Source organism: Cervus canadensis, chromosome 19 (assembly GCF_019320065.1).
Source record: "Cervus canadensis isolate Bull #8, Minnesota chromosome 19, ASM1932006v1, whole genome shotgun sequence".
NCBI lineage: Eukaryota > Metazoa > Chordata > Mammalia > Artiodactyla > Cervidae > Cervus > Cervus canadensis.
In genome coordinates this window covers 60,123,058-60,195,146 of record NC_057404.1, presented here as the reverse complement: position 1 = coordinate 60,195,146, position 72,089 = coordinate 60,123,058, and the positions used below count along the sequence as shown (strand labels likewise).

Genomic DNA, 72,089 nt, shown 5'->3' with positions numbered 1-72,089 from the left:
TAACCAAGATGTCCCTTCTGAGTGTCACCATGCCAGGATATGTGAGAGCAAAAGAAGTGGTGGAGGGTTGGCCAGCGAGGAAAGTGATTTTTGTCCTCAAGCTACTAGGGCCAATCCTTCCAGTTCATTTCCACAGATTCCACAAAAGGATTATTTAAGGAGTGGAAACAGAAACCACTGGAGAGCTTCCTCTGGTCCAGTAAGAGCTAGCACTACCAAAGGAAAAGGCCCATTGCACTTCCAATCTGACCAGATCCTGCAATTCCTGATCTGTGTCCTCAAAAACCTCATGGTCACCAGCAGTGCTTCTATCCACATAGATAGGAGACACAGCTGTGACAAAGACTCACTTTCAGGCCTCTGGCCCCTGAGGAAGGCAGCCAAGACCTCTAGCCTGAGAGATGTTCCTGGAGCTAGAGTTCCGCCTCTCTCCCAAACGTGCTCCTGTAACTTTAGGCTCCTAGCAAGGCTAGGTACTTCCATACTTGGGGTTAAAGTAAAAGTACACAGTGACAGCATGGATCACAAGTCCCTTGAAAGTCTAGGATTCGACAGATTATCTTAGTAGTTCTAATTCCCCATGCAATTACAAAATGATCAAAGAGACCAGGAAAAGGTGACCGAGAAGGGAAAGTTCAGTCCACATGCTTTGCCCATCTCTGGCCGCTCCCCTCACAGGGATACTGGGTGTCTCTTGGCATTGGCAGGTCAGTATAAAACCCCGACAAGGCGCCCCTTTTGGGGGCTGCCTTCAGTCATTGCAAGGACTGTGAAACTACAGAGCAGGGCTCAACTCTCACTTCACGCAGGGCACATCATCCACTCACACAAGCACACCGGAGAGTTAGTAAAGTAAAGCAGAAAATGCGTGTACTGAGAAAGCAAAGAGGCTACAACTCTGAGTGTTTTTACCTTGCCCTGAATATCCTGGATGAGCCCCCAAGATGATAGCTTACAGTGAGCAGTGTTGGATTCTTGATTTCTGAAGAAGATTTAGCTTTGGGACCAGGGACCGGGTTTGATCACTCAAGAGCTTTTGTGTAGCAGAGTTTTATTAAAGTGTGAAAGGGACAGAGAAAGGCTCTGACACAGACATCAGAAGGGGGATGGAGAGTGCCCCCCTCTCTAGTATTAGCAAGGGAGTTATATATTTTTCAAATTAGTTATTACAATAAATCAAAAAAAGGTCTCAAGGTTGTGAAGACCTTACTAGACCCACTCCCATAATTTATATTTTAAGATAACAGGATTACCCCGAATGTTTTCAGGAAGGAGAAACTGTCCTCAAGCGGGATACATTGTTGTTATATAATCCTTAATACAGAGTTTAAACTGAGTTGTTTGTTGTATAATCATCATTTCCAGGCTTAAAGTAAAAAACGTTTTATGTGACAAAGACTAAGGAATGTAGAGAAAAAAAGACGTTTGTCCTTTCCTCCTCCTTGAGAATTCCAGACCCTTATCTCTGCTTTGACAGCCCCAGACCCGTCTCTCCTCCTTGGGGACCCAGACTTCTCATCAACCTGCCTAGGAATTGACTCTCTTACAAGGACTCCTATATTCCCCATAAAACCTATATATACTACATTTGAAAGGTAGCTAAACTTCTTGTTTACCTCTACTCATAGTAATAACTTCTCAATATTGTATTTAAAGAGACCACTAGCCTTCAGTTCAGTTCAGTTGCTCAGTCATGTCCTACTCTTTGCGACCCCATGAATCACAGCACACCAGGCCTCCCTGTCCATCACAATCCCCGGAGTTTACTCAAACTCATGCCCATCGAGTCGGTGATGCCATCCAGCCATCTCATCCTCTGTCGTCCCCTTCTCCTCCTGCCCCCAATCCCTCCCAGCATCAGGGTCTTTTCCAACGAGTCAACTCTTCGCATCAGGTGGCCAAAGTATTGGAGTTTCAGCTTCAGCATCAGTCCTTCCAATGAACACCCAGGACTGATCTCCTTCAGGATGGACTGGTTGGATCTCCTTGCAGTCCAAGGGACTCTCAAGAGTCTTCTCCAACACCATAGTTCAAAAGCATCAATTTTTCGGCGCTCAGCTTTCTTCACAGTCCAACTCTCACATCCATACATGACCACTGGAAAAACCATAGCCTTGACTAGACGGACCTTTGTTGGCTAAGTAATGTCTCTGCTTTTTAATATGCTATCTAGGTTGGTCATAACTTCCCTTCCAAAGAGTAAGTGTCTTTTAATTTCATGGCTGCAGTCACCATCTGCAGTGATTTTGGAGCCCCCCAAAATAAAATCTGACACTGTTTCCCCCCATCTATTTCCCATGAGGTGATGGGACCAGATGCCATGATCTTAGTTTTCTGAATGTTAAGCTTTAAGCCAATTTTTTCACTCTCCTGTTTCACTTTCATCAAGAGGCTTTTTAGTTCCTCTTCACTTTCTGCCGTGAGGGTGGTGTCATCTGCATATCTGAAGTTATTGATACAGATAATTAAATTAAATGACTCTAGGTTGAATTTTAGAGCAGTAAAGCAAAAAACACATTAAGGCTATTCAGTGAGCTGAGAATGTAAAAAGAACTCTTTATGGAATGATAAAGAAAGGAATTTTAGTCTTACAGACTGCATGGGGAGTAGAGAGGGTCAGATTGAGTATTAGGAGGAAATTCCTGAATGTGCAGTTTTCACTTTTTATTAACATTCCTTCACCTGCCACACATGACAATAAACATTCTTTGAAAACATAGGTTTTGTGGATGTAACAATTTATTTGGCCATTCCCATATTGGTAGGCTAAGGCTTTTTCCTATCTCTGAATTGTTTCTGTTGATAAACACCAGTACATGTCATTTTATTAAATACATTTAAAGATGGACCTACAGACTGTCATACAGAGTGAAGTAAGTCAGAAAGAGAAAAACAAATACATTTTAACGTATATATGTGGAATCTAGAAAAACGGTACAAATGAACCTATTTGCAAAGCAGAACTAGAGAGAGAACAAACATATAGACACCAAGAGGGGAAAGTGGGGTGGGATGAACTGGGAGATTGGGGTTGACATCTATACACTACTGTGTGTAAAGCAGATAAGCAATGAGAACTTACTGCACAGCGCAGGGAACTCTGCTCAATGCTCCGTGGTGACCTAAACTAGAAGAAAACCAAAATAAGAGGGGCTGCATGTCTACATGTGGCTGGTTCACTTTGCTGTTCAGCAGGAACTAGCACAACAGTGTAAAGCAGCTATAAAATCTCTTTTAAAGTGAAGATATTTAGATAATGTTTTTATTTTTTATTTTTTTCTCTTTGAAAACTTCCTTGTTGTTACTGGAGATGGAAAGGAACATTTCATAATGATTAAAGAGCCAATCATAATGACATATTAATCCTAAATGTCCATGTACTTGACAGCATAACCTGAACAGATTAGCGAAAGCTGGCTGATGTAAAAGAGGAAATAGATATGTAACACCAGAGTCACGGAATTTGAGACATCTCTCTCAGTAACTGATTCTGTAACAAACAGGAGAACATCCATGTGAGCTAAGGAAGAGACCTTGGTGCAGGACTGGTGAGGGATGTGGAGGGTGTGCCGCCTGTTTGTGCCCTCTGGACCTGCTCTAAATGATCTTGGATGTACTACTTCCCTTTTATTATGAATTGTTTATGGGACTGCCCAACCTATGACTTAGACTTCCCTGGTGGCTCAGACAGTAAAGCGTCTGCCTACAGTGCAGGAGACCCAGGTTCGATTCCTGGGTGGGGAAGATCACCTGCAGAAGGAAATGGAAACTCACTCCAGTATTCTTGCCTGGAAAATCCCATGGACAGAGGAACCTGGTAGGCTACAGTCCATGGGGTCGCAAAGAGTTGGACACAACTGCAACTTCACACAATCTATGACTTAGTAGCTGAGACTGCCCACCTCATGATAGGCAGTTTTGGTCATGTGGTGACTGGATGATGTGACACTTGGTCTGGAGTGACATTTTGACCGTGAATAGATGACAGAACCTTGCTCCAGAAATCCGAGGGTATGCAGCAACTCTTTAACTGCAATTTGCTAGAGGCTCCACATGACATCTATATCTCGCACAGATACTTTTCTATGGGATTTTATGGGGCATATGATCCAGCTGACCACATTTCTCATACTGCAACCTAGACTATTGGATCTTCCAGGTCATCTGGTCCAGGTGACAAGTCTTCTTAGATGTAACCTAGATCAGTTACAGAGCACCATCTGGCTCTGGGACCCACTCAAAATTAGCAATCTACCATTTTACCAATAAACGGGTCAAAACTAGAGGAGAATATAATGCTTCTGAAACTTAGGAGAGGTCTATTAAGTACTGTACTTTGTTAGTGGTAGGATGTTCAAGGTACAAAAACCCATAAATTACTTTGAAAGTTATTGTCCTAAAACTTCCCAGAACATAAGACACCCTAAAAACTTCACCAAGGTGGCAGCCTCTAAATCTTTTAAAGTTTTATCATTATTATTTCCTTCCCTCTGGAGCACATGTGATTATGAAAGCAGAGTCCTTGCCAATTTTTTCCTGCTTATCAGACCTAAGTAATGTGATAAATTTAATGGACCAAAATGGCCTTCTGAGGAATATCCAGACCATTCATTTCCCATTGAATTATATTGTGAAGAAGCAGGAAAAGTAACATAATCTTGGTTAAAGCAGTGGAATGCACATTATTGTATATCTCATGTGAATGTAAACTGCTGATTCTCCTTACAAGTGGGCACTGAAAACAGTGCATTTGCTGATCCACAGCTGCATGAAATGGACCAGAGCCTGTGATAATCTGCTCTACGAAAGGTGCTTCCCCCAGTGCAGCAGCAGCACTTTGGAATCATGACCTAAATTTGTGTTAACCCACTGTAATTCATTAAGATCTGACCAGCTTTGGGGTTTTTTCCTGGTAGTCCAGTGGCTAAGATCTGCCTGCCAGTGCAGGGGACACGGGTTCAGTCCCTGGTTCAGGAAGATTACACGTGCCGCAGAGCAACTGGGGCCCTGTGCCACAACTACTGAGCTTGTGCACCCTAGGGCCTGTGCTCCCCAACGAGAGGCCATGCAATGAAAACACGAGCACCACAGTAAGAGATTAGCCCCTGCTCTCCACACCTAGAGAAAGCCCATGGGCATCAAGGGAGACCCAGTGCAGCCAAAATAAATAAATTAGTTTTAAAAAATTAAACTAATTAGTTTTAAAGACCAGCTTTTTCAGGGGTCTGATTGGTGAGTTAAATGGGGATATGATGGGTACCTATGTGCATCATTTAAACCTTTGAAGGTCGCACTAATCTTTGTTCATCCTGGGAAGCAATATTGTTTTTGATTTACTCTCTTGGTTGCTGTAAGTGGGGAGGGGCAGTTTCAAAAACTTTCCTACTATGGGAAATCTTGCGCTACTAGTCAAGGAACGAATATAAGGATTTGGCATTTTTGCATTGCAAAATGAAAGTCCCTTATGTATTTTTAAAAATTGAAGTATAATTTTCATACAATACATTCGTTCTTTTAAAGTATACAATTCAAAAAATTTTGACAAATGTATAAAGTAACCATGACTAGAATCAAGATGTGAAACATTTCTATCATCCAAAACGTTCCTCATGGCCTTCTCATTCAATTGTCTAGATTTAGATAGTCCCTGGGGCTTCCCAGGTGGCACTAGTAGTAAGGAACCTGCCTGCCAATGCAGGAGACATAAGAGATGTAGAGTCCATCCCTGGGTTGGGAAGATCGCCTGGAGAAGGGCATGGCAACCCACTTCAGTATTCTTGCCTGAAGAATCTCCATAGACAGAGGAGCCTGGCGGGCTACATACAGTCCACAGGGTCGGAAAGAGTCAGACATGACTGAAACAACTTAGCACCATGCGACTAGCCCTTAGCGACCACTTGCTTGTTTTCTATCCCTACATACTTGCCTTTTCTGGAATCTCACATAAATGGAATCATAGAGTATATATTCTTTCCTGCATCACCTTTTTCACTTAGCATAATACTTTTGAAATTGATTCTTGTTGTTACATTTATTAATAGTTAACTCTGTTTCTTGCTGAGCTAGATTCATCGGATAATGTTACCAAAATTTGTTTATTCATTCACTAGTTGACAAGTATTCAGGTTGCTTCCAGTTTTGGATTATTTTGAATTAAGTTCCTATGAACACTCCTGCACAGACTTATAAAAATTTTCATTTATTTGTTTTAATTGAAGGCTAATTACAATATTGTAGTGGTTTTGGCATACATTGACATGAATCAGCCATGGATGTGCATGTGTCCCCCATTCTGAACGTCCCTTCCCCATCTCTCCACATCCCATCCCTCAGGTTGTCTGAGTGCACTGTCTTTGAGTGCTCTGTTTCATGCATTAAACTTGGACTGGCAATCTATTTCACATATGACAATATACATGTTCCAGTGCTATTCTCTCAAATCATCTCACCCTCGCCTTCTCCTACAGAGTCCAAAAGTCTGTTCTTTATATCTGTGTCTCTTTTGCTGTCTTGCATATAAGGTCATCGTTACCATCTTTCTAAATCCCATATATATGTGTTAATATACTGTATTCGTGTTTTTCTTTCTGACTGACTTGACTTTGTAGAATAGACTCCAGTTTCATCTACCTCATTAGAAATGATTCGAATGCATTCTTTTTAATAGCTGAGTAATATTCCATTGTGTATATGTATTACAGGTTTCTTATCCATTTGTCTCCCAATGGACATCTAGGTTGCTTCCATGTCCTAGATATTGTAAACAGTGCTGTGATGAACATTGGGGTACATGTGTCTCTTTCAATTCTGGTTTCCTCAGTGTGTATGCCAAGAAGTGGGATTGCTGGGTTGAATGGCAGTTCTATTTCCAGTCTTTAAATAATAATCTCCACACTGTTCTCCATAGTGGCTGTACTAGTTTGCATTCCCACAAACAGTGTAAGAGGGTTCCCTTTTCTCCACACCCTCTCCAGCATTTAATTGCTTGTAGACTTTTGGATAGCAGCCACTCTGACTGGCGTGTAATGGTACCTCATTGTGGTTTTGATTTGCATTTCACTGATGATGAGTGTTGCTGAGCATCTTTTCATGTGTTTGTTAGCCATCTGTATGTCTTTGGAGAAATGTCTGTTTAATTCATTGGCCCATTTTTTGATTGGGTCATTTATTTTTCTGGAATTGAGCAGTAGGAGTTGCTTGTATATTTTTGAGATCAATTCTTTGTCAGTTGCTTTGTTTGTTATTATTTTCTCCCATTCTGAAGGCTGTGTTTCCACCTTGCTTATAGTTTTCTTTGTTGTACAAAAGCTTTTAAGTTTAATTAGGTCCCATTTGTTTATTTTTGCTTTTAGTTCCATTACTCTGGGAAGTGGGTCATAGAGGATCCTGCTGTGATTTATGTCAGAGAGTGTTTTGCCTATGTTTTCCTCTAGGAGTTTTATAGTTTCTTGTCTTACATTTAGATCTTTAATCCATTTTGAGTTTATTTTTTGTATGGTGTTAGAAAGTGTTCTAGTTTCATTCTTTTACAGGTGGTTGACCCGTTTTTTTTAACCACTTGTTAAAGAGATTATCTTTTCTCCATTGTATATTCTTGCCTCCTTTGTCAAAGATAAGGTGTCCATAGGTGCCTAGATTTATCTCTGGGCTTTCTATTTTATTCCACTGATCTATATTTCTGTCTTGTGCCAGTACCATACTGTCTTGATGACTAGCTTTGTAGTATAGTCTGAAGTCAGGCAGTTTGATTCCTCCAGTTCCATTCTTCTTTCTCAAGATTTCTTTGGCCATTTGAGGTTTTTTGTATTTCCATACAAATTGTGAAATTTTTGTTCTAGTTCTGTGAAAAATACGGTTGGTAGCTTGATAGGGATTGCATTGAATCTATAGATTGCTTTGGTTAGTATACTCATTTTCACTATATTGATTCTCCCTATCCATGAACATGATATATTTCTCCATCTATTTGTGTCCTCTTTGATTTCTTTCATCAGTGTTTTATAGTTTCCTATATGTATATAGGTCTTTTGTTTCTTTAGGTAGATTTATTCCTAAGTATTTTATTCTTTTCATTGCAATGGTGAATGGAATTCTTTCCTTAATTGCTATTTCTGTTTTCTCATTGCTAGTGCATAGGAATGCAAGGGATTTCTGTGTGTTAATTTTATATCCTGCAACTTTACTATATTCATTAATTAGCTCTGGTAATTTTCTGGTGGTGTCTTTAGGGTTTTCTATGTAGAGAGAGGATCATGTCATCTGCAAACAGTGAGAGTTTTACCTCTTCTTTTCCAACCTGGATTCCTTTTATTTCTTTTTCTTCTCTGATTCCTGTGACTAAAACTTCCAAACCTATGTTGAATAGTAGTGGTAAGAGTGGGCACACTTGTCTTGTTCCTGACTTTAGGGGAAATGCTTTAAATTTTTCACCCTTGAGGAAAATGATTGCTGTGGGCTTATCATATATGTCTTTTATTATGTTGAAGTATGTTCCTTCTATGCCTGCTTTCTGGAGGTTTTTTTTTTTTTAATCATAAATGGATGTTGAATTTTGTCAAAGGCTTTCTCTGCATCTATTGAGATAATCAAATGGGTTTTATCTTTCCATTTGTTAATGTGGTGTATCATATTGATTGATTTGCAAATATTGAAGAACCCTTGCATCCCTGGGATAAAGTACACTTGGTCATGATGTAAGATCTTGTTAACATGTTGTTGGATTCTGTTTGCTAGAATTTTGTTGAGGATTTTTGCATCTATGCTCATTAGTGAAATTGGCCTGTAATTTTCTTTTTTGTGGCATCTTTGTCTGGTTTTGGTGTTAGGGTGATGGTGGCCTCAGAGAATGAGTTTGGCAGTTTTACCTTCCTCTGCAATATTCTGGAAGGCTTTGAGTAGGATAGGTAGGATAGTAGGAGAGCTCTACTCTAAATTTTTGGTAGAATTCACCTGTGAAGCCATCTGGTCCTGTGCTTTTGTTTGTTGGAAGATTTTTGATTACAGCTTTGATTTCCATGCTTGTGATGGGTCTGTTAAGATTTTCTGTTTCTTCCTGGTTCAGTTTTGGAAGGTTATACTTTTCTAATAATTCGTCAATTTCTTCCAAGTTGTCCATTTTATTGCCATATAGTTGCTTATAGGGAGAAGGCAATGGTGACCCACTCCAGTACTCTTGCCTGGAAAATCCCAAGGATGGAGGAACCTGGTAGGCTGCAGTCCATGGCGTCACGAAGAGTCGGAAACGACTGAGCGATTTTACTTTCACTTTTCACTTTCATGCATTGGAGAAGGAAATGGCAACCCACTCCAGTGTTCTTGCCTGGAGAATCCCAGGGATGGTGGAGCCTGGTGGGCTGCCATCTATGGGGTTGCACAGAGTCAGACATGACTGAAGTGACTTAGCAGCAGCAGCAGTGGCAGTTGCTTATAGTAGTCTTTTATGATCCTTTGAATTTCTGTGTTGCCTGTTGTGATTTCTCCATTTTCATTTCTAATTTTCTTGATTTGATTCTTTTCTCTTTTTTCCTTGATGAGTCTGGCTAATGGTTTGTCTAAAATAAATTTATCTTCTCAAATAACCAGCTTTTACTTTTGTTGATTTTTGCTATAGTCTCCTTTGTTTCTTTTTCCTTTATTTCTGCCCTATTTTTTATGATTTCTTTCCTTCTACTAACCCTGAGGTTCTTCATTTCTTCTTTTTCTAGTTGCTTTAGGTGTAAAGTTAGGTTATTTATTTGATTTTTCTCTTGTTTCTTGAGGTAAGCTTGTATTGCTATGAGCCTTCTCCTTAGCATTGTTTTTACTGAATCCCATAGGTTTTGGGTTGTCATGTTTTCATTTTCATTTGTTTCTATGCATAGTTTGATTTCTTTTTTTATTTCTTCTGTGATTTGTTCGTTATTTAGAAGCGTGTTGTTTAGCCTCCATAAGTTTGTCTTTTTAATAGTTTTTTCCCCTGAGGTTGACATCTAATCTTACCACATTGTGATCAGAAAAGATGCTTGAAATTATTCCATTTTTTTTTTTAAATTTACCAAGGCTAGATTTATTGCCCAGGATGTGATCTATCCTGGAGAATGTTCCATGTGCACTTGAGAAAAAGGTGACATTCATTGTTTTGGGATGAAATGTACTATAGATATCAATTAGGTCTAACTGGTCCATTGTATCATTTGAAGTTTGTGTTTCCTTGCTAATTTTCTGTTTGGTTGATCTATCCATAGGTATGAGTGGGGTGTTAAAATCTCCCATAATTATTATGTTACTGTTAATTTCCCCTTTCACACTTATTAGCATTTGCCTTACATATTGTGGTGCTCCTATGTTGGGTGCATATATAATTACAATGGTTATATCTTCTTCTTGGATTTATCCTTTGATCATTATGTAGTGTCCTTCATTGTCTCTTTTCACTGCCTTTATTTCAAAGTCTATTTTATCTGATATGAGTATTGCTACTCCTGCTTTCTTTTGTTCTCCATTTGCATGAAATATCTTTTTCCAGCCTTTCACTTTCAGTTCCTTGTTTTGAGGTGAGTCTCTTGTAGACACCATATATAGGGGTCTTGTTTTCGTATCCATTCAGCCAGTCTTTGTCTTTTGGTTGGGGCATTCAACCCATTTACATTTAAGGTAATTATTGATAAGCATGATCCCGTTGCCATTTACTTTGTTGTTTTAGGTTCACATTTATACACCCTTTCTGTGTTTCCTGTCTAGAGAAGACCTTTTAGCATTTGTTGAAGAGCTGGTTTGCTGGTGCTGAATTCTCTCAGCTTTTGCCTGTCTGTAAAGCTTTTGATTTCTCTTCCATATTTGAATGAGATCCTTGCTGGGTATAGTAATCTGGGTTGTAGGTTTTTCTCTTTCATCACTTTAAGTATGTCCTGCTATTCCCTTCTGGCCTGAAGAGTTTCTGTTGAAAGATCAGCTGTTATCTTTATAGGGATCCTCTTGTGTGTTATTTGTTGCTTTTCCCTTGCTGCTTTCAATATTTGCTCTTTGTGTTTGATCTTTGTTAATTTGATTAATATGTGTCTTGGGGTGTTTCCCCTTGATTTATCCTGTTTGGGACTCTCTGGTTTTCTTGGACTTGAGTGGCTATTTTCTTCTCCATTTTAGGCAAGTTTTCAACTCTTATCTCCTCAAGTATTTTCTCATGGCCTTTCTTTTTGTCTTCTTCTTCTGGGACTCCTATGATTCGAATGTTGGGGCATTTAACATTGTCCCAGATGTCTCTGAAGTTGTCCTCCTTTCTTTTAATTCTTTTTTCCTCTCTGCTTCATTTATTTCCACCATTCTATATTCCACATCACTTAACTTCTGCTCAGTTATTTTACTGTTGGTTCCCTCCAGAGTGCTTTGATCTCAGATATTGCATTATTCATTATTGATTGACTTTTTAAAATTTCTTCTATGTCCTTGTTAAACATTTCTTACAAATTGTCAATCCTTGTCTCTAGTCTACCTTACCTGTAACTTCATTTTGTTTTCAAGATTTTGGATCATCTTGACTATCATTATTCTGAATTCTTTTTCAGGTAGACTCCCTACCTCCTCTTCTTTTGTTTGGTTTGGTGGGCATTTATCATGTTCCTTTTCCTGCTGACTATTTCTACACCTTTTCATTTTGTTTAGATTGCTGTGTTTGGGGTGGCTTTAAGTAGGCTGAAAGTTTCTAGTTCCTCTTTTTTTGTGGAGATTGCTCCCTGTGGGTGGGGTTGGATTAATGACTTGTCAACGTTTTCTGGTTAGGGAAGCTTGTATCTGTGTTCTGGTGGGTGGAGCTGGATCTCTTTTCTCTGGAGTGCAATGAAGTGTCCAGTAGTGGGTTTTGGGATGTCTATGGGTTTGGTGCAACTTTGGGTAGCCTGTATTTTAATGCTCAGGGCTGTTTTCCTGCATTGCTGGAGAATTAGTGTGGTGTGTCTTGCTCTGGAACTTGTTGGCTCTTGGGTGGAGCTTGGTTTCAGTGTAGGTATGGAGGCTTTTGGATGAGCTCTTGTTGATTAATGTTCCCTGGAGTCAGGAGTTCTCTGATGTTCTCAAGTTTTGGATTTAAGCCTCCTGCTTCTGGCTTTCAGTCTTATTCTTACAGTAGCCTCAAGACTTCTCCATCCATACAGCACAGATGATAAAACATCTAGGTTAATGGTGAAAAGATTCTCTACAGTGAGGACACCCAGAGAGGTTCAGTGTTACACAGAGAGGAGAGAGGTAGAGGTGACCAGGAGAAGAAGAGGGGGAATCAAAAGGGGAGAGACCAGTCTAGCCAGTAATCAGTTTCCTAAGTGTTCCCCCCAGGCCAGAACAACCAGAGAGATTCACAGAGTTATGTGGAGAAGAGCAGGGGGAGAGAGGAGATTGAGGTGACCTAGGGGAGAAAAGGGAGAGTCAAAAGGGAAGAGAGCCAGTAATCACACCCCTAAGAGAAAATGGGTACTGAAGATTAGGTTCTTAAAGGTACAAAATTGATAACAAATACTAAAAGGTAAAAATAACAATCTAGAGTAGAGGTTAGACTCTCAAAAATACAATATTAAGACTACAAAATGAAATCAATCAGAAAAACCATAAAAAAGTATGAAATTTGGTTTAAGAATAAGGTCTCTTTTTTTTGCAAGATAAATAGACCTTTTGAAAAATAATCTTTTAAAATATAACCTTTAAAAAATAACCTTTTGAATAGAAGTTTATAAAAATGAAAATTAAAGGAGTAATAAAGAACTTAAAAATAAAAAACATTAAAATGATAATAGTAAAATTATATCTAGGAAATTCTCTGGACTGTTGAGGGCAGTGTGGGGTCAGTTCAGTTTCAGACAGTTCCTTATCCCAGCTTATACTTCTTCTCAAGGTCTATAGGCCCCTTCCAATGCTTAGTCAATGCTAACTACAGGGTTTTAATCTGTTGCACCTGTCACTTCCAGAGCAGTTCCCTCTTTTATGTTTATTTTGGCTTCCACTGTTTGCAGGTCTCTTCAGTGTCTAATTTCCACCCTGACACAAGGGGGCAGAGGTGGTCACTTATTTAGGCTCGCGTGTTCAGTCCTGCTGTGGGGAAGGAAGAACACTGCAGACAAATATCCCTGGCGTGTGTGGGGAGCGCTAGCAGTGTCTGGGCCACACTGGGTTTGCCCCCGCTCACAGCGTGTGTGCTTTCCCGGTCTACGCTGCTCAGGCTCCAGGTTGCTCTGCAGGGAGCAGGCCCTGGGTTACATGCACTTCGCAGGTCTAAACTGCTCAGGTTCAGGTTCTCGGATACTCCACAAAGGTGCAGACTCGGTTGGGCCTGCGTTTTGTGCCCGTCCCAGGTCCGAGCAGCTTGGCGACCAGGTGCTTGGCGCGGGCAGTCAGCCCAGGTGGGCTGTGAGTCTTAATCACCACTCCATCCTGGCCGTTTGGTTTCTCAGGTGGGCCGTGAGAGCACTGTCTCAGGTGTGCCATGTGTCTCCTCTGGGGAGCTGATCTCAGGTGGCAACCGTCCTAGCAGATGTCAGCCGTCTAGGATTCCAGGAAGACATGGTTAGCAACTGGAAGCCTGCTCACAGTTGGGTGGAGGATGCCAGTCTTTGGGGTCAAAATTGCCCCTTGCCTTCTGGCTCTGGCTGCCGCCCGCCTGCCTCTCTGCCTCTGGTGGGGGGATGGGCCGGTCCACAGCCAGCTAGCTGTACTTTGGTGTTTGGTCAGTCCTTTGTTCTGTGAGTGGGCCAGTCTGCACCTTAGGTTAGAGCTTTTTGCGAGAAAGTCCTCTCTTTTTTTTTTTCTTCTCTCTCTCTCTGGCTATCCCACAGTTTGGGTTGGTAGCTCATGTTAGCTCCCTCAGATTGTCCTCAGGGCACTCAGGCCCGGTCCTTACCCTAAGCAATGTAGCCCGCACCTCCCTGTCCAGCCCCTGCTTGCTGGTGGCAGACAAGAGTGTCTGGGCTACTTCTCCACTGGGAGTTGTGGTTAGGCGCATATTCTGTGGGTTGCTTTTTTTTTTTTCCTCCTGGTTATGTTGCCTCCTGAGATTCCAAAACTCCCCACAGACCTGCCGGTGAGAGGGTTTCCTGGTGTGTGGAAAGTTCTCCTCCTTCACGACTCCCTCCCCAGGATGGGTCTCCATCCCTAAACCTTTTGTCGCTCTTTTTGTCTTTTATATTTTGTCCTACCTCCTTTTGAAGAGAATGGGCTTTCTGGGTGCCTGGTGACCTCCACCAGCATTCAGAAGTTGTTTTGTGGAAGTTGCTCAGCATTCAAATGATCTTTTGATGAATTTGTGGGGAAGAAGAGGTCTCCCCATCCTATTCCTCTGCCATCTTAGGACCAGCTCTCAGAATTTTGTTTCTGATGGAGTTCATATTATCAGTTCTTTCTTTTAGCCTTTCTCCTTTAGTCTCTACTTATGAAATTTTGACCTTCCCTAATCTAGGTTGTAAACATTATCTTGTATATTTTATTCTAGTATTATAGACTTAGCTTCTATATTTAAGTCTATGGTGCACTATGATTTAATTTTTATGTATAATGTAAAGATCAAGGTCCTATTTTTGGTACTTGGGTATTCAGTGGGTCTGGAAACATTTGTCTGAAAGATTTTCCTCTCCCTTTTTAATTATGTTGCCACATTGGTCAATACACAGAGCTCTTTTTGGCACAGTGTTCTAGAGTGAAACAAAAGACTTAATATCTGAACAGGGGTACAGATCTTTCCACTGATTTCATAGACATTTTACCCAAAGGCTGGTAAATGGAAGAACAGTTTTCTTTACCCCTCCTTAACCATAGGCTTCCCAAGTGGCTCAGTGGTAAAGAATCACTGGGCAACCAGAATGTGTGACTGCCGTTTCTCTCTTACTTACCAGCTCTGTCTCTTCATCATGGTGATTAATCACTAACCTTTGGGAATTGGGCTTCCCTGCTAGCCTAGATGGTAAAGAATCTGCCTGTCAATACAGGAGACATGGGTTCAATCCCTGGGTCAAGAAGATTCCCGTGGAGATGGGAATGGCAACCCACTCCAGTATTCTTGCCTAGGAAATCGCATGGACAGAGGAGCCTGGCAGGCCTCTGTCCTTGGGGTCCAAAGGAATTGACATGATTTAGCAATTAAATAACAACAGTCTTAATAATTAAACAGTCAGGAGTAGTATTATTTGTTCTTCATTGACATATTAGGAGCATGTGTAACATCAAATTTAGGAAAAGTTGTATGGATATTGGCCAAATAACTATAACCAAAAGTCAGTGAATATGATTTATTTTTAATGGCATAATGATAATCACTGTTTTGCTACAGGGTAACTAGGGAAAACAGGAGAACAGTGTACATAAATAACCCACAGTGAGGCTATTTTAACACAACCAAATAATCAGTTTTCCCTCTTGACTATTAATTTTCTTCTGTCATATTAACATTTCCCTCAGTATCACACACTGTTTCATCTTTTTTTTTTTTTTAAACCATGCTCACATTAACATACATATAAAATTAAATGTCTATATCTTGAAAGATAATCAGTGGCCTGAATTCATTGGTTCCCAAACCTGAAAGCTCTACAAGTGAAATACCTTAAGAATTTTTGAGCTTCCCTTCCTTTCTAATACCTGGCTGGAAGAAGCAGCATTGGGGCAGAAGAAACTCTTTGGCCATGCAGCTGTGACGAATGGACTTTGGGAAGCACAGAATATGCACGGGGGGGCGGCAACAGAGTGTGGTGAGGGTGACCACCAGAACCATGACGTTTGGAAGTAAGAGGAAAAGGTAAAAAGGAGACGGGTTGAGTTCAGGGGAGAATTGGGTCAGGAATACAGGTGAGGAACTCTGTTGTTCTTCCTGACCCAGCTCTCTTGGGGGTCAGTTTGGGGCATGATAAAATGTCATGGACTTGCAGCTGATTCTCACTAACTATGCCTAAAAGCCCTTTAACATGACAAAAAGTCTTTCATCCTACTAGTGAAAATAAAAGTTTTAAAAATATAAATACTTGATATAGCTAGATTGGCCTAAATATATTATGTGCTTAGTCACTCAGTTGTGTCCAATTCTTTATGACCCCATGAACTGGAGTCCACCAAGCTTCTCTGCCCATGGGATTTTCCTTGCAAGAATACTGGAGTGGGTTGCCTTTTCCTTCTCCAAAATATATTATAGTCAACTTATATGAATGAGGATCCCAGGAGTATTCCTCTTTTGATGAAAGAAACTAGCTACAAAACAGGCACATGTGAAAAGTTGAATAGGGTTGAGGTCAAGTCTCAGAAAGGAAAAGAGAACAGATATGGGATGGGGCTGCACCAAGACATGAAGAACTATAATAATGCTTCAGAACTTAGGTGCTTCGGAATGCAAAGTGCATTCCCACTGCTATCTCATTTTGTTCTGGTAGCAACTTCCTGGAGTAGGAGGAACCACCCCAGTTTATGGAAGAAGGAAAGGAGACTTCAAGAGGTTGAGTGACTGGTCAGTCATTACAACCATGGTGACAGGTAAGAAGCTGAAACCCAGGCATCTGCCTCTAAATCTAAGCTGCCACTTTGCTATTTCTTCACTGTCTTTGGCTTTATGATTATTGGACAGACTTCATTTGCAAGAGACTATCACCAACCTTCAATGGTGCGCTAAAAATTATACTGTTCAACTATTAAACTTAGTCAAGAAAAAAAAATACAAGTGTTAAGCTATCTCATCCAACTTAGCAATAAATAGAAAGCCATATTACACTGAGTGCACTTGGAGAAGACTTCTAGATAAAAAGCAAGTCTTTAACTTTTGCTCAAAATAATTTTCAGATTCAGCTATGAATAGCATGAATTATGAAGACAGTTATAATTAATGCCCACTGCCTAAACCAGAATTCTCAGAAAGTTCAGAATTAAAGAGGGTAAGGTGTCGTTTGAGATGTTTCTTCTCTTCAGGTTGTTCACACAACTTGACTTCAATGTTGCCATCACTGAAGGCTTCTCCTTTGGTCTCCTCAACTGGATTCTCTTTCCGGAAAAACACTGCTTTCTTCTGCATCATTGTAATCCCTGAATTTCCATGCCTTCGTGCTGGGGATACGGTTTCTTTTACAACGCAGTAACAAACCGCAGATAAAAAATTCTTTTTGAAGTTTTCATTCATAAATGCATAAACAATTGGATTACAGATGGAATTGGAGAATCCAATTATTTGCACTATAGCAAAAATCATCTTGATTGTAACATCGTCATATTCCTTCTCAAAGTTGCCTGAAATGAAAAGTAATGCTTTAGAATGGATATTTGTTTGAATGAACACAAAACAACATTTTTGTTTATCTTCTATCTTTATGAAACAGTTACACTTGTACAACTGTGTAAAATTCTCTGTGAAAAATTCCCAAGATTTTGGGGAGAGCCATCTGATGTCTGAAGAAAACCCACCTTTGTGATGAGTCCTCCTTCTTAGAGAATCTAGGCTTACAAGCCCTGAACGTGTTAGAGGGCTTATTGCATTTCAACATGATTTCAAGTTTCAGGTAAACTGGAAGATGCAGTCACCCTTCAAATGTCCACTAGTGTTACAGAAACACAATCATCTGAGAACTATCTTAAGGCTCAGATTATCAGAGAGAATATATTAAGGGTCTAGTTGAAATCCTAGGTGTTATTAAATTCATGTGGTTCAAGTGAGGGTTCCAAACAGGGAACACTCACAGGATGTGACACCTCTTCCAGGGTTTAAATGGCTTAGGGAGACCAGAAGGCATAGCATGGGAGATGCATCTCAAACATTTTTCTTTATCTTCTATAATTATTAAAGCTCTGATCATACTCATATATAATTACCCATCACATAATGATCTGGTTATCTTGAAAACTTGAAAGAAACCTAGTAAGTTTGAGATTTGATTGCCCAAGTGAATGGCTAAACATTTCAGTGATTCACTGTGCATTCTAGCAGGAAATGAACCAGAACTTCCATCAAACGAGAAAGACACTCACTGTATTCGATCATCATGTGAACAATGTGGAAAGGCGCCCAGCACACAGCAAAGAGAGCCACCACTGTCACCATCATAACCACAGCTCGCTTCTTCTTCCTGGGTCCACAAGGATACACTGTATCAGTTAACTTTTCCTTGGCAGATGTGTCAAGTCTAGACCTCTCAGTGATAATTTTCAAATGTAAATGAAGCTTGTGCAAGCTCAGTCTCTTCACTCATGTCTGACTCTTTGTGACCCTAAGGACTGTAGCCCGCCAGGCTCCTCTGTCCATAGGATTCTCCAGGCAAGAATACTGGAGTGGGTTGTCATGCCCTTCTTCAGGGGATCTTCCCGACCCAGGGATCGAACCTCTGTCTCTTGCATCTCCTGCACTGCAGGTGAATTCTCTACCACTGAGCCACGAGGGAAGCCTCTAATGAAGCTCATGACAGGCTGACTGTGAGCTGTTTATCATCTTTCCCCATTGTTATTACCCTCATCCCTATATTTCTCACATTATGACTATCCTTAAGATGTGCGCTCATTACGAGTCTAGCAGCATGCTAGATGCTTGGCACAGGTTAATCTTCCTGACAAGCCATTGGACAGAATCAGGTACTGAGGCACAGAGAAGGCTAAGTAACTCGTAAAGTCAGATGGCTTTGCAGATCAGAAAGTTGAGAATTTAAATTATAAAGTTTAGTTTGGATTTAAATGTAGGCAGTCTAACTTCTGTGCCAAAGTTCTTATTCATTTTATATCGAAGAACACTCATGCCTGTGATAGAAAAATATGGGAAGTCCTCAGGGCAGAATTAAAATGTAATCTTCCATTATATAATTAAGTAATATGATTAACCAGGGATTCAGAGTTTTCTCTATTAGCCATGTAAAGAAGATTAACGTCTGCAAGGGATCTGCACATTTTCAAATTTTACCGAGTCGCATTCATTATAATCTCAACGTGTTAGCCTTTTTTGGGGAGGAAAAGAGAGAGCTAAATCAGCAGTTAAGTCCCAAGATGCTGAACCTTCTAGCACCCTGTACATGGAGCCGGAGCACGTCTTTATACAAATTGGGCACTAGAGGTCGCTGCACACTTGAAGACATGATAAACTTCGTCAAACCACTAGACTTCTAAACTGGTGTTTTGTTTTTGTTAGCCACGCAGTGTAGTTTATAAAATAAACCAAATGGCCCACAAGTACTATAGCAATAATTGTGTTTTTAAATTTCTGTTAGTCCATATGATCAGAAAGTAAAGCCCTTAGGTAAAAATAAAATATAATAATTTAAAATAAATAACATACTCTCATTTCCAAAGCACTTTCATACGTATTATCTCACGCTTGTTTAGCATCATTCTTTGTGTGTGTACATGTGTGTTAGTCGCTCAGTCGTGTTGACTCTTTGCGACTCCATGGACTGTAGCCTGCCAGGCTCTTCTGTCCATGAGAGTCTCCAGGCAAGAATATTGGAGTGGGTTGCCATTCCCTTCTCTAGGGATCTTCCCAACCCAGGGATTGAACCCAAGTCTCCCTCATTGCAGGCAGATTCTTTACCAACTGAGCCAGTCATCAGGGAAGCCCAAAAATAAAATATAAAATAACAATTTAAAGAGTATTTTTATACATATCATCTCACATCTTTGAGCGTCGTTCCTTGTGTAGGTGGAAGTACGGATGGATATTTTGACGCTTTCTAGTACATATGAGGAAAGTTGGGGGCTTGGGGGTAAGGAGATTTATCTACATCAAGTGGCTGGGGAGTAGCAGAAAGAGGAGAGAGTCGCAGCAATTTGTATCAACATGCAGATGAACATATAACAATTAAAAAAATTTTAGGCAACTATTTGTAACAGTGACCTCCCCCTCTGACTTGGGAGCTGGTGATTTTGCTCTTTCTTTCTGCCATATGTGAAACCAAAAGTTCAAAGTCAGCCCATGTGCTCAACATAAATTACCAATGACACTTTGATGACATTACCCAGGCATCTGAGATCTCTGGCTACTGTCTCTGAAACATTTTAAACAGGTGAATATTCCATGCAACACACCTGGCTATTTTTGACATTTCTTTTCCATGAATAGATCGAAGCACCGAGCCATCCCCAACTCTTTTCTTTATCCAAAGTTCATAGCCAATCTTACTGTACAGGATAAGCATCACCATGAGCGGCAGGAGGAAGAGGATGACAAGGATGAAGGTGGTGTAGATTTTCTGGTGCACAGGGCTGCTCCACTCTTCCAAGCAGCAGACGTGTTCCTTCTCATATAAGAAGTCATACTTAATCTTTAAGATAAGTATAATTCAGTTAGAAGAGCCAGAGGCAGTATCAAAGCACCCAAAGCCACCGAGACTATTGTCAGGCAGCGCTTCTCAGAGCCTCCCGTGCTTACCGTGGGGGCAGATTTCGAATGAGACACACTTTTGCCTGTTCTTTTGTTGTGAAGTCTGCCTTCTCACCTCACTGTTTAGATTCTTGAGAGTTTCATGTGTTCTTTTCTATTTTAAATGGAATCGAGGTCCACAGCCTGTTCACTTTTTAAAAACATCTTTTCCGGAAAAGATACTTAAGTGGTGAAATATCAGTGTCAAAATGTATTACAGAGAAATGGAGAGGGTGGTTTGCTGTGTCCCCACAGAATGTGAGGCATGATTGTAGAACTGGGGGTTTCGGAGACAAGAGTTATTTCCTCAGGAAAAAAAATAAAAATAAAAACATCTTTTCTGCCTTTTTACATGCTGGTCACTAAATTTTCAGTTGAATGAAAGAAAGAACACCAGAATGACCAAAGTATGTATGAAAAAAACATTTTATTCTAGCATGTCAGCTAGTTTGCATGCATGTTCCATCACTTAGTCACAGCTGACTCTTTGCGACCCCTTGGACTGTAGCCCACCAGGCTCTTGTGGTCATGGGATTTCCCAGACAAGAATCTTTGAGTGGGTTGCCGTTTCCTTCTCTAGGGAATCTTTCCAACCCAGGCATCAAACCCTGTCTCTTGCATCTCCTACACTGCCAGGCAGATTCTTTACCACTGTGCCACATGGGAAGGCAACCAGCTGGTTTGCTGTTCCATGATTTTGCTTCCTCAATTGTTGAGGAGATCAGTTTTGACAAGGCATCAGACTTCTTCCGGTTGAATAAGTACCGAAAGCCTGCATTTTGTTTCTGAACTGAAAATCTGTATTTTGCTACTGCTGTTTCAGATTGCAGTGATCATGCTGTTTGCAAAGATTTTAGAGAGGAAACTTGTAGCTTTTTGATTTTGAGATGAATGATAAATTAGGATTCGAACTATTGCCAATGTACTAATATTCAGACCCAATTATAAGCCTTTGAGGTATATATTATACAGAAAGTAACTTCTATTTATAAATACTATTTCTAAGAGACTGACTTTTGAGTTCAAAAATTAATAATAACAATTAGAATTTGTTGCTGTTGTTTAGTCGCTCAGTCATGTCCAACTGTTTTGCGACCCCATGGACTGCCAGGCTCCTTTGTCCATGGGATTTCCCAGGCAAGAATACTGGAGTGGGTTGCCATTTCCTTCTCCAGGGGATTTTCCTGATCCAGAGATCAAACTCGTGTTTTCTGCATTGGCAAGTGGACTGTTTACAATCAAGCCACCAGGAAAACCATAGAAAATGCTAATATGAGACAAACTAAACATTTAAAGTACATTCAAAAGTCATACATCTGGATAATCGGAATTAAAGTTAGAGAATTGATCAGAATTCTTGTCATCTGAGTCACTCTGGAACTTTACAGATGAGGAATATTTAAGTCTTAAGACATATTTCTGCCTCCATTTCCAGAGTATTATCACCAATCTTCAAACTCAATTGAATGGGAGGCGGGGCGGGAAGCTTTCTGGTATTATTATCAAAAGAATGACAATTCAAGTTCTGATCTAGGTATTATTTTTCAAATGCAACTAGGAATGAAAGTATTAAGCAATAACTTCAAGGTCTGTACTCCCTGGGAAGAGGATATGAAGGTGAAATTCATTCTGACTCATGTAAGCAGAGCCCACAGGGCCCAAACCATGGGGGTCACACACTGATGCGTTCTAAAGCACAAGGAGAGGCTGACAGCCTCTGAACTGGTGTATGCTCCCCTGGGGACAAGCAGAGACCTTCTGAGGGTGTGCGCAGATGGATTCATGGGAACCAGTTTCAGACCTTCTATGTCCAAACTCACAGTTCTCCAAAAATCTCACTGCCTAAGAGAATGTGTGGGGCGGGGTTGCAGTGTCCTGCTGGGTCTACATTCCCAGTTCCTCCTTCATAATCACCCTTCTTTCAATCTTCACAAGTCCTATCTCTCACCCAACTGCAATCTCACTATGGACCACCAAAATAAGAGGTGGTCCGAACTATGGATGTCAGGGAAGCCCCCTTGATCAAGGCACCATAAATCCAGGGCAGGGCTTTGTGCCTTTCCTGGTATTAAATGTATTTCTATTCAGGGGAAACTTGACATTAGGAAAAAAAAAAAAAAGGTGTTTTGACAGGTGATGAGATGTTGTGAATTCCCATTCACATAGATGTGGTGAATTCCCATCTCGCATAGTAAAGGGCAGAGTGATGACAATTTTAACTTAACCACCTTGTTGCTTCCGGCCCCTGAAAGCTGTCAGACACATCACTCCTGGGAGAGAGAGCAGCAGGAGCAAGGCAAAGAGAACATCGCGCAAATGGTAACATCACTGGCGCTTCCTTTCAGCCAGCGGAGGAATTAAAGCGTCTTGCATGCTTGCACTCTTGCTAATAGAATTTAGGAGTGAGAAGGTGGCCGTGGGAGACCATATTAATACATTTATTTGACTTGAAAGATGAATTCATACTTTTTCTTGACAGAAAGCAAATCTGATTTGGCTGATCCGTCTGACAGAGATAACTGGTTTTGCCAGTTAGATTTAATTAATTTTCTACAAACTAAATGAGCTATATTTTAAAATATATTTAGAGCATATGATAAAATAATTTTATTTTTAAAAATGGACACATCTCCTTGTGTTCTATGAGCCAGAATTAGACTCCATACGGGAACTGGGTTGGGTTATTTTTAAAGGTATGGGTTTCCTGCCGGAGATAAGGGCAGCCTCAGAGAAAGGAGTTGGCCACGTCCAGCTGTGTGTGGAAGCTTAAAGAGGGAAGCAGCCATTGGAAGCCCCAGGGATGGTATTTGTGAGGAACCCATGAAATAGTCAGTCATGAGAAACAGTAATATGCAGAATAAGGGCATCATAGCTCTCTCCATATCCTAGGATTCTAGACCTAAAATGGCTCAACTTGGGGAAAGGGAGACATCTTAAATTGATTGAAAGTGTGGACTTGAGGGACTGTGACACTGGACTGGATATTTTGATAAGGGAACTAACAACATTCAGTGACCAGTTACTGTTCTTGTGACTGAAAGTGACCAGAGGAATTTTATTCTCTGAATGACCACAAGAGTTACAGGACCCACTCAAGGCTTCATCTATCACATCTCATCAGAGGACCGGGAAATCCTCTGACTGCATTTTTAGAGGTGGTAAGCGGCAGAATAAAACTGCCATCTGCTGTTACCTGTGCAGTCAAGCTCATTTATATACAGTTGCATCGAACATCAAAGTGAAAAGTGAAAGTGCTGGTCACTCAGTCATGTTTGACTCTATGCAACCCCATGGACTGCAGCCTGCCAGGCTCCTCTGTCCATGGAATTCTCCAGGCAAGAGTACTGGAGTGGGTAGCCATTCTCTTCTCCAAGGGATCTTCCCAATACAGGGATCAAACCCCAGTCTCCTGCACTGCAGGCAGATTCTTTACCATCTGAGCCACCAGGGAAGCCCTAAGTCACTTTTTAAAATGTACTCTTGTCTGAAGGCTCATTTGATATCCTTGCCAGTGGAACACTGAGTGCCTAGCAGTTTCATGTTTGCCTACATTAATTTAAAAAGGTACAGAAGATAAGTAATCTTAAAAATTATCTTAGAGGGCATCTGAGCAACCCCCTAATGTCCTTGAGGACTACTGTCTACACTAGATCTCCCAGGCAGGACACATTCAAGTAGGCCCCAGTAAAGAGACCAGGTCACCAAAAATGGCACAGTGTCTTCTTCACTGTGAATCACCTGTGCAGGCTGGGCCCAGCTGACAGAGGTGTGGGGGGAACAGAGAGGTTTATCTTTATTATAAAGATACACACAGACTGACACCACCTATAGAAAGTTATTATGAATCAATGATTTAAGATCATTCTCAGGTTCACAAATCAACGGCTTACATGTTCTAGTTCAGATATTCGTCAGTGACTAAGAGGCAGGAATGGGTATTCATTGGACGGACTGATGCTTGAGCTGAAACTCCAATACTTCGGCCACCTCATGAGAAGAGTTGACTCACTGGAAAAGAGCTTGATGCTGGGAGGGATTGAGGGCAGGAGGAGAAGGGGACAACAGAGGATGAGATGGCTGGATGGCATCACCAACTCGATGGGCATGAGTTTGAGTAAACTCCAGGAGTTGGTGATGGACAGGGAGGCCTGGCGTGCTGCGATTCATGGGGTTGCAGAGAGTTGGACATGACTGAGCGACTGAACTGAACTGAAGAGGCAGGAACTGTGGTGTTGGAGAAGACTCTTGAGAGTCCCTTGGACTGCAAGGAGATCCAACCAGTTCATCCTAAAGGAGATCAGTCCTGGGTGTTCATTGGAAGGACTGATGCTGAAGCCGAAACTCCAATACTTTGGCCACCTCACGCGAAGAATTGACTCATTGGAAAAGACCCTGATGCTGGGAGGGATCGGGGGCAGGAAGAGAAGGGGACGACAGAGGATGAGATGGCTGGATGGCATCACCGACTCGATGGGCATGAGTTTGAGTAAACTCCGGGAGTTGGTGATGGACAGGGAGGCCTGGTGTGCTGCAATTCATGGGGCCGCAAAGAGTTGGACACGACTGAGCGACTGAACTAAACTGAAGAGGCAGGGGAAGTGCTTATGAAGGAGAATCAACCAATAAGTAGATAAGTGGTTAACATTTTTTTGTGACTTAAAAACAAAAGAAAAATCTAGAGCGAGCATCAAACTCTTAGGATGTAACAAGACACTGAATAACACTAGGAAAGGCATGTTTCTGCTGGCAGGCAAATGCAGAAAGTGACCCTGGAACATCTTAAGCATTAAGGTCTTAACAATATAAGTTCAAGGAAGAGCTGAATAAAGCAGAGAAAACTATCTTAAAGCAAATTATTTTATTCCACTTGAAAAACCTCCAGTGAAAAAATTGAGATCACACAAATTTGCTGTAATGTGCTTGCAGGGAGGAAAATGATTGCAAGTGAGAGGGGTGGGAAAACATTTCAACAGAGTGATTACCAAGCCCAGCCCCAGTCTACCTCAAGTCGTTGCACATGCCACATGGGAGCTCCTACGATGACGGCCACCAGCCAGACCAGCCCTGCAAAACGTTAAGATCATTAGACTGCAACTCAGCAAAGCGAAATCCACCTGCGCTTAATTCTCTAACCATAAAGACTCCTTATGTTCAAGCGACCGCACCACTCGTTCCCTGGTGCAGTGCAATGGTCTCCTCACATTTCCCACTCTACCCTCAAAATTGTCACTGGAACATAAAGAGCAGACTTTTGGACACAATGGGAGAAGGAGAGGGAGGGATGATTTTCGAGAATAGCGCTGAAACATATACATTACATATGTAAAACAGGTAGCCAGTGGGAGTTTGATATCTGCCTGACACAGGGAACCCAACCTGGAGGGAAGGAGCGGGGAGCGAGGTGAGGGGGGTCAGGAGGGAGGGGACGCCTGTATGCCTATGGCCGATCCACCCTGATGTACAGCAAAACCACCACAGTGTAATTATCCTCCAATTAAAAGTAATTAAGTAACTAATTTAAAGAATAAAAAGCTGCTGCTGGATAAAGCGCAAATTCCTTAAAAGGGTCCCAGAGGTTCTCTACAACATCGCTTGCCTCTCTGTCTCCTGTGACACTTCAGTTCACATTCTTCACGCCCGAGTCCTCTCATGAGGAACTTACAGAATTGGTTTCAGTTTTCATTTCCCTCAGCAGGAACAGATCAGGCACCTACTGTTTGTTTGTTGAATGGATGAATAACCTAAATATGATAGAGTGAATTCTCTATAGCTTCTTAAAGTTGAAATTATATTTAAGGATAATTATATGAGCATTATTTTCTTGTTTACAAAACAAACATGTATAACATCAAAACCAGAGTACTTTTTCCAAATTTCCCGTTTTCCATGAGTTTGTTGAGGGGATTACTTTAACGATGCATTCCTTAGCAAAGAACAAAAGAGAATCTTAACATACCAGGGCAGGGCCAGAACCAAGAGCCCTGTTTTTGAAGAAAATTTCCCAGCTCAAACTCTGCTTGCTCTTTCGGTATTGAGTGGGAGCATTAAAAAAACAAAAAACAAAAAACAAAAACACTGCATTGCTGTAGATCTCAAGGAACTGAGACCCGCTTAAACTGTGATTGGAATTTATTATAAAGATACACACGGACTGACACCACCCATAGAAAGTTATCATGAATCAGTGATTCAAGGTTGTCCTCAGGCTCACAGATCATTGTCTCTGTTTCTGTCCCCTCTCCCCCTGCATTGCTACACACATCCATTCTCTCCTAGTCTAATCATTATTTTATTATGTTATCTCATATCCAGTCATTTTTCCAGTCTTTAGTAGGAACTCTGGAGGAATTGAGCCTACCTGGCTCAGGTCATTGCCAATTCTCTTGACTGCAGTGCCTGCTCAGTGATAGAAGGGCCATAACTGGTATAACCTGGGCAAGGAAGCCTAGCAGGTTCTGCCGGCTGAGGCATGGGTGGGTTCATCTAGAGGGCGGAAGTGACAGAGTCAGAGGGAGACGTCAGTCAGCGCTGCAGGAGAGCCTCCTGGGGAGATGAATCTTCTTGATTTAAACGCCTTTCTGTCTCCTATGACTTTTCTGAGTAGGAACTGCCTTGGCTGCCTATTATCAACTTTGCCTTCAAATGTCAAAACTCTCTTTCCTTCTCTATCCTTTTTTAATAACTTCCGCCCTCCATGTATTTCTTTCCTAACCCTCTTTTCACACCCACATGCTGTTTTCAGATGTTCTGATGGTGGAAACATGTCAATTATTAAAAGCCAAGAGGTCTTTGAATTCTTTTTCAGGGAGAATGTGACATAAATTTTAAAATAACTAACAATTTTCCCCTCTATGGGCTTATCTATTCAATTCAAACTATTTCAAAGAGTTTAGTGTAGCAAAACCTTCAGGAGTTCTTTCTGTAACTCTACTATCCCATAATGGCTAAATTCTTACAGCAGAAATAAATGTTTACTCATTCCTCTCAAGTGACGTATTAGTAAAAATTGCTCTCTTTGATTATCATATTAGTTGTTCCGAAACCTCTGGTTATTCAGCTGTAATGCATTCAAATCACTGAGAACCACATTAAAGTTTTAAATGGCTCAATTATAATTACCAAATAAAGAAATTTTTCCATTTCACTGCACTAGGCTTTAGGACATTGCTTTCGGTTTACATACATCACAGGACATATGGTGATTCAGAAACGGTTACTGCAAGCTGGGGGTCCAGGAGTGCCTGAAGCACAATTAGGATGTGAATGAAATCCACCTTTGCCAGGCATCTCTGGCACTCGGGACCCAGGGTCCTCACAGGTCCTGCCGCCTTCTGCTGTTGTGCACTCCGCACTGAGACCCGTCTAGGCAGCACCCACGTTCCCCACTCCTCTAAACATACCTTCCTGGCCTCTGTCAAAACCTACCTGCTGAAATCTACTTGCTTCTTACCTCAGGATGACAGCTGACTAATCTAATGAATATTCTTATGGAGATGCCACTGATAGACGATCTTAGATCAGCTGTATGCCTCTGCGTGTTAAGGCGTTTCAGTCATATCTGACTCTTTGCACGCTATGGATGGTCGCCCACCAGGCTCCTCTGTCCATGGGATTCTCCAGGCAAGAATACTGGCGTGGGTTGCCACGCCCTCCTCCAGGGAATCTTCCTGACCCAGGGATTGAACCCACATCTCTTATGCCTACCTGCACTGGTAGGCGGGTTCTTTACCACTAGCGCCAGCTTAAAAAGTTAAGAACAGCAACTCAGGGAAATCGGAGAGGAGAGATTTTCAGTGCTAGGCTAGGTCTCAAGGAAAGAGGGGAGGGGAGCAGGAAGTTTGGGGATGACTGAAACCCTGAAATGACACCCCAATGCCTACAAGACAGACAGGCGGTTCCTCCTCTAGTTCATAAACATGGCTCATGTTACAGAGATTCTCTGTGTTCTGAAATGAAGCACAGCTTTAATACTGCCAGGGGCATGTTCTCACCCAGCATCGTGAAGGCCCTGCGGTTGGTGTACTGCCACTTCATTTTAAAAGGATGCACGAGCCCCTGGTGTCTCTCCACAGCAATGCAGGTCATCGTGAGGGTTTCTGTCACGACAGCGGTGGACTGGACAAATGGCACCATCTTGCAAATGAAGGCACCTGCAGCAAGGAACCAGGACAAGTTAAGCAGCAACGGGAATCGAAGTATTATCTGTCTCTTTGTCATCATCACAGTGAATTAGTTCTGAGCCTCTGTTTAAAAGTTTTATGACTATAATTACACAGTAGACACAAAATAATTGAGAAAGTTGGCACTGGTCAAGTTCCTAAATGATGTGTAATTATGTATAGCGGGATGATGAGAGGACAAGTAAGTATCTGGCCATTGACAATAAGCAGAAGAAAATCAGTGTGACCCTTCTTTGAGAAAAAGCAAAGTCTGTATTGGCCGATTTCCTGGGGTCTAAACCACAAAGTGGTTCTTCATTCTTTCTTGATTTTTTCACCAAAGACTCTCTAACTTCTTCTTTTATCTCTTATTGTCCTTTGACTTCCTGTCCAAGACTTAATATGCAGATTATACCATTATGCTCTTAACTGATTTCACATTCTCTGATGCAAAGGTCTCAAAGTCTGTGAGCATACTTCATTTGATATACATAATATTTTAAATAAAAATATCTGAATGCATTGCCTGCATTTAAAAATTTCGTACACTGTGTGTCCAGCCCCCTCACCATTGGTATTTGTGAGAAATGGTCTGACATGTCTTCTCTTGAATCCACGCTGCTCACCAATACCAAATTAATTACTTTGAACTATCTGAAAAGCAGAAGCTCAGGAAGTATAAAAAGTTGGAAGAGACTTCAGTTCACTTGCTCTAACCAGAGATCTCTTGTCCTCCTCTCCCAAACGCTCTGCCTGGCTCTGCTTAGAGACCCAAGGAAGGCCTCCTTGCTGGCACATCCTCACTTCGGGTCTTCACATGACTTTTCCTTCTGCTTGGAATGTTCTTCCCCAGAATAGTGCTCACACCCTTCAGCGAAGTCTTTGCTCGGATGTCACCCTCTCAATGAGGCTGACCTACCAGAACAACCCTGTTGCCATGACAGCATGTCCCTTGCCACCTCCTCTCATTCCTCCTCTCTTATTCTATCTTTTCCAGTAACTCTTCCAATTCCAACATGCTATGCAATTTACTGACTTGTTTTCCTGTTTATTGAAAGTTTCCCCACCCCTGTGCATGCATGCTTGGTCACTTCAGTTCATGTCTGACTCTTTGTGACCCTGTGGATCCTAGCCCGTCAGGCTCCTCTGTTCATGGGATTCTCCAGGCAAGAATCCCGGAGTGGGTTGCCATGCCCTCCTGCAGGGGACCTTCCTGACCCTGTGTCTTCTTCTTCTCCTGTGTCTCCTGCGTTGGCAAGTGGGTTCTTTACTGCCAGCGGCACCTGGGAAGCCCTTCCCCAGCCTTCTAGGATGCAAACACTCTGAGAGTAAGGGTTTTTGTCTCCTTTCGCACTGACGTGTTCCAAGCACTGAGAATGGCACACGGAAGGCTCTCAACTGGCATTCACTCAGCTGAAGAGGATGAGTGACTAGCAAGCTCTTAACCTTGTTAAACTGACATCATTCAACTTTGGAGAGGCTCTCGCTGGGAAAGGATCTTTCACTAATTCCATCCACTTCTTCTAATTTTTCTTTCTAAGAGTCCTAGAATTAACCAACTATATTTCCCAAACAGCAGCTCTTCATATATTTAAAAGATACTTTTATGTCACCCTTAAGTCTTTTCCAGTTGCCCCAGCTATTCCTCATGACATGCTCTTCAGATCTTTCAACTCCCTGGACACCTCCCATTGAACTTTCTCCAGTTTGTGACTATGTGGCCCAGAAGGGAACCCACCATGCTCAGGATGTGGCCTGGACAAGGCAGAAATAGAGCTGCACTGCTTCCCTGGGTCTGAACATCCTCTTCTGTGAGTAACTGAAATACACATCAGTCCTTTATGCTAGAATTTTCAAATGGTTGGTGTCTGTTGAACTTGAAGTCAATTTGAAATGAATTGGATCCATTTAACAGAAAATTTCTGTTAACTCAAGATTTCCTTAATTTCCATCCTGTGATTTAGGTAAAAAAAAAAAAAAAGACCCGATATCGCTAGAGATACTTCCATTCTAATCCTTCTTGGAAGCTCCACACAGCAACCTAACAGCCTGTCCCACACACTCCCAATCTCTGTTCCAGCCCCTCAAATTCTGACCCTGTTCAAAGTTAAGGAACATCCTTTCCAGCAAGACAGTTTTGAGCTAAATACAGTAATTTATCAATACTTTCAGTACCCATATATTTCACTACTTGAACACTGACCATATTGTGAATGAAACAGCTTACCTCAAATCCTGTTTTGGATGTGACATTTGAATAAATGAATATATGACGAAATTATTCATCTGGGTATTTCTCCTCTTTTTTTTTTTTTGAGAATTTGATCAGAATTTCCTTGATTCTTTCAGCCAAATTGATTCTTTCAGAACAAAAGTTGGACAGGCTAAAGCTAAAGAAATACCAGAAGAGACTTCCCATGAAATGGACATGGATCCATTATCAACACATTTTAGATAAAACTACCCAAACAAAAATGATTGTTGTAGTGTTATCTCATTGTAATGCTATCCATCCGAAATCTACTCAACATGTCCATCACAATGGTATGGAATGGTGGTCAGCTGATTGCCTGATACTAGGATACACTCTGATCTTGATTCATCTAACCTATTAGTTAGTTACCCTAAACTTCTATTTCATCACTTTTGTAAAAAAGAACTAATAATACCCATCTGTTACAGGACCAATGTTTGTACTTCATAAAATGACATAAACATCCAGTACAAGAATAAATGGCAGCCTGATTAAAAGAATTGTGGTAAATTCAGTACATGTGGAACTGATAGATTCTTTGTGGCTAAATGTCCCATTAAAGAACATATATTTCAATAGCATATTTTGCAGATAAATATATTGCAGCTCAAAGGAGTTGTGATTTGCTCATGTCCAGAGAGCTGTTTAGTGACAAAAGGAAGGCATGAATCCAGGTCGTCTGACTCCAGCTCTTTCCACTACGTCACCTTCACTTATCTGAACACATCCATGCTATGTGGCTGTTTTCTTGTCTACACGCTCAAAATTCATCTGTTTAATGATCCATTTGAAAATTTTGTATCAAGAGGAGTTCTGTAATTTGTCCCTGTAACCTTTTTATGAATCTAGACAGCATTTGCCCAACTCATTACTTCTGATATTTCTCCAATCAATTTTCTAAGAAATTACTGAGAAGTTTTTTTGATCACACCTCCAACTGTCTTCAGTGTTGTGGCATATAATTTATCTGCCCGGAAGATGTGAGTTGTTTTAAAAATAGGTAGATGCTCTTTTGCTATTTACTCACTTACACCAGATCTTTATTTTCATTCTAGCCATTTTTGTCTTGCCCTTTTTAATTTGGAGGTCGCTTTCCAAGATCGGGAAGACTTTGAGAGCTTTGCTTTCTCCCTCTGCCTTTCATTGAGTTTCATCAATGGCCTTCCCTTTTGTTTTCAGCTCCTAGTTCTAATGACAAATGTTTCTGATGTCTCTACAGTTGGCCTGTTCTACATCTCAGCATTCCCAGTGTGAACTGAATAGGTCTGTTATTTTGCTAGAATGTGTCCCTTATGACACTTCTTTCCACCAATGGCAATTGGGATAATAACCCAGAATTTCCTACAGAGGGCATTGTTTTCTTGGGATGTCCTTCCCTTTTGTTCTTAAGGGATTATCTGATCTTAACATAAGAACTGTGTTTCTTAGAGCCTGCCTGAATGGCTATTTCTCTTATTTTTAAAATGTGAATTATGATTATTTATATTTATTTATTTAGCTGAGCCCTGTGGCTTGTGGGTCAGTTTCCTGACCAGGGATCAAACCTGGGTCCTGGCAGTGAAAGTTCTGAGTCCAAACCTCTAGACTGCCAAGAAATTCCCTATTTCTTGCATTTTGATTGTTTACCATCCACCTTCATTTCCTAATAGAAGTACAATTTCCTCTTGTGCAGGAACTCTCTTCTACTTGGGAAGGTTACGGAAGAGGCCCTACGAGAGAAGACAAGGCAAACGCAGGATGCATTCTCTCAAAGAATCTATTGGCTCCAAACATGCCACATTTATCTCAGTTCTTTTAACTTGCTGAGAGACTGCAGTGAAGATGGAAGGGAGATTTGAGGTGGTGGGCCCTGTGCTCACCAGGTCATGAGCATGAACAGAACACTGTTAATTATGGCTGCTCACCTCTGTGCACCCTGCCTGTTGCAGGTCCTTCCTACAGATTCACTGATCCCATGAACCTCCAACATCTTTCTGGTATATCCCCTTCTCTTAAGCTACTTTGCTATCAACTGTAGACCAAGTAAACTTATTTGGCTACTTCTCTTTCATTACTTTTTCTCTGGAAGGTAGAGTTCCTAAAATGTAGAATACTCTGGTCAGCATTCCTTCTGGGTGTATTGCTAAGGCTTAGATAGCAGTCCAGATCCTACTGTTACAGTTTGCTTCCATTGTTGTTCCATTTCTGCTACATCAAATTCTTGCTCAAGAATTTACAATAATTCTCCTTTGCCTATTGGATTAGGAACAAATTTTTTGATTAAATATTTATTTCCTTCTTTATTTATTGCCTTCTTTCCTGGTGGATCCCACCTGCAATGCGGGAGACCTGGGTTCAATCTCTGAGTTGGGAAGACCCCCTGGAGGCGGGCATGGCAACTCATTCCAGTATTCTTGCCTGGAGAATCCCCATGGACAGAGGAGCCTGGTGGGCTACAGTCCACGGGGCCGCAATGAGTTGGACACGACTGAGCGACTAAGCACAGAAAGCCTTCTTTTTACCACCTTTTTATACAACTTAATTTTCCAGAAAATGAATTCTTTGCTCTGGATATGAATGATATCCACTCTTCTACTTACCCACACCTGTCCTCACCTCCTACCATATGCAGTGTAGGTCTCAATGATTCAAATTGAAACAAGATCTCATTATTTCTAAAAATGATACTTGGAAATTGAAAACAACTTGGCCAGTATTTGTTTTCATGCTTGGGTAATAGTGACTTTAAAAAGGATCCAAGTGGAAAGGACAGAGGGAAAAACAACCAGAGTTTTCATACTTAGAAAAGATTAAAAACATTCCTTTATCAATTTAGAAAATGGTAGAATGAGCTATGACTGCATGAAATGATGATAACTATGATGATGTCTGTGAATAATTTATTCCAAGGTTGATAATGAACAAAATGAATAGACATTTGCAGTTTTAAAGAAAAGATTACTTTATACAACCACTATTTGAAACAATAGTCTAACAAACTACAAAACAATCTGGCATTTAATTTCCTGTACAAAAAAATTAAGTCATTTTCAAACGATTGATGCATCCTGTCTCATTATGGCTGTTTTTAGTTTTTTTCTACAGCATTTCTTAAGCAGCTAGCTGCTAATAAACAAATTTACCAAATCCTGAATCCTAACTGCATTTCCCTCAACCACATCCAATGGTTGGGAACAATCTAAATACAGTCAGAGTCAGAATTGCTATACAACCTGTGGCTGAGAACCACAATGGAGCAGAACTGTGGAATTCCTTGGCAGGAAGGCCCTCCCAGCAAGGATCCAGGCTGAGGGTTTCCATCAGTGTTCCACGGAGCTCTGTGCTCTGCACGCAGGCTCTAGGACCTGCCAAGGAAGGCAGGGGGTTCTGAGCTCCATTCCTGCTGCAGCTGGATCGGCTCCAACTGCGTCCAGTTTAACGTAATGTGGTTCCAGCACATAAGTCACCGGCGATTTCAAAAAAGAAGTTAGACAACTCCAAAGTGGACTGGGAGATTCTGCCAATTTAAACCATAACAGACTACATTTTAAAACAGATATGTGACAAATCTCTCCTAGAATTTCAGCCCTCCTGATAATTACAGTTGATGCTTGAACAACATGGGGGTTAGGGCACTGCTCAGGGCACAGCTGATTATCAGAGAGTAAGTTCACAGTCAGCCTTCCACATTCAAGGATTCAATCAACCTTGGACTGTGCAGTACTGCTCTGTTCATTATTTGAAACTTTTGCATTTAAGTGGACCCTTGAAGTTCAAATCTGTGTTGTTCAAGGGTCAACTGTATCCCTAATTAGTGTAAGACCTTTACAAATTGATCTAGTAATTATCCTCTGATTGATGAACTTTCCGATAATGCTGCATCTGTGCAGCAGAAAAGAGGGAGGAACTGAGCCCAGGGAAAGGAAAGCCTGGGTCCCAGCGAAGGGGAAGGCTCAGAGGAGGCAGCAGGCACCTTGATCCTGCAGAGTAGAAGGGCAAGGAGAAAAATCTTACAGTTCCCAGGTGCCAAAAAGAGAGAGTCTCTATTAAGAGATGGTGGGAGGAGACTGACAGCAAGGGAGATAAGCCACTTTTTTTTTTCAGAATTTTTGATATACTTAGGGAAGGAGACAGAAGGCCCCCCGCTGGCTCTGAGAGGAAGCATGTCCATTTGGGATGCTATAACAGCTCATGGATGGGGTGACTTATAAAGGCAGAAATTTACTTCTCACAGCTGTTGAGGTTGGAAGCCTGAGGTCAAAGTGAACCTCATGGCTCAGGGAAGACCTTCAGGGTTGCAGACCTCTCACAGTGTCCTCACCTGGCAGAAAGGGCCAGAGAGCTTCATGGGATCTCTCTTACAAGAGCACAAATCCCACTCATGAGGGCTCTGCTCTCCTGACCTATTATTTTTTCTTTCTTTTTATTAATTGAAAACATCATGTAGAGTCACATGCAGTTCTAAGAAGTAATACAGATAGACCACTTGTATACTGCGCCCAGTTTTCCCCGCTGGTAACATTTTGTAAAACTACACAAATATCACAACCAAGACATCGACATTAATATAACCCACTGATCTCATTCAGATTTTGCTTGCACTCATTTGTGTTCTATGGGTTTTTATTAATAGGTTCATGTATCTGCCACCACAGCTAAGATACTGAATAGCTCCTCCCACTGCCCTTTTATAATCACACCCACGTCCCTCATGCCTCTGCCCCTCCCTGTCGCTAACCACTGGCAACCATTAGTCTGCTTTCCATTCCTAGAATTTTTCATTTCAAAAATATTATGTAAATATAGTAATATAGTAAATAACATTTTGGGATTGGCTTTTTTCTTTTAGCACTAACCCCTGAACACACATCCAAGTTGTGGCATCTATCAATAGCTTGTTCCTTTGTATGCTAATACGCCACAGAATGTATGTTCCACAGTTTGCTTAATTCATCCACTGAAGACCATCTGGGGCATTCCAGTTTTTTTTTTTTTCCAGTTTTTGACTATTACAAAAAAAGTTATGAATATTCATGCAAAAGTTTTGGTATGAACAAAATTTTTCATTTTTCTGGGATAAATACTCAAGAGTAATTCTCTGACTGCATGGTAATTGCATATTTAATTTTATAATAAATTGCAAAATTATTTTCCAGAATGGCTGTGTCATTTGACATTCCTGCTGGCAATGTATAAGTGATTCAGTTTCTCCATATCATTGCCAACATTCAATGTTGCCACTATTTTTTATTTTAGCCATTCTGATTTATGTGTATTGATATTGTGGTTTCAATTTTCAATTCCCTGATTTCTATAATGCTGAACATCTTTTCATGTATTCATTTGCCATCTGTATATTCTCTCTGATTAAATTTCTCTTTCTGTGTTTTGCCCATTTTCTGATTACACTGTCTTTTCACTGCTGAATTTTGAGAGTTCTTTATATATTCTAGATACAAGTATTTTGTAAGATATACATTTTGTATATATATTTTTTTCCATCTGTAGCTTGTGCTTTCACCTTCCCACATGAACTTTAACAGATCAAGTATTTAGTTTTGATGAGGTTCAAATTATCAGTTTTTCCTTTTATGCACTGAGCTTTTGGTGTCAGTTAAGAATCCTAGGAATTCTGTGCTTAGCTGTGTTCATTTTCTATGGTTCTCCCCAAAGTTTCATAGCCTTACATTTACTTTTAGGTCTATAATACATTCTGAGTAAATTTTTGTATAGTGTCAGATTTAAGATGAGTGTTTTTGTTTCACTTGTTTATTTTTGCCTACAAATGTCAACTGCTCCAGCACTGTTTGTGAAATAGGCATCTTTCCTCCATTGAGTCACACCTTTGTTAAAAATCACTGAGCATATTTGTGAAGGTCTATTTCTAAGTTCTCCATTCTGTTCCATTTATGTGTGCTTATCCCTCTGCCAATACCACACTGTTTTGATTACTTTATCTACATAAGAAATTTTGACAACAGGCAGAGGAAGTCCTTCCACTTCATTCTTCTTTGTCAAGATTACTTTAGCTCTTCTAGTCTCTGTGCCTATTATAAATTTTTGAACAAACTCATCGATGTTTTAAAAAATCCTTGCTAAGATTTTGATAGGAATTACTTTAAAACTATTGATCACTTTTGGGAAAACTGACATCATTAATATGTTGAGTATTCTAAACCATTAACACAGTATGTCTCACCATTTATTTATGTACTCTTTGATTTTCTTCATCTGCATTTTGTCATTTTCAAGCACATGGAATGGAAAACTGTATTGTGTTTACTGTATACCTAGGTATTTCATTTTCTTGGAGTAGTTGGAAGTAGTATGGTATTTTTCATTTCATTTCCTGCATGTTACTTGTTAATATAGAAATACCATCAAGTTTTGTGTGTTGATCTTGTATACTTTGACAATGATGAATTCACTTAATTCTCAGAGATTTTGGTAGATTCCCTGGGATGTTCTATGCTGAAAATAACGTCATCTGTAAATATATATTTCCTTTCCAAACTTAAAAATGTCTTTCATTTCTTTTCTTTTTTTTTTTTTTGCCTCCCTGCAGTGGCTTGAACTTCAAGCACTATATTACATAAGAGTGGTGAGTATAGATATCCTTTCTCTGTTCCAAGTCTAAGGAAAAAAATAAGTCTCTCACCATTACATGTGATGTTAGCCGTAGGTTTTCATAGCTATTCTTTATAAAGCAGATAGTCTCTCTATTACTAACTTGCTGAGAACTTTTATCTAAATGGATGTTGGATTTTGTCAAATGTTTTTGGTGTGTCATCTGCTATGCTTCTATGACTTTTCTTTAGCTTGTTGATCTGGTGGGTTACACTGATTTTTGAATGCTGAGTCACACTTTCAGACCTGGGATAAATTCCACTTATCATGTGTATAATCCTTATTATACACTGTTGGATTCTGTCTGCTGATATACTGAGCATTTTTATCTCTAAGTTCGTGAGAGACGTTGGTTTGCAGTTTTCTTTTCATTGTACTGTCTTTGTCTAGTTTATTTACCAGGGAAAAAAATGCCTCAGAAAATGGTTTAGGAAGTGCTCTTTCCTCTTCTATTTTCAGGAAGAGGTTGTGTAAAAGTAGTAATTCTTCTTGGTATATTTGGCAGAATTCTCCAGTGAAACCATCTGGGCTGGGAGATTTTTTCGGGGGTAGGGGCAGCTTTGTGGGTGCAAACTAATTGTGTCTCTTCCTTTTAAGAATATCTTTTTAGTCAAAGAATTATGAGCAAATGTTTCAAAATCCAAAGGGCTACAGTAAAAAAGAATGGGTCTCTCCCACCCCCACTCACCTGCTGTCTTCCTTCCAACAATTGTGTTGCATTTTTCTGTCAGGCACCTTTACATCTCTAATCAAACTGCTTTTGGTTCTTCATTTACTGATTTTAGATGGTCTGTATTGACTTTCTTCTAGGAAAGATGGGCTTTTAGTTCACTTTAATCACCTCCTACGTCTGCTTCTCCTTTTAGTTTTCTTATAGTTACAACACTTTCTTCAATAATTTCTTTGAAAAGATTTTGAGAAAGTGTGCTTCCTAAATTCAAGTATGTGTTTCCCCCTATCTTTGACTCATAAAGTAATATACTTAACATGCTATTCCTTGGTCTCTCAGCTTCCAACAGTTTATCTTGTCCCTCACTTTGTAAGATGATAATACTTCACCTCCTCGCATCACCTCCTTCCTCCTTTTCTTCCTCTCTTCTTCCCTACGCCTTTACATGTACTTTATCAAGACTAATAGCTTTTCATTCTGTTTCATAGCCATGTTAAGTCTTCTGCACTTGGCCTACATTTTAATTATGAAAGATTAAAACTATAAACAGCATTTTAATTAGTATGACTATGACTATTTAGATATTTTAAGTACAAAGCCAGTATGTATGCTCTAAATACATTTCTCTTTCTCTGATTTTATAGTCATGATCCTTGTGAGTTTACTTACTGCTCTAAAGTATGCCATAATTTAATGTGTTTTTGATCAGGGCTATGCTCTTTTATATTTTCATTTATTTCATTTTTCGGACACGACTGAACGACTTCACTTTCATTCGCTTTTACTTTAATTGTGTGTCCAACTCTTTGAGACCCCATGGACTGTAGCCCATCACGCTCCTCTGTTCATGGAATTCTCCAGGCAAGAATACTGTAGAGGGTTGCCATTCCCTTCTTCAGGGGATCTTTCCAACCCAGGGATTGAACCCAGGCTCCTGCATTGCAGGCAGATTCTTTACCATTTGAGCCACCAGGGAAGCCCCAAAGACATGACCTTTCTTCATTGTATCTTAGATTTTCTTATCTATAAAATGCAAATGACGAAACACTACTTGTTTCAGAGGACTCTTTGAGGATTAAATGAAATCATATATACAATGTGTTTAAAATAATCTCTAGCGCCAGTGGAATAGCATTCATGAGTGTTAGCTACATTGACTGTCATCATCATCATCATCATCATCATTTTTACTATTACACCTCAACTTTTCACATAATATATTCACTACCTGGAATAAATTCTAGTTTTTCTTTTTCTTTTTATAAAAATTTTATTGGCACACAATTGATATACAACGTTATATTAGTTTCAGGTGTATAGCAAAGTGTATCAGTTATAAAATACATATATTCACTCTTTTTAAGATTCTTTTCCATATAGGATATTAGAGTATTGAGTGGAGTTCTCTCTGCTATATAGTAGGTCCTTATTCGTTACCTATTTTTCTAACATTTTTTCTTTTAAAACTTTCCCCTAGAACACTACTGATTTCCAATTTTGATGACTGCAGTTCTTTATGTATTTAAGATTGCTCCATAGCCATAATTTTGAAATTCATTAGAATGGATACCCTCTCCACTGTTCCTTTTATTTCATGGCTACTTCTTGCATATCATCTTCATTTTGCATGAATCTTTTTCACATAACTTCTTCAAAATAATGAGTTTAAAGTAAGTTCTTGCTTATCAGAAAGTGGCTATAATTTGACTTAAATTCAATATCATCTTCCTTTGGAATCTTGAACATCTTGCTTTATTGATCTCTAGCATCCACTTTTGGTGTTAACATATTGATACCATCAGACTGATGTTTCCTCCCTTATGAGTGCCCTGGTTAGTATCTGGAAGCTTTTATTGATCTCTTTGCGTTTGGACTCTGAAGCGCTATGGGGACATGTGTTGAGGCTTTTGGCCCATTTATTCTTCTGCTCTCTGTGTGCTTTCTGAACTTGGAAACTTCTGACTCCCTTATCTCTGTGTTTTATCTCTGTTTTGTTCATTTTTTTTGGGGGGGGGTGAAACTCATTAATCAGATTTTGGAATTCCAGGGTGTATCTCCCTTGTTGAATGTCTTTTGTTTATACATATTTTTTACCTTATAAATTCTCTTTGTCCTTTTGGTCCACATTGTAAAAATTTTCTTGTCTTTATCTTCCAAGTAAATTCAGTAATCATATTTTCACTTTTAAGAGCTTTTCTTATTCTCAAATTGTTTCTTTTCAGAAATGCTTGCTCTTGAATTATGAAGTCAATATCTTCTTAAATCAAGACACCTCCCACTTATCATCAGTAACTCATTCATGAAAACGAGACATTCTGAGTGAAAATGTGCACTCGGAGCCTACTCCCTATTATTTGGAGTTCCAAATTAAACTTACAACAGAATTCCTTAAGTGTAACTAAAACATAGAGACTGTTTAAAGCATAAAACTAAAACATAAGTCATCATTTAGCATGCAAAAGTGCTTAAAATATTGTTTCCAACCACAAAAGCAATTAGAATGTCTTTATCAAATGGTTTCTGTACATGTATGTATGTATGTACATTTCTGTATGCAGCATTTTCATGGTACATCATGAATATTTTTTTCCAACAAGTCATAGCAACAAGCACACAGAAATTAATGAATATGTGAGAAAAATTCAGGTATAATTTGTAACAAAAACAGGACAATCACCTTGGATGACCTGTTACCCATGAAGAAAGGAACAGACTGGAAATTTGAAGAAAGTTGAGAAGCGAGGAGGGCTGCAGTGTAATCATTGTTATTGATTGTGGACAGTGATATCATGGGTAAGTTGGGGTACAAAGGTGCAATTTCAAGCAAACTGTAAAATTCAGAAGGTGTCAGTTTTTTTTTTTTTTAATATCACCTCTGTGCTCAGGTAGACTCCTGAATGAATCTTCAGGGGAGATAGTTGATATTTTAGGATGAAAAATTTCAGAATAAAGCTTTACTTACTCTCCTCTAGTCTTATTTCATGGTGCTATAAGAAATATCTGGCAGTAATATCTCCACCAAGTTCAAAGATAATGATTATCATTGTATTTGCAGAATCCACAAATAATTTTTAGCAAGCAGTATCTAGTGGTTTAATTGAATACCTTCTGGTTACAACTGTGATTAAATTTTTCAGACTAATATTCTGAACAACTTCAGTACTTGTTAATTTCTCTTCATGCAATTAAAGAATTCAATATCTTGTCCAGTGACCTCCTTGCAAAGCAAGTCTCCTTTTCAAGACTAATAATTGCAAAGAATGGCTCTGTCACAAAGAATGTGTGATGTCCTTAGTTGCTCTGTTGTGTCTGACTCTTTGCGACCCCATGGACTGTAGCTTGCCAGGCTTCTCTATCCATGGGGATTCTCGAGACAAGAATACTGGAGTGGGTTGCCATGCCCTCCTTCAAGGAATCTTCCCAACTCAGGGACTGAACCCAGGTCTCCTGCACTGCAGCAGATCCTTTACCATCTGAGCCACCAGCGAAGCCCAAGAGTACTGAAATGGGTAGCCTATCCCTTCTCCAGGGGAACTTACCGATCCAGGCATCGAACTAGGGTCTTTTGTATTGCAGGCAGGTTCTTTACCAGCTGAGCTACCTAGGAAGTCATGAGAATGTGTGAAATGGAGTGGTTTCTTTTATTAGTGTCAGCTACATTCTCTATACACATCCCTTTGTGGACACTAGGCATGCTGTTCAAAATATCCATGATTTTGATGTTCTACCAAGTGTATTTGGAATATAGCTTGAGAATTTTTATTTTATAGATAAATCATTTTGTTTAAAATCTTTTATTAAGTTTTGGGACAAATTTTTTCTTGTGTAAAATCAGCTAAAAAAAAAAAAGGTGTTGTATTTATTGTAGAAGTTTGAGACTTAAAAACCAATAGGAATTCCACTAGGAAAATATCAAATGAGGAGACATTCTTCAGAATATGTAGGTATAAACATACTACTTAGAATTTTTCTAATCTATAAATCACCCATTTATTCTAGTTACATTTATCTGTTTGCCTTATTCCCTTTTATTCTGCAAACTTTCTTCAACTGCCTAACAATCCTGGGTTGCCTTTACACATTTAAGAATGGAGCAACATGAAAGACTTCTGGCTTCTCTGTGTGCATGAGCTGGAGTTGTCCTCAGAAAGACTTTGATTTAGGATGAATGGGCTTCCTCTAGGGGTCATACAAATTGCAAGACTCTGAGGCTTTTCCCTTGTGGAGCCAAGTTGGTACTAGTTCTGTAGTCTGCTCAAACTGCTTCCTTCAATTATTCTAAAAGAAGAACCTTCTGCATGTATATTTGTGCTAGAAAAAACAAATAGACTGAAGTAAAATTATATCTCTTCTGGTTTTTTATTTGCATTACTCTAATAGGTACAAATACTATTTTTAAAAAGTAACTGAATTGACTTTTTACTTTCCATTAATGGCAATAGTCAGATTTTCAAATAATAGAATAAAATAAGCCCAGGTTAAACATCAGGGTAATAAAACAGAAAGCAGAAACAATGTGGCTTCATTATGCTAAAATGTTAAAATAACTTACTATCAAACAATGAAGCAGGGATTTTTCTTTCTTTCCTTTCCTTTTTTTTTTTTTTTTGTATACAAGGAAAGAAATAGAGAAACCCAGGTTAGGCATTAGGGAAAAAATTCTTGAATGTAAAGGCTATCATGCAAAAAAGGTGCATTATAAAGTGTTCTTCCCAGAAAAGCTTAATAAAAATAGTTAACATTCATGTAATTTATATACTCAGTTGCTCACCAAACATAAAACAATGCCAAATTAGTCTAAAGTAATGCAAAAAATAGCTGTATGAATAAATAATTTATGTGTCAATATAATGTAAATTATTAAACCATCTTTCAATGGATGATTTAAATGAAAACTAACTGAAATCAAGCAGTAAACAAGTGATATATACATTTAGACACACACACACATACACTCAAACACTGGAGTTTCTATTTTGCTAAAAATATATTCAGGAGAAAACTAAACTGTAACACACTAAAATTCTCATTATAATTACCTCTGGATTTTAAATACATAAATTTTATTTTCTTTATATTTCTGCATGTCTATTTGTTTGTTCTGTATGTTAATCAGGATGTTTTGGACTGCAAATAAAAGAAAATTCATCTCAACTGGCTGAACAATAAGGGAGATGTACCACTTCACATGAAAGCGAGTCCAGAGGTAGAGCAATAATGGGCAGTAAATTCTATAGTTGAATGATTTCACCATGGACTGGCGTTCTTTCCTTTGGATTACTTCATCCTCCTCAGCACGGCTCTGTTTTTGTTCTTACCGTGGTACCTTTGTGCAAATAAGATGACTACACTATCTCTAAGCACTGCAACTCAAACAATATTCAAAAGCCAAGAGAGGAAAGGAAAATATATACTTTTCTCAAACCCTTTATGAAAGTGAGGAAAATCTTAGACCACCCCCCACCTGACCCCCCCGTGGCCAAAATGGGTTGTATGCCCATTTTATAACTCATCATGGACAAGGGGAATGAAATTCAAAATATTGACCTAAATTAATGAAATCCAATCCTAGAGCTGAGAAGGATCCTAAACATCCCTGAAGAACATGTCCATCCAATACCTAACATACCAGGTTTCTGCTTGGAAGGAATAACACCCAGTAATACCTAAATAAACAGAATTATTCTATATGCAAAGGATGATATTATTATTTCTCTACTGCTGGTACAACAAATTACCACAATCTTAGTGGTTTAAAAGAACACACATTTATACCTTACAGTTCTGGAAGTCAGGTGTTTAAATGGGTCTGCAGGGCTGCATTCCTTCTGAAGGCTCTAGAAAAGAATTTGTTTTCTTGCCTTTTCCAGTTTCTAGAGATTGCCTACATTCCTCGGCTCAAAGTCCTGCATCATTCTAATCTCTGCTTCTGACACTCCCGACTATACATATACTTGTGATTAAGAAAGTCCAGCCAGATAATAGAGGATCATCTCCCCAGCTCTGGATCCTCAACTTGGTCACATCAGCAAAATCCCTTTTGCCAAGTAAAGTAACATAATCACAGTTCGTAAGGGTTAGGATATAGACATCTTTGAAGGACCACTATTCTGTTTTATCACATAGAATTAACACGACTTAATATTGCACAGTGACTTATCATAAAAATGCCAATTATCTCCAAAACAATACATAAATTGAATACAATACCAATCAAAATTTCAGGGGAATGAACATTTTTGGGGGGCTTCCCAGGTGGCACTAGTGGTAAAGAATCTGCCTACTAAGGCAGATGACTTAAGAGACGCAGGTTCCATCCCTGGGTCAGGAAGATCCTTTGGAGGAGGGCACAGCCACCTCCAGTATTCTTGCCTGGAGAATCCTATGGACAGAGGAGCCTGGTGAGCTGTGATGCACAGGGTCGCAAAGAGTTGGACACAACTGAAGCAACTTAGTATGCACAAACTTATTTTTAAACGCTCATGGAGAAATAAAGGTTCCTACACAGCTAAATCAACTCTGAAAGAGAAGGTCAAAGAAATGAGGGGCTTTCCAAATACAATATTTAGATATCCTAAAAAGTCTTTTCAATAAACACTATAGCACTGGTGTGGGCTTAGACACTAAACAATGTTTCAAAATAGAAAGAAAAGAAAATGGGAAGTGGATTTATAATTTTTCTTTTTTTCCCCCAGTTTCATTGAGATAAAAGGTGTAAAACATGACTTGAAACAAGTATATATTATAGAATAATTACCACAATCAATATAGTTAGCATCTATCACCTCACAAGGACCTACTGTATAGCACAGGGAACTCTATTCAATACTCTGTGATACTTTATTTTATGCGTCAACTTGAATGGACCATGGGGTGCCCAGATGTCTGGTTAAACATTACTTCTGGGTGTGTCTGGGTGTGTTAAACATTACTTGAGGGTGTTTCCAGAGGTGATTAGTATTTGAATTGATGAACTGAGTAAAGCAGATGGCCCTTTTCAGTGTGGCTGGGCATCATCTGTCTGTTGAGGGCCTAAATAGACAAAAGGCTGGAGGAAGGTTGAATTTTTTCTCTGCCTGACTGCTTGAGCTGAGAAACTGCTCTTCTGTCCTCAAGACCCCTGGTTCTCAGGCCTCCAGATTCAGACTGAAATCTGCAACGTTGGTTCTGGGGCTCTCCGGCTTTTGAACCACCAGTACCACATGCTTTCTTGGTCTCTGACTTCCAGACAACAGACTGTGGGACTTCTCAGCCTCCATAATCATGTGCGTGTCGATTCCTCACGATAGATCATACACACACACACACACATACTATGGGTTCTGTTTCCCAGCAGAACCCTGACTAACATGCTTGTCTTTCAACTCTTTACCTGCACGGCCCTCACTGACTGCTGCGCTTCTGCAACATCATGGAAGTCTATCTCTGCCCGCCTCTGCTCTCTCTTTCCTTCACCCCTGTTTGGGCCTTGTGGGCTTCCCAGGTGATGCAAATGGTAAAGAACATGCCTGTCAGTGCAGGAGACACAGGTTTGATCCCTGGGTCAGGATGATCCCGTGGAGGAGGGCATGGCAACCCACTCCAGTAATCCTGCCTGGTAACTTCCATGGACAGAGGAGCCTGTCAGGCTACAGTCTATGGGGTCACAAAGAGATGGACACAACTGAACAACTGAGCACACACATACGCACACATCATATTTTTCTTTTTACTGCAGTAATAAAAATAGTCAGAGAGCTATGTGGCCTGAGGCAAAAAACCATGTAAGATAGCCATTTTTCCATGCAGCCACTACTTGCGTCTTTTGGCATAATCTCATCTCAATCTCTTCCCTTTGCCTTTGTCATGGTCTATTCCACACTCAAATTAAAAGATGCTTGCTCTTTAGAAGAAAAGCTATGACAAACCTAGACAGTGTACTAAAAAGCAGATACATCACTTTGCCAACAAAGGTCTGTATAGTCTAAGCTCTGGTTTTTCCAGTAGTCACATATGGATGTGAGAGTTGGACCATAAAGAAGACTGAGCACCGAAGAATTGACACTTTTGAACTGTGCTGTTGGAGAAGATTCTTGAGAGTCTTTATCTCCTTGGACTGCAAGGAGATCAAACCAGTCAATCCTAAAGGAAATCAGTCCTGAATATTCATTGGAAGGACTGGTGGTGAAGCTGAAGCTCCAATACTTTGGCCACCTGATGCGAAGAACTGACTCATTGGAAAAGACCCTGATGCTGGGAAAGATTGAAGGTGGGAGGAAAAGGGAAGAACAGAGGATGAGATGGTTGGATGGCATCACCGACTTGATGGACATGAGTTTGAGTAAACTCTGGGAGACAGTGAAGGACAGGGAAGCCTGGTGTGCTACAGTCCATGGGGTCGCCGAGAGTTGGGCCTGACCGAGCAACTGAACAACAACAATTCCACACTCACACGTTCCAAAATGAATACAAACTTCTACTTTAGTAGCAACCCAAATCAATTTTTTAAAATTAACTGTGTTTCATAGAAATTGAATCATCAATTCTTTCAGTTTAATAATCCAGTCCTGAGAGGTAGCTGACACAGAGTATTGCCACATGTAGTGACGGAACATAACCATGATGCTGCTGAGTTCTGATGGGTTTGGTTTGCTTGTGGGCAACTGTACTTGGTCTAACTTGATCTCCTTTACAGTAGCAGTTTTGACCATGACCTACAATAGGAAATATTTTTATTTACTCACACACACATGAAATTTAATTTCTTACTACATGTATGTATACATATATGACTACACTTACACATACACACACAACCAAAATTTTACTATGTAAATGCTCTTTGAAATTCTCTATTCTATTTCAGCTTTTTTCAAGAATTGCTAATCCTGACGCACAAATGACTAATTAACAGGTTGCAACTTCTAGTTTGAAATTCACCCTCCAGAATAGTAATATCTCTGCTTCAGAATAAAGTTCAAACTCCTTTGTATAGCACTAGAAGGCTCTTCATGATTCTCTTTTCCTGTCCAGCTTCATCTCTCACCACTTTCTCTTTGCATGCTAACCTTTAGGAATACAGAGCTACTCACATTTTCCAGGAAAACTGCTCTTTCCTTAAAATCTTACACAACATAAACTGTGTACTGTTCACCCTTGTATTTGAGTTCAGTATAATGATTAGCATAAACCAGGGATTCAAAAAATATTAGGTGAATCAGTAAGTAAATGAATAAATGAACCAAGGAAAAATTACATAAAAACCTATTCAAAGAATGTACTTTGACAATAACATTCCACAGATTTCACTCTGCAAATGTAGGTTTACGCTACAGAAAGGCGAAAAAGCACTCAATAACCTAGAGATTTACTAAGGAAAGTTATAACTTCTGGAAACTAGAGTGAACAGTTTCATAAAAGCTTATTTACTTTGAGGAAATGTTCCCCCATTTAATTTGGTTCAGCTGGATTTTGGCCATCAACAAATCAGACAGACAAATAAAGTTGATTGTGTATTAAATTCCACACCTCCTTGGTATAATGATGACTTGGAAAAATGAGCTGTAATAGCATAAGTCCTGGTTACTGTAGTAACTGCTTCTGTGGTATAATAGACAATCAAAGAGAAATATTTAGCTTGTCTATTTGCTAACAAAAAATGGTTAGTTAAAATGCCTATTACCATCAGTGAAAATAATCTGTCCCAAAGTGGAACACAGGAACGGTGCATTAGAGATCAATGGTGTATTAGAGATCAATAATGTATTTGAGACCTATGGGTCTCAAACTTCCTTGTGAATTTGGATCACATGGACAATTTTGTTAAAATGCACATTCTGATTCACTAGGTCTGGAACAGAATCTGAGACTGCATTTCTAACAAGGTTCCAGATGATACGATGCTACAGGTCTATTGTCCAGACTCTAAATAGCAAGTTCAGGTCAGTTCAGTCACTCAGTCATGTCCAACTCTTTGTGACCCCATGGACTGCAGCACACCGGGCCTCCCTGTCTATCACCAACTCCTGGAGTTTACCCCCAAACTCATGTCCACTGAGTCGGTGATGCCATCCAACCATCTCATCCTCTGTCATCCCCTTCTCCTGCCCTCAATCTTTCCCAGCATCAGGGTCTTTTCAAATGAGTCAGGTCTTCACATCAGGTGGCCAAAGTATTGGAGCTTCAGCTTCACCATCAGTCCTTCCAATGAATATTCGGGACTGATTTCCTTTAGGATGGACTGGCTGGATCTCCTTGAAGTCCAAGAGACTCTCAAGAGTCTTCTCCAACACCACAGTTCAAAAGCATCAATGCTTCAGCACTCAGCTTTCCTTATGGTCCAACTCTCACATCCATATATGCCTACTGGAAAAACCATAGCCTTGACTAGACAGACCTTTGTTGGCAAAGTAATGTCTCTGCTTTTTAGTATGCCATCAAGGTTGGTCATAACTTTTCCTCCAAGGAGTAACAGCCTTTTAATTTCATGGCTGCAGTCAGCATCTGCAGTGATTTTGGAGCCCCCCAAAATAAAGTCTGTCACTGTTTCCACTGTTTCCCCATCTATTTGTCATGAAGTTATGGGACCAGATGCCATGATCTTAGTTTTCTGAATGTTGAGCTTTAAGCCCAACAAGCAAGAAAAGCATTATTTAAGCCCAAATAGCAAGAAAAGCACACAATTTTTATTTTATTATTTTTTGCAGACATCTATATTTAATGTCTACATTTTAAAAGTGGAAAGTTTGAGAAACAAAATTACAACTACAAAAGCCTCACATTGGCATTACTGACCCGAAATACTAGCGTTTCTAATATAATAGTTTTTGTAAGACTACGGGATCATCATGTATGAAGCATTCATGAAAAGTACACAGTTTATTGAAGATGTTCTCTTTTGATCCTAGGCAGCATTACTTTCCATTTCAAATATTTGTGTTACCAAGGTAACTGGGCCACAAGCGGGTCCTATGACCACTTGACCTAATGACTTGTGCTGGAACTGTTTCAGCCAAACAGCAGCCCTTCCTCCCTCCACAGAATTTCAAATTAAAAGGAACCAGTACTATTCTTCCCAGAATAAGATATCTTCCAGTTACCAGTGATGTAGTCATTTTTCATTTACATCAGGAACTTCAGTTGTCGTCAGTTCTCTATATTGCTACCACCTAGAACTGAAACATCTTAAAAAGATATATAAAAGTCACATGGAACCCAAACAGCTCACTATACTATTTTGGCTCATATTCCTCTAACTTAACTTTTATTTATTTATTTATTTCTGTTAGATATCCTTCAAGTTTTTAATGGAAGATAATCAAATCCCAGTCTCATAGAGTCAGCTTCCCATGTGTCAGTAACATCTATAAGTCAAGAGTTTTTGACAATAATAGAAAAAAGTGGGTGTAGTTTTCCCCCAGTTCCTTTCCTTGATTAAGGTTTTTTTGTTTTGTTTTGTTTTTGCTATATACCTTTTTCCAAGGAGAGAAAAAATGGGGAATGTATATACAGATGTTTTAACTAAAGAGAAATTCTTTCTCTGGAATGTTTACTACAATAAAGACTATTTAAAGTGAAGTCTGTCAAGGATAAAAAGCAAATCCAATTTAGATAACTCACCAAGGTTTATACTTATCTGACATGAAATTCCCATCATAATTATTGAATTAACTCTGCAAATTATCACAGAGAAGAGTTCTTCCAAAGACTTGAGAATTTCATAGATAAATTTAAAGGAAACAAATTAGTCAATTAACCTCACAAGCCTGGTCTATTTTGCAGCCTCCAGGAATTTTCCAAGGAAGGAGCCCACACTACATCCTGCTTCACATGTCAATCTCGCCACAACATGGCCCTGCCCTTCTCTCTGAGTCTGCAGAAGGAGAGGCCCTGCGTGGGTCTCATGACCCTGCCCCTTCCCCCACAGCCCTTTGCTGACTGGATATTGGGCCCAAAGTCAAAGTCAAGGCCAAAGTCAAAGCATACTGTGCCCAAAATCAAAGCTTCTCTTTGGGCTAAGACCTAGTAAATTAAATGAAGATACAGTATCAAATGAAGCTAGAGGACACACAGAAAAGACATAAGCAACAGTGGAGACCACAGGATTTTGAGAAAATAGAAAACCTAAAGATGAATAAATAGAATAGGATGAGTTTTCCTAGCTTGGTTCTCTCTTCAACACTTCACTCCTTAACTAAGGAAAATATTTGCTAGATATTTCCCTCTAGGGGCCATTTTATTAACCAGATTGTGTGGGATAAGTGGGGGGGGGGTAGATATTAAGATGGGGTATTTGCATGAATAAGACTGAGATTTAAAGGAGAGAGAGAGGAAATGGGAGAAGGAAAGGGACAGAAGAAAGGGAACAGGTGGAGAGAGAGAAGACAAAAACAAGCAGGAACAGGAGAACAGTGAAGAAAGACAAAAAGGGAAAAGACTGGCCAGTCTGGAGAAAGGAAAGGACCTAAAGAGCAAGAATGTCCACGATATAAGTGGAACATACTCAAGATTACTGGAACGTAATCAAGGGAGTGTCTCTTGGGGAAGGATGGGGAGTGTAGCACAAAGGAGTTGAGGAGTCTAGAGGTCCAGGATTACCAAGGGGGAGGGCAAGAGTCAGTGGGAGGGCTTTGCATTAATATAAGACGCAACGTTGTGTCTGCAGTACAGATGGCCTGAAAAAGACACCTGAGACTTGCAAGTTGAGAAGAGTCTTGTGGGACATGACAAATTGTGACAGAAAACACCTGAGTGGAAGAGAAGAAAGGGGTTTTAAGAAATAACCTTGTGAAAAGTGAGTTAAAACCTTAAAATTTTTTTTAAAGTATGCAAGTAAAATTTTAAATTATTTTACATGAGTGTTGGGTTACTGGACTAAGTTTCTTAGAATTTGATGCTGTACCTAGCCTGGGCTACCTAGAACACTAGGATTTATTCAGGCTACCAAGAGTAAAGCAGAAGGCAGAAGATACAAGACAGTAGAAAGACTTAATAAACCAAAAGATTAAACACTGTGATAGTAAAAAGCAATCAGATTTAAACAGCAGGCCTTTCAATTGCTGAAGGGAAGCAAAGTCACATTTGTGGCTAAGCTCTGGAGATTCATGACTTCTCATGGTGTGCTCCACAAGGCTGCCTCTTTAAGACCCACTTCAGTTTCCATGAGATCTAGCTGTCACCATCCTTAAATTCAACACAGAAGCCCTTTTCCTTTATTTCCTCCCCTAAACTCCAATTATTTGAGGTAAACTGAATCTTTGCTCATTGCGACTGAAAAAGCAAAAGTCAATGCAATCTCATTCTTCTGCACATCACAAAAATAAATACAACTTATTCCTTAAAAGCCTCAAACATCAGTGCAATGATAGATAGATGATATACATTAATTCATTAAAAATATTTATTGATAACCTCTTACATGATATTAAGAACTTTCTATTGCTGGGCAACAAACTAAGTGCTGGATAAACAAGACAGATGAAATCTTTGATCTTATGGAACTTACATTCTAGTGAAAGCATTAGTCGCTCAGTAGTGTCTGACTCTTTGAGACCCCATGGACTGTAGCCTGCCAGGTTCCACTGTGCACAGAATTCTCTAGGAAAGAATACTGGAGTGGGTTGTCATGCCCTTCTCCAGGGGAATCTTCTGGATCCAGGGATCGAACCCAGGTCTCCTGTATCGCAGGTGGATTCCTCACTGTCTGAGCCACCAGAGGAGCCCACTCTAGTGAAAGACACCAAATACATACACACACACACACACACACACACACACACACACACACACGTATGCTTGCTTGCTAAGTTGCTTCAGTCACGTCTGGCTCTTTACGACCCTATGGACTGTGGCCCACCAGGCTCCTCTGTCCATGGGATTCTCCAGGCAAGAATACTGGAGTGGGTTGCCATGCCCTCCTCCAGGGGATCTTCCTGATGCAGGTATCGAACCTGTGTCTCTTATGTCTCTTGCATTGGCAGGTGGGTTCTTTACCACTAGCACCACCTGGGAAGCCCATATATATGTGTATATATATATGCAAATAAATTGTGTCTTCAAAGTCATAAAGTTTAGATATGTTATTTCTCCAACACTGAAAATCTAACTTGAATAATGTGCTGGCTGAACTATGAGCTGTTTTAGCATCCTGCACACACAGTGTGAAGATATACATTTTAAACCTAATGATTCTATTTATAGGTAATGTGAAATTTTCAACAGAATCTATATCTTACTCAAAGTGTTATTTTATTTCATTAAGTGTCACTTACTTTGCTTTAAGCGCTAGATCAGGGGTAATTTCTAAGCCTCCATCACTGTTCTTGCAAAGAAAGTAAAACTGTTCTCTTAAAATGAATTTACTACTATTTCTTTCACAGAGTCCACATAAGACAATCCTTGCTTGGACCAGTTTCATATTGATACTAAGACTACAGTTTGATCCAATAAAATTCCTCCTCTTAAAAAGAAGTCCTTTAATAACTGTGGATATTACAGGAAAGCAAAAGTTTTAAAAAGCCAAGCATGGGGTTTCATCTGTAGATTAACCTGACAGGTCCTTCTGTATCTCAATCAGTATGGGCTCTGTGTGTGTATTAGTAGTCCAATTGTTAGTGGACTGGTGGGAAGAGCTACTGAGAGTCATTTTGCAGGAGTCTGAACATGAGTTTTCATGACCCAGAGTTTAAGCAAGCTCCAGGAGATGGTGAGGGACAGGGAAGCATGGCATGCTGCAGTCCATGGGGTCGCAAAGAGTCGGACATGACTGAGCAACTGAACAACAACAACTTCTCTTCAAGGTTTCTGAGGAAAAGATCATGGCAATGTTTTCATTTCAGGAAATGTGTCCTCCAGGTCCCAAAACAGCATCTGACATCTAGGGGTCAAACTGGGTGGCCAGTACCATAGGTAAATGTAGCAGAAGTAGATGATGAAGCATAATGCATTGTAGAAACAGTGCCTCTTTCCAGCAGAGCCACTATGCTAAAACCCCAACACTGAAACAGATACCTTCAGATCCTGGAACCATCAGTTCCTACCTGTATGAGTTTGGGCAATTTATTTAATGTGATGATGACAAATTGTAAAAAAAAAAAAAAAAAAAAGCTACACATTTCTTCCATGACTCTGCAACTCCCTGCACCCACCCGTAGCAACGTGACTATGCCACTTCTCTCATCAAGTCACGAGATCTCTATTCCTCCATTCTTTGAATCTGGGCTGGTGCTGTGACATGCTTTATCATAGAAGTGACACCTTCACAACTTCCAGTCCTGGTCTCAAGGAGTCTTCAAGCTTCTGCTCTCACTCTCCTAGAACGTGATGCTTTCGCACAAGGAATTCTGGGTTATCCTACTAGATAAGGAAACTGCATGACCAGAGATGACCTGTCTCCACTGAGGCCATCTCAACAGTGAACCTCCATTAGGCTCCTAGAGGACTGGGGTCTCATGAGTGAGACTGAGCTGTGTGCTCAGTCACTCAGTCACATCTGACACTATGACCCCGTGGACTGCAGCCCACCAGGCTCCTCTGTCCATGGGATTTCCCAGGCCACAATACTGGAGTGGATTGCCATTTCCTACTCCAGGGGATCTTTCCCACCCAGGGATCAAACCCAAGTCTCTTGTATTTCCTGCACTGGCAGGAGGATTATTTACCACTAATGCTACCTGGAAAGCCCAGGTGAGACTAGCAAAAAACTGCCCAGCTGAACCAGGCTAAAACTACCAACCCACTGAATCATGAGCAAACAATCAGTGTGTTTGTTAATCCACCAGTGTGAGTAGTTATGCAGAACAGATAACTGATACATAGCACCATTTCTTTGTCCCTTCATTTTCTCCCATGTAAAATGGGGATAATAATAGACCTGCCACATAGAAAGCTCTATATTAAGAGTTTGATATTCATTTCAGGAATATTCTCTCTTCTCTACAGAGCTGATGAGATTCTAGCATCCAGAATTCCCTGTGCTAAGTTGCTTCACTCGGTCTGACACTTTGCGACCCTGGGGACGGTAGCCCGCCAGGCTTCTCTGACCATGGGATGCTCTAGGCAAGAATATTGGACTTCAGGGGTGGTAGAGGGGAAGGTTTGCTTTGAGCTTGTAGCACTTGTGAAAATAAAAGCAGTTGGAAAGCAGAAAAAAAAAAAAAGAATATTGGAGTGGGCTGCCATGCCCTCCTCCAGGGGATTTTCCTGACCCAGGGATTAAACCTGCATCTCTTACATCTTCTGCATTGGCAGGTGGGTTCTTTACCACTAGTGTTACCTGTGAAGCCCCAGAATTGCCCAGATCGCAGCAAATCTCACATGCCAGCAAGAGAGAGTAAAGGACAGCAGTCATGAAACTGATGTCATTGCTTCACCATGGCCATGACGCTGGTCATGTTCCTATCAAGTTGAGGTGCCTGATGTGCCTTGTCATGCCATCAGCTGGGCAGCAGGGATGTTCACAAGGTAACCAGCAGCACAGATTCATAATCAAGGGAGGTTCAGTTGGGGTGGGATGGGGAGGGTGGCACAGAGGAGTTGAGGGACCTTAAGACTCTGTATTACAAGAGGGGGCACGATTCAGTGGGACAGCTTGGCACTGACAAGGGCATGGCAACACTGTGCCTGCAGCCTGGAGTGGCCTGGAAAGACGCATGAGTCTTGCATGGAATTACAAAAATCTGTATCAGCCCCAACAAATTTTTTACCACTTAATTCTCCTCTAGGGATATATTAAATATTATTGCTTCTGAGACAAAAGAAATCAAGCACTCTTTTATTTTCTGAATACAAATGATTAGTTTGAATTTTTATAACAGTTTGCATGTAGAAGTGAATATCTTCAAGATTTTAATAACAAAAACATCAATGGGCCAGATTATTTGTATCCTGTTTTATATAAACACATTATCATATGTATCTGAGATATTAGTAACATGGTACATACAGCCTTTTAATTCTATCATCCTTATTGGTTATAAAACCATCCTACACACAATGTAGAATGCACCTAACATTTTAAAGAATTTATTGAGGACACTGGCTTATATTATTATATAAATTTCATGTGTACACTATATTTTGACCTCTGTGTACACTACAGTGTCTGTTGGTGTTGCGCTCAGTCGCTCAGTCATGTCTGACTCTTTGCGGCCCCATGGACTGTAGCCTGCCAGGCTCCTCTGTTCATGGAATTTTCCAGGCAAGAATATTGGAGTGGGTTGCCATTTCCTTCTCCAGGTGGTCTTCCTGACCCAGGGATGGAAACCATGTCTCTTGCATCTTCTGCACTGGCAGATGGACTCCTTCCCACTGAGCCACCTGGGAAGCCCACACCACAGTGTGCTTACCACCAAAAGCTTAGTTGCTACCCATCACCATATAGTTGACCCACTTCACCCTCCTCCCTTCTGCTCTGGTAACCACTATTCTCTCCTATATATCTATGTGTTTGTTTTTTGTTTGCAGCTGTGAATAATAGTCTGCTTCCTTTCATCAGGTAGCCAGGAAGTGTCAGGTTCTTTAACGTGAGGTCATTTATTCTCGCAGCAGCCCTGTAAGGTGGGCCTAGGTTTTCCCAAGCCTATAGACGAGGAAACTACAGCAAAGAGAAATTAAAGAAATCTCCTAACATTAAACACTGTGTTTGCCAACCTATAATGTTTGCAAATAGCTCAATTTCATAAAGAAAAGGGTTTCTTTTTAAAAATAAACACTTCACAAATGTATTCGAAGGCACTTTGAAGTTTTATAGGTGGAAACATGTAAATACTAGCTGCTTCATACTGAAATCCAATGGGAAATCACAAGAACGGGATATACATTAGTATTTTTGTTAAAATATAGCATGATGTAAAAACTTCACCTTTGTTGTAGTTTCGGAGGCCACATTGACCACTGTGGCGTAGCATCATCCATTTTTAACTTATTCGCTTGGTCTACTAATAGGACCAGATAGAATACAAAGAAATGCAACTTATAACCTAGTTAATACAGGATAAACAGTGGAACAGAATTAGAAACAAGGTAGTGTGGCTCTAAACTACACCCTCATTTTCACTGCACCAAACTACCTCATCTATTTCTCCCAGGATATGACAACATGTTATCTTTTAAGGAGACCTCTATTAGTCCTTAATAAAGTTAAACCTTTCTGGAATGAAAAGTAATGTATTTATCAGAAACCCAGCCATAAGAAGAACAAATTTAGTTTTGCATAGATAGATAAATATAATAAACACTTACTTGAGTACTTCAGAATCAGTCATTACAAGTCTTTAGCTTTAAGACAGGAAAGGAGATAAGTTTAGCTTCTGCTGAATCCTTTTGAGACCCTGTCTGAGGGGGAATGGCCAAGATGAAGACCTGTTCACTGACCTTTCAGTAATTCCTTAGCAGGACTTCCCTGGTGGTCCAGTGATTGGGAATCTGCCTTCCACTGCAGGGGATGTGGGTTTGCTCCCTCGTCCAGGAACTAAGATCCCACATGCTGTGGAGCAACTAAGCCTGTGCGCCACGACTACTGAGCCTGTGTGCTCTAGAGCCCGTGTTCCAGAACAAAAGCAAGCCCACGTGCCGCCAAGAAGACCCACTGCAGCCGAAATTAAACAAATCAGTCTTGTAAGAAACTCCTTAGCAGGAGAAGGCATCGCTCCAGCACCGGGCTGGGGGTGGGGCGAGTAGCTGCGTGGAGGCTGGTCCATCAGGGAGCATGTGAATGTGATAGCAACAGGGAGAGAGACTGGCGAGGTGAGCAGGCGGAAGCGGAGAGAGACGCGCGAGGCGAGCGGGCGGAAGCGGAGAGAGACGCGCGAGGCGAGCGGGCGGAAGCGGAGAGAGACGTGAGAGGTAAGCAAGCGAGGCTCTTCAAAACTCTGGTTGAGCCTGCTCCCACAGTACCTAGTCCAGAGTTTATGCCTGTGGGAGGGCATCAAAGAAACCAAAGACAGAGGCCTTATGTTTGGGAGCTCATAGTTCCCATTAGCTGGACTCAGTCCAGTAGACACAGGTAGGCAACCCTGTCAAGTGCGTTTATCTGCCTCACACGTCTTCCTTCAGGACAACATCCTGTCAAGATTTCTGTGTTCCCAAGCAGCAGTGTGGTGGCTAAGAATCCGCCCGTATTCCCACCACAGTTGTTAGGTTGGCTTGTCACACTTTCACAGATTCCGTCAGTAAGATTCTGTCAGACAATTAACAGAAACAAGCGACAGCGCGAGATCAACATGGCGTCAGCCCCCTATGTCTCTAGCCCCACTGGAATACCTCAGACCTGAAGGGCCACTGACCAACGGCACAGACAGCGGGCGCTCTGCAGGGAAGGATCCCCCCGGCACAACTTAAAGTATGGCCAAACAGTTTTTACAGACTTACACAAACGCCCGTAGCTGGACCTTAAGTGGGAACCTGGAAGGAAGTCCCGCGTTTAACTAAAACCAAACTAGAGGGATAGATGACAGTCAGTCTCCCATGCGACGGAATGAAACCACCTCACAGTGGCTGCTCACTGGGATTTTCTCTCTCTGCTCCAAGAGCCGTCACCCAGCGTTCTGCCAAGACTCAGTCAGACAGTGGTTGCTGTGCTGTGCTCAGTTGCTCAGGCACGTCCAACTCTTTGTGACCCCACGGACTGTAGCCGCCAGGCTCCTCTGTCCATAGACTATACAGTCCATGGGATTCTCCAGGCCAGAATACTGGAGTGGGTGGCCTTTCCCTTCTCCCGCAGATCTTCCCAACCCAGGAATCGAACCAGGGTCTCCTGAATTGCGGAGAATTCTTTACCAGCTGAGCTATCAGGGAAGCCAAAAATACTGGAGTGGGTGGCTATTTCCTCCTCCACAGGATCTTCCCAATCTAGGGATCAAACCCATGTCTTCTGCGTCTCCTGCACTGCAGGCGAATTCTTTACCACTGAACCACTGGGGAAGCCCCAGATGGGGAGGTTAAGCCTTGCCTTTGTGTCCTCTGTGAAGACCTATGTGCAAGGTTGCCAGGATGCCAGGGTGTAACTGTCCCTGCATCTCCCCACAGTGGTTGTACTCAAGCCAAGTCATTCAGGTAGGGCAGACCCCGCTCTTCCGTCTCCCCACTGGCATGTGTATATGACTGATCTTTGAGCAGAGGATTTTGAAGCATGGGCCACGATAATTGATTCTATCGGTAAGAGAATGATGCTAAGCTGCCTCAAGTCCTCAGAGTATTTTACAGCTACCAGGAAGGATTCTCTCTCATCTTCTGATATAGATAGGATTTTTTTCTCAGTTTTTTTTTTTTTGAAAATTTTTTATTGTAAAGTATCTGTAACATAAAATTTGCAGTTTTAACAATTTTAAAGTATGCAGTTCAGTGGCATTAATTACTTCACAATGTTGTGCGACTGTCACTACTGTTGCCAAAATGTTTTCATCCTCTCAAACAGAAACCTGTACCTATTAAGCAATAACTCTCTTTCCCTTTCCTTTCAGCTCCTAATAATGTCTAATCTATTTTCTATCTCTTTGAACTTGCATATTCTAGATAGGCGAATATAGTGCTTCAGCCACTCAGTAGTGTCTGACATTTTGCAACCCTTCGGACTGTAGCCCACCAGCCTCCTCTGTCCATGGAATTTTCCAGGCAAGGATACTGGAGTGGATTGCCATTTCTTTCTCCAGGGGATCTTCCAGACCCAGGGATCGAACCCATGGCTCGGGTCTCCTGCATTGGCAGGTGGGTTCTTTACCACTAAGGCCACCTGGAAAGCCCAGGCAAATATAAATGAAACCATATGATTTATCTTTTGTGTATGGCCTATTTCACTTAGCATAATGCTTATTATCAGAACTTGGCTCATTATATGTATGTACTATACTTTGTTCATTTATCTTGAGATAGGGTGTATTTAAAAAAAATGAAAGCCTATAGCTCCAGGGACTATCTTACACATACTTGATGAAAAACATCCCAAGAATGAGACCACAATATAGAAGAAAGTGAAGCTGGGCACAGAGGGAGATTGCCAATGCCCTGGAGCCATTGTTGGAGGACCTAGGGCCAGCTGTGCCAGAAGCTAATCCTAATCCTGAGCTTTTCAGTTCTGTGGAGATATTCCCCACTTTTCTTAGTTTAAATTGGGTTTCTCTACTTGCAAACAGGAATCCTAATAAACCAACCACTTGTCAAAGAACATGCTGAGTTATATTCCAGAAAAGCAAATTAAAAGAAGATTCTTTTTATTCTATGTGAACAATAAAGTTTTTCAAACTTTCTCATTTTAAAATCCTTTCCTTATTTTAACTGTAAAATGTTTTTGTCTTAAGTAGAGAGAATATTTTATACAAATCCCATTGCTGTTACTGCCAATCTCACCGTCTGAGAAAACTTAGTGATTTTCTGACCCCTGGCATCTTTCTTTCTTGAAGAGTGCAATAATTGATTCCAGGGAAGATCACCCAGAGGCCAGCCCCATGGCACAATTTTTAAATTTTATTTCCAAACTGCTGTTGCTGTTGGGCCTCCCTTTGATTTATTTCTTTTAGACTTTAATGAGACTATTCTTCATCAACAGCTTTGATCATCCATCTGAAAAGATTTTTAAAGGCCCATAATACCGCTGATTTTACATAAATTTCACCATATTTAAATTTCCCCTGGGACTCTGAAGTTTCTGAGCTGTTCTAGAACAAATTATTATTATAAATACAAGTGATATTTTCTAACCACTAGTCAATCAATAATAAAACAATAATATAGACCTGAAGAAGTTCAGTCTAATCTCTCTGTTCTGCACTGGCCCAAAGAATTAAGATCTTATCATCAAATAAAATTTTCACAACTTCTTTTAATAACCCACTTCACAATTCATCAGCTCAAAATCTCTAAAAATCCACCTAAATTTGTCATGCTGTGTTCAGTGAGGGCTCTTTTCCTCCCTTCCTCCCTCCGGTCCTCCTTTCAGTAAAACTGTTCTTTTTCATATGAAATCTTATGCAAAACCCTATCTATTAAAAAGAAAGAAGGGAGTTGTTCTGATGAAGCTTGAGAGCTTTACCTCATCTGTCACAAGTCACCCACCCGCATCGGCCACTATGGCTCGGGGTAAAACAGACTGAAAACCTGGTGTGCTAGTTTAGCGTTAGAGTTCTATTCTCCAGATGAGAGAAAACTTCTTCTAACCTTTCTTTGCATAGCTTAGATCCCAACATTTTTTTTTAAATCATCTTTTACTTCTTTTCAAATCCATTGGGAAAGACTCCAAAAAAAGGGCATCAGTATAGATAAAATTGGCTGTGTACAATAAAAGAATTGCCTCAGAGTTCCATGTTGGACTAAATTTTATGCAACCTACTTCTGTATTTTCTGACCATTCTGACTCCAACTGCTATTTAAAAAAATATAATAGCTACAGTATATTACATTGGTACATGTGACTGGTATCATGCTATTTAAGCACTTTACATACATTCTTTCTTTCACCTTTATAACAGCCCAAGTGTTGGTGCATTTATCCTACATCATTGGTTCTCAACCTTGGTTATAAATTACAATATTTTCTATCAGGAAACTTGAAAATCATATACCCAGGGATCACACTGATACTCAGGGACCAATTAAATCAGAATCTCTAGGGGAAAGGAATCCGGCATCATTTTCAAAACTTCCCAGGTGATTCCTGTGTTTTTCCAAGACTGAGAGCCACTGCTCTAAGAGGAATTCTGATGTTTTACATTTTATCACCCAAGCTGGAAGTCCTCAAGCGTAGACAAAGATATATGCTTCCCTCACTGATGCAGCCATCACCTAGGATATTTTTGGAATTCCTTTTTTTAGAAGAGCTTTTACTCAATTTGCCAACAACCATTAGATAATCCTTTTCATTGCCCTAAGCAGGATTGCAGGGAGAGCCACAGAGCTCTCTGTACACCCGGGGAGACCATCCTTGCCCCCGGCTGTGACTACACCCACAGCAGGATTGAAGTGGGCACAGAGCCCTGCCAGCAAGGGACCACTCCACCCTCTCCCCAGACACTCCCCACCTCACCTTATTAATGCTGAGAGCTATAAAGAAGCCTAGAATTAGAACTGATTTTCTGCCTCCAGTAAAGACCAAAGATCCTGCCTGCCTCAACTAAGGCATGGTGCGGCCAAATAAATAAATAAAATAACCCCTCAGGCCTCAAGTTCACATGTACCTCAGTCACCGTGAAGCCTGTTCTCTTTCACCATCCCTCGCTCCTGGTCCCAATCCAGGCTCATCCCAACTTGACTCAAGCTTCTGCTGCCCAACACTTCCACTGTGCTTTCTCCACTATGCACTCTGGAATCCTGACATCAACAAAATCCTCTGCATTCTCCATCTTTTCTTTGAATGCTTCCTTCCCCTTCTTGCTCTAACTGAAACCTGGCTATTCCACCAGGGCACAGCTTTCTCACCATCTACAATATCCTAATAAACAGAGCGGATACCTAGGAAATGCAGAATACAAGAATGACTTATATGTACTATTAATAATAACTTAGACCCTGGGCAGAGGGACAAAGGAGGGTGAGAGAATGTTAGAGGCTGAGAAGATATTCATGTGTAAATGCCTTCAAATTGAGTGAGGAACTATGGCTTAAGATGATTAGATACTGATTTCAGAGTCATCAGGAAAGTAAGGAACAGTCCTGGCTGTAGCCTTAATGCAGAAATGAATGAGGAAAGAAAAAAAGACTGCATACTAGGCTTCTGTGGATACACATGCAAAAAAATAAGGGTAAGTGAGAATCATTCAAAGGGAAAGCATAAAGAAAGAGACAGAGACATAAAGGAAACAAAGATAGAAGGAAAAGAGAAGTTTACGGGAAAGCTAGAGAAGAGAGCAAAGTGTCCGATAGCATTACTCAGAAGCTCAATTTATTATACTGAATTTAGCTGGAAAAAAAATTTGAACACGCTCAGTCAGTGATTGTGGAGGAACATGTAGATATTGTAAAGAAAGATAAAAGGAGGAGGAGGAGGAAAGAGACAAAATGAAGAAGAGTAGGCTACAGATAAGGAGAGGTAAATTCCCTGGTCCCAAGAACACAGTGGGCAAGCTCACTGCTGGAGTCTGACCAAATAAATCAGAGTAGATCAGAGACAGAACTTTCAAGGCCTTACTGTTAATTGCTATGGTAATAACACAATGATCATCTGTATCAGTGATCAAAGAAAAGTTAGGAGCAAATGTTATTTATTATTTTGGGGGGAAGAGAATCCTCACTCCATATGGGACGAAGTTCTGGGGAGTAGTGTGGGAACAAGTCAATTGACAGGTCAAAGACAGTTGATATCTTATGGTAAGACACAGTATATAAACAGGATTGTACATCAGCTTGCCACAATGCTGGGCAACACCTAGATGCTGAGGATCAGTTGTATCTCATAAATAAACTAAATGTTTATGGATACACTTTATCTTACTGTTATGGATGTGCCATTACTGGACAAAAGGAAACTTAATACCTCTGCTCAGGGGTATGCTGGAAAACAAGTGTCTGGGTTTTTTTAAAGGACAAATATATAGCTAACAATTTCCACGGTTCAAATACACCTGCTATGACTAGTTTCAAGGCAACAACATCATGTCCTGCAGGGAGCTGGGAGAGATGCATACAGTGGCTCTAAGTCAGTACTCCAGAGCATCAGATGCAACCAGTCTGCACTGGGGCTGGCACAGCTGTTTTAAAACTCCCTAAGGAGATTCTTTGTGCAGCCAGGTCTGAGAACCATTACCTAAAGCAGTACCTCTCAAACTTTCTCGTGTGCGTGAATCACTTGAGGATCTTATCAAAGCATAGGCTTTAATTCAGGAGGTGCTCTTGGTCCTGAGCAAGGGAGAGAGTACACTAAAAGAAGAAACACAAGTCATTCCCACGCTACTGTTCTCAGAAATGTCCAAGAGGCTTTGTAGAGAAGACACAAACTGGAGGTCCATGTTGTTGTCGCTCACTCACTCAGTCGTGTCAGACTTTTTGCAATCCCGTGGACTTCATCATGCCAGGCTTCACTTTTCTTCACTATCGTCCAGAATTTGTTCAAACTCATGCCCATTGAGTCAATGACGCCATCCAATCATCTCATCCTCTGTCACCCCCTTCTTCTGCCCTCAACCTTGCCCAGCATCAGGATCTTTTCCAGTGAGTCGGCTCTTCACATCAGGTGATATGTGGCCAAACCCACAGGGAGGTTTGCTTTCACCCAACTGCATTTTATTTTTCAAATCTGAATTAATGCCAACAGCATAAAAATCTGTATTTCTGGATTCTCTGAAATGCCTTCCTTAAATAGTATTCTTGGACTACATCACTTTCTTTCTTTTCTGCACAGTTTGAAGCTCTGTTCCTAAAATGCACTCCATTCTTTTTCTTCTGGAAACAGTCTGAATTACCCTTCAAGATCCCTGCCTTGATGAAACCTTCCTGACTTTTCCATGCTGCAGGGCTAAATAAATTCTCTCTTACCATACCTACCTTTTGCCCAGCTTAGGTTATTTCCTATTCTCTGAGGCCCATAGAGCCACATGTGGGCTTTATTCATTTTTGTATTCTCATAGTAAAATGCTTTGCCAATAAAGGGGATCCTCAATAGCTTTATAAATTAAAAAACTGGGAACTGATTTCAACTCTTAGGTTACATTCCCTTTAACTCTCTTTTTGTAATTCATCAGGGGAGTTTTGCCATTATTATCCTGTCCTATCCTGTGAAGTACAAGTTAATTCTCCTTGTTCCACTATCTCCAGTTGGCTTACAAGCTTTCTTTTCCCTTGAACTTCAATTTTGGTGTTGCTTATTCAATTTATAAGAACATTTATCCTATAAATCTGGTTCCAGATGAACATAGACCATCTCTAAACACTTCTTCATAGAATTAATTCCTTACATATTCATGGAATGATAAATTTTTTCAAAGCACTTTTTATAATACACTTTACCCTCATACTAACTCTGAAATATATGTAAGCAATGTAGTATGCTCTTTCAGCATTTGAAGTTAAAGTGAAATGTTCACCATGAACTAGGAAAACAGAAAGTTCAAAAAAAATCTTTGCAATGCCCACCTAAATCCTCAGGAATGAAGGTCCACCAGGTACTCTTCCCTAGGCATCACTCTCCAATGATAGAGGCTAAAGATTTGCCCCATTCCACTTCCAAGCTTCTAGAATCCCTAATACTTAATTGAAAAATTGAAGTCCAGATATGTTGAATTAACCTGTGTTATTGCCAAAGTAGTAATCCAAGTATTTTGATTCTCAGTGTAAGAACCCACTTTGCTTAATTGCATTTAACTTTATAAATGTTGCTATCATCATCCAGCAATACAAACATGCTTCACAGATCTGTCTTCACAAACATTTAGAAATGAAAACTCCTGTGCCTTTTTCTCAAAAAAAAAAAAAAAAAAAGCTATATGTCATGGTCAAAAGTTTTTCCATTAATTCTGTGTTACAACGGGCAACTTTAAAATACGCAAGTATAATGATTTAAATCAGAGTGCAAAAAAAAGTCAGTAATCCATAAATCAATTTATGACACTGCATTATGTGTTACTTTTAAGCCAATGCTGTGTACTCTAATGTTCGATGCATTTGGGGAAATACATACATTGTAGATGAGATGGGAATCAAAGGTTTTAGCATCATGATCCACTACAATAAATTCAGTACAAATTAATGAAAAAAAAAAACCAGAGACTTAAATTGAGGATCTCAAGTTGGTACTAGTAGGATGAAATAAACACCCACCATAAGAATAAAAGGGATTAGCTCAGGAACGGGTGGAAATAGCAGAGCTTCTCCCTGTTCTCCCTATATTTCCAACTACTTTCTAAGAATTTTTATGTGGTCACAAGAGTACATTCACCCATGAAACTACAGGTACAACCAATGCTTCCTCCTCAGGGCACTCCATAAGCATTGGTAAGAATACAACCCACTACTATTTAGGATTACAAAACACATGCTCTAGCCGTGTGTCTTTGAAAAGACTGGATCATTTGGGAAGAGTTTGGTGTCTATTTTCCCCACTCAACAATGGTTCCAAATGGTTCTCTTCCATTTTTGCTCTCCTTCTAAGGAAGAGAAATTAATCTCTTCTCTTCCAGGGGCACTATGTTTTCTGTATTCCTTCTCCAAGTATGAGTCGGTTTATGTTTTTTTGTTTGTTTGTTTTTAAGAAGGACTAGATTTTTTTTTTTTTCCTGCTAACACATTAGGTTTGTTTTAAAGTTTTAAGTCCATAAATATACGTGCACTACAAATACCTGTATAGGCAACCTGGGGAGTGAGGCTGGAGATAAGAGGAATGAGTTGTTGGGGCTTTTATTATTTGAAATTTTATCTCACTTTTATTCAAAAAATGGGAAAAAGTTCTGATAATTATGGAAAGTGTGTGTTTGGCGCTCAGTCGTGTCCGACTCTTTAAGACCTCGTGGCTCCTCTCCCATGGAATTCTCCAGGCAAGAATATTGAAGTGGGTTGCCATTCCCTTCTCCAAGGGGCTCTTCCCCAACCAGGGAACTATGGAAAAGGAAGCTGAAATAACTGATGTGACTTTCCACCCCACCCAGGGAACTATGGAAAAGGAAGCTGAAATAACTGATGTGACTTTCCACCCCACTGCCCTGAGCCTCTTCTAAGTGCTTCCTAACTTGAGTTTCTAAGCGACAGGAAGAAAAACGGTGGAACGGAAACAAAAGCAGCAAAAACTTATTTCCAAGTGAGAGCAGGTAAGGAAGTTCTGAGAGGCGCTGGATTCATTTGGTAGAGAAAAAAAAAAAAGTAAAGTCAAAAGCGCAGAGTGTGTGTTGCGGTGGGGGGAAGGCTGGGGATTAGGGGAGAAGGAAAGGGCGCGAACTCACCCCCCAGCCAGTTGTCGGAGATGTTCTGTAGCATAGTGACCGGGATGCAGAAGAAGGCGATGAGCAGGTCGCTGAGCGCCAAGGAGCAGATGAAGATGTTGGTGACGGTGCGCATGGCCTTGCTGCGGGTCACCACGTAGACCACCAGCGCGTTGCCAAAGAGTGCCAGGGCGAAGATGAGCACGCCGGTGAGCACGAAGGCCAGCTTGGCGCGCGCGGGCAGCTCTGGGGTGTAGACGAGCGGCCGCAGCCCGTAGAGCGAGATGAACTGCTGACGCGTCAGGTTGTGGTCCCGCAGCAGCCGGGAGAACTGCTCCGGAGTGATGTTGAGCGATTGCATTCTGCGTGCGCCCCGAGCGCCCTCCACCTCCGGGAGCGAGGACTCCCGCGCGGCGGGGCGCGGGCTCCTGGAGGACCGGCCCTGCGGCCGCCTCCCGCCCCTGGAGGCCTCGGCAGCCTCCGCTCCGCGCTCAGGCGCGCGGGAGGGCTCCCGCCAGCACCTCGGGAGGTTCTGGTGGAGGGAAAACAGTGCGGGGCTTTAACTCATAATCAAGAGCCAAAGCAAGGGAGATTAGCTCATTGACCAAAAACGTTCCTAGTTCAAAGTTCGTTTGCTCTTCTCTGAGGCCAGGCGCTGTGGCCGTCCGGAATGCCGGGGCGACAGTCCCCGCGGTGAGGACGCGGCACCGGCTCCCGGGAGCGGCGGAGGGCGGGGCGGGAGCTCGGCTGCGCGCCGCTCACTCGCGGCTTCAGCTCCGGGATCCCGCCTCCGCACCCTCCCGAAACTCCTAAGGGCTTCCCAGTCGCTGGCGCACAGACCCTGTTTGGTGCCCCAGGTCCTGCGTCTGTGTAAAATTGAGTAGCGTGGTTTTCCACAGTCTCACGGTTTCTCCTCTTATGAGATAGTAGGGTTACAGCCAGCCAAGGCAAAATGAGGTTTATTTTTAATTATTCTTCTGTGTTAAAAAATAATTACAGCTCCTAAGAAATCACACAGATAGTCCAGAGAGGTCTCCTGTATCCTGCACCTGGTTTCTCCAATTGATTACATCTTGTTTAACTATAGTACAATAAAAACCAGGAATTTGATATGTGTGTGATATATTGTGTGTGTAGGCCTGTGTCATTTTATACCAAGTGTAGATGCCTGTAACCACCACCAAAACCAAGATAGAAAACTCTTCTCTCACCACAAAGATTCCCATAAAGCTATTCCGTTATAGCCACACCCAGTACTCCCCCTACCTCTAGCCCCTGCTGATCACTAATTATTCTCCGGCTCTGTGTTTTGGCAGGTTGTATAAACAGGATCATGCAGTGTATACTCTTTTGATACTGATTTTTTTCCCCACTCAGCATAATGTTGTTAAGATTCATCCAAGTTGTTAGGTGTATGGGTAGTTGCATTTTTACTGCTGAGGATATATCACAGTTTAACCAGTCACCCATAATAAGATATTTTGTTTGTGTCCAGTTTGGGGCTATTATGAATAAAGCTGCTATGATGAGCCAGGTGCAGATTTTTGTGTGAATGTTTTCATTTCTCTGAGAAATGACAAAAAGTTTGCTTGTCCAGTCTGGGCTTTCCTGGTGGTTCAAATGGTAAAGAATTTGCATGCAATGCAGGAGACCCAGGTTCGATCCCTGGGTCAGGAAGATCGCCTGGAGAAGAGAATGGCAACCCACTCCAGTATTCTGGCCTGGAGAATTCAGTGGACAGAGGAGCCTGGAAGGCTACACTCCATGGGGTTGCAAAGAGTCACACACAACTGAGCGACTAATACTTCTCTTCACTTTGCTTATCCAGTCTATGATTTGTATATTTAGGTTTTTAAGAAATTGCCAAGGAGTGCATCAAGGCTGTATATTGTCACCCTGTTTATTTAACTTATATGCAGAGTACATCATATGAAATGCCAGGCTGGATGAATCACAAGCTGGAATCAAGATTGCCGGGAGAAATATCAATAACGTCAGATATGCAAATGATACCACCCATATGGCAGAAAACAAAGAAGAACTAAAGAGCCCCTTGATGAAAGTGAAAGAGGAGAGTGAAGAAGTTGGCTTAAAACTCAACCAGATCATGACATCTGGTCCCATCACTTGATGGCAAATAGATGGGGAAATGGTGGAAACAGTGGCTGACTTTATTTTCTTGTGCTCCATAATCACTGTGGATGGTGCCTGCAGCTGTGAAATTAAGATGCTTGTTCCTTGGAAGAAAAGTTATGACTAACCTAGACAGCATATTAAAAGTCAGAGACATTACTTTGCCGACAAAGGTATTCTAGTCAAAGCTATGATTTTTCCAGTAGTCATGTATGGATGTGAAAGCTGGACAATAAAAAAGGCTGAGTCCCAAGGAATTGATGCTTTCAAACTGTGGTGCTGGAGAAGACCCTTGAGACTCCCTTGGACAGTAAGGAGATCAAACCAGTCAATCCTAAAGGAAATCAGTCCTGAATATTCATTGGAAGGACTGATGCTAAAGCTGAAGCTCCAATACTTGGGCCACCTGATGTGAATTGACTCATTGGAAAAAACTTTGATGCTGGGAAAGATTGAAGGCAGGAGGAGAAGGGGATCAAAGAGGGTGAGATGGTTAGATCACATCACTGACTTGATGGACATGAGTTTGAGCAAGCTCTGGAAGTTGGTGATGGACAGGGAAGCCTGGTGTGCTGCAAAGTCCAAGCCTTCACTTGCTGGTTGCCAAGTCAGACACAACTAAGCGACTGAGCAACAACAAGAAATTGTCAAACTACTTTATAGAATGGTTGTACATTTAAACTTTCCATCATCTACATATTAGAATTTCAGGTTCTCCACATCTTTGGTATTGTCATTACTTTTATTTTAGCTGTTTTAATAAGTGTTCAGTGATATCTTATGGAGTCTTAATTTGCATTCCTCTAATAGCAAATGATATTGAATATCTTCTCGTGTTCATTTGCCATCCCAGTATCTTTCAGTGAAATGTTTTTTTTTAAATATATTTACCCATTATCTAATTGAACTGTTTGGCCTATTCCCTGTTGAGTTTAGAAGGTACACTTTGTATGCTAGATGCTAATTCTTTGTTAAATAAGTGGCTTATAAATCTTTCCTTCTGTTTGTACCCTTTGTACAAACAGGTATTTATCCCCTTTACAGAGTCTCTCATGGATCAAAGTTTTCATTTTTAAATTTTTTATTGGAGTACAGTGGCTTTGGGCTTCCCTGGTGTCTCAGAGGATAAAGCGTCTGCCTGCAATGCGGGAGACCAGGTTCAATCCCTGGGTTGGGAAGATCCCCTGGAGAAGGAAATGGCAATTCACTCCAGTATTCTTGCCTGGAGAATCCCATGGACAGAGGAGCCTGGTGGGCTACAGTCCATGGGGTCACAAAGAGTTGGACATGACTGCACGACTTCACACACACAGTTGCTTTACAATGGTGTGTTAGTTTCTGTTATACAATGAAGTGAATTGGCTCTATGTGTACATATATACCTTCCTTCTCAACAGTTTTAATTTTGATGAGGTCCCATTTATAATTTTTTAATTTTACTAGTTATACTTTTGATGTCCAGTCTAAGAACTCTTCACCAGATTCCCTGTCCCTAGATGTTTCTCCTATGTCCTTTTCTAAGAATTTTGTGGTTTTACATTTGACATTTTGAGCTCTCTATTCTGTTCCACTGACTTAAGTGTCTCTTTGTCCTCCAGTCCCTTACAGTTTGAATACTGCAGCTATGTAAGTCTTGAAACCAAGTAGGGTGATTTCTACCACTTTATTCTTCTTTTACAAAAGAATTTCAGATATTCTAGGGCCTGTGCCCATTTGTATAAATTTTATAGTATATTTGTGTGTCTCTACAGAATGCCTTTCTAGGATTTTTATAGGAATTGAGACCTCTGCTATGAATAAATCTGTGAATATTGCAGCCATGAAATTAAAAGACACTAGCTTCTTGAAAGAAAAGCTATGACCAACCTAGACAGCATATTAAAAAGTAGAGACATTACTTTGCCAACAAAGGTCCATCTAGTCAAGGCTATGGTTTTTCCAGTGGTCATGTATGGATGTGAGAGTTGGACTGTGAAGAAAGCTGAGTGCTGAAGAATCGATACTTTTGAACTGTGATGTTGGAGAAGACTCTTGAGAGTCCCTTTGACTGCAAGGAGATCCAACCAGTCCATCCTAAAGGAGATGAGTCCTCGGTGTTCATTGGAAGGACTGATGTTGAAGCTGAAACACCAGTATTTTAGCCACCTCATATGAAGAGTTGACTCATTGGAAAAGACCCTGATGCTGGGAGGGATTGGGGGCAGGAGGAGAAGGGGATGACAGAGGATGAGATGGTTGGATGGCATCACCAACTCGATGGACATGAGTTTGCGTAAACTCAGGGAGCTGGTGATGGACAGGGAGTCCTGAAATGCTGTGATTCATGGGGTTGTAAAGAGTCGGACATGACTGAGCGACTGAACTGAACTGAACTGATGAGGAAGACTAACTTAACCCATGGGGCTGATGAACTGACACTTAGTATCTTTAGAAAATAAAAAAAATAATAAAAATAGTGTGGACTAGACGTGGGTAAATTCTCCATTTCCCCAAGAAGGAAAACAGTGATTTTTAAACCATAAATTTAAGGCGAGCTCCAATAAAACTGTAGAGTAATTTAATAAAAGGAAGGCGATTATCAACACAGGTTTTTATTAAAACAAGGTTTGTCAAAGTACTACATTTTATTAGGTGCTGCTAGACTGGCAGTTCCTAGACACAACTTTATTTTCTTGGGCTCCAAAATCACTGCAGATGGTGACCGCAGCCATGAAATTAAAAGATACTTGCTCCTTGGAAGGAAACTATGACAAACCTAGACAGCATATTAAAAAGCAGAGACATTACTCTGCCAACAAAGGTCCATATAGTCAAAGCTGTGGTTTTTCCAGTAGTCATGTACGGATTTGAGAGTCAGACAGTAAAGAAAGCTGAGCGCTGAAGAATTTATGCTTTTGAACTGTAATGCTGGAGAAGACCCTGAGAGTCCCTAGGACTGCAAGGAGATCAAACCAGTCAATCCTAAAGGAAATCAACACTAACTATTCATTGGAAGGGCTGATACTGAAGCTGAATCTCCAATACTTTGGCCACCTGATGCGAAGAACTGACTCACTGGAAAAGACCCTGATGGTGGGAAAGATTGAAGGCAGGGAGAGGAGGGGATGACAGAGGATGAAATGGTTGGATGGCATCACTGACTCAATGGACATGAGTTTGGGCGAGCTCCGGGAGTTGGTAATGGACAGGGAATCCTGGCGTGCTCCATGCGGTCGCAGAGTCGGACACGATGAGCGTCTGAACTGAGACTAGCAGTAGAACTCTGTGGTCAGCGGAGACCCTTCTCACCCCTCAATCCCAGCTCTGTCACTCACCAACTTTAGAACCCAGTTGAACTTGTTAACCTGTCTAAGCCTCAGTTTCCTTGTTCATAACCAGGGGATATAATACTTACCTAATGGTTCTATTGTGAGCAATAAGCAAAATAATTTACGTAAATTGTTTAATATGGTGCCTAACAAAAAAGTTGTTGATAAACTTTAGTCATTGTGATTTTCTTCTGTCAAAATAAAAAAGCAAACATAGGTTTAAAATAATGTTATGAGTTTACGATTTGAAACCCTCAGGGATTGTTTTCATTTTTATTAAAAATGTTTTCTTTGTCCCTATATGTAATCACTGGAGAGTAACTTTCTCTATTTCACAGTTGCCTAAGGTTCATTTCTTAAAATACAAATGTCATTTACAGACTTGACTCATAAGAGAATACAGGCATGGGCTACACTGTTGGCTCAGATGGTAAAGAATTTGTGAGAAATACAGGAAACCCAGGTTTGATTCCTGGGTTGGGAAGATCCCCTGGAGAAGGGAATGGCAATTCACTCCAGTATTCTTGCCTGGAGAATTCCATGGGCAGAGGAGCCTGGAGGGCTACAGTCCATGAGGTTACAAAGAGTTGGATACACACATACACATTGAACATAAGAATGTAGCCAAATGTTAGAAAGGTCTCAGTGTCCTTCTAGGGGACTTATACACTCAAGTTTTAACCTTCCTAATGTTTAGCTGACTTGTCTCCAAGTTACTTGTTAATGAGACTAAGGTTTTACACAACATATTGCTGAAGGAATAAGGTATGATTCAATTTAATACGTGCAATAATGTGTGGGTATGGTAAATGAGAGATGATAAAGGG

The 72,089-nt window shown here is 40.7% G+C and overlaps 1 protein-coding gene and 1 non-coding gene across 2 annotated transcripts; one reads left to right on the top strand and one right to left on the bottom strand.

The window, feature by feature from the left end:
• Positions 1–3,672: 3,672 nt before the first annotated feature.
• Positions 3,673–3,744, top strand: TRNAC-ACA. Its single transcript has one exon. It is a non-coding gene; the product is annotated as a tRNA-Cys (tRNA).
• An 11,481-nt stretch (positions 3,745–15,225) lies between these two features.
• QRFPR (pyroglutamylated RFamide peptide receptor) lies at positions 15,226–66,534 on the bottom strand. The gene is made up of 6 exons (XM_043438818.1): positions 65,843–66,534; positions 28,312–28,470; positions 25,323–25,384; positions 19,987–20,222; positions 17,950–18,047; positions 15,226–17,214 (listed from the first exon to the last, which is right to left on the bottom strand). Exons 1-6 carry the CDS (start codon positions 66,180–66,182, stop codon positions 16,814–16,816), a joined length of 1,296 nt encoding a protein of 431 aa, XP_043294753.1. The 5' UTR covers positions 66,183–66,534; the 3' UTR covers positions 15,226–16,813.
• Positions 66,535–72,089: the final 5,555 nt, after the last annotated feature.

Bases quoted from the DNA above. Each gene is read 5' to 3' on its own strand.
- QRFPR (XM_043438818.1), bottom strand. From the start codon at position 66,182: ATGCAATCGCTCAACATCACTCCGGAGCAGTTCTCCCGGCTGCTGCGG. The intron at 25,385-28,311 runs GTGAGAACATGC...AACGTTTTGCAG, and splicing joins CAGGGCCTTCACGATGCTGG to GGCTGGTCTGGCTGGTGGCC. The intron at 20,223-25,322 runs GTAGACTGGGGC...CTTATCTTAAAG, and splicing joins GGCATGTGCAACGACTTGAG to ATTAAGTATGACTTCTTATA.